Genomic DNA, 72,089 nt, shown 5'->3' on the forward strand with positions numbered 1-72,089 from the left:
AGTGGAGTTTGCAACTGGAAAGAAACTTTGTGTTCCCAACAAGCTAGGTGAAGGACGGCTTTCACACACACTTATCTCTCAGAACAGAACCTGTTGAGAGACGTTCGTTCATCTAGCACAAAATGAACGGGTTGCAGGAGAAACCTTTTCTCTGGTTTCTCAGGCTGTTTCCTAGTGCCGGTTTGAAGTTCCTGCATTTTTCACTGTATATTCGAGTTAGAGCTAGTACCTCCCCATATATATGTATGGAGTGGAGATTTCGACTGAAAAGAAACTTTGTGTTTCCAACATGGAAGGTGAAGGACGGCTTTCACACAATCTTATAAGTCAGAAATGAGCATGTGGAGACACGTTCGTTCATCTAGCACAAAGGGAACGGGTTGCAGGTGAAACTTTTACTCTGGTTTCTCAGGCTGTTTCCTAGTGCTGGTATGAACTTCCTGCAGTTTTCACTGTAAAAACGAGTTGGAGCTAGGACTTCCCCAAGTATATGTATGGAGTGGAATTTGTGACTTAAAGAAACTTTGTGTTCCCAACAAGCTATGTGAAGTACGGCTTTCACACACACTTATCTCTCAGAACTTAGCATGTGGAGACACGTTCGTTCATCTAGCACAAAATGAACGGGTTGCAGGGGAAACCTTTACTCTGGTTTCTCAGTCTGATTCCTAGTGCCGGTTTGAATTTCCTGCAGTTTTCACTGTAATAACGAGTTGGAGCTAGTACCTCCCCATAGATATGCATGGAGTGGAGTTTGCAACTGAAAAGAAACTTTGTGTTCCCAACAAGCTAGGTGAAGGACGGCTTTCACCCACACATATCTCTCAGAACAGAACCTGTTGAGAGACGTTCGTTCATCTAGCAAAAAATGAACGGGTTGCAGGAGAAAACTTTACTCTGATTTCTCTGGCTGTTTCATAGTGCCGGTTTGAAATTCCTGCATTTTGCACTGTACAACCGAGTTAGAGCTAGTACCTCCCCATATATATATATGGAGTGGAGTTTGCGACTGAAAAGAATCTATGTGTTCCCAACAAGCTATGTGAAGAACGGCTTTCACACTCACAGACCTGTCAGAACTGAGCATGTGGAGAGACGTTCGTTCATCTAGCACAAAATGAACGGGTTGCCGGAGAAACTTTTACTCTGGTTTCTCAGGCTGTTTCCTACTGCCGGTTTGAAGTTCCTGCAGTTTTCACTGTAAAACCGATTCGCAGCTAGTCCCTACCCATATATATGCATGGAGTGGAGTTTGCAACTGGAAAGAAACTATGTGTTCCCAATAAGCTACTTAAATTACGGCTTTCACCCACACTTATCTCTCAGAACAAAACATGTTGAGAGACGTTCGTTCATCTAGCACAAAATGAATGGGTTGCAGGGGAAACCATTATTCTGGTTTCTCAGAGTGTTTCCTAGTGCGGTTTGAAGTTCCTGCAGTTTTCACTGTAAAACCGAGTTGGAGCTAGGACTTCCCCATCTATATGTTTGGAGTGGATTTTTCGACTGAAAAGAAACTTTGTGTTCCCAACAAGCTAGGTGAAGGACGGCTTTCACACTCACTTACATCTCAGAACTGAGCATGTGGGGAGACGTTCGTTCATCTAGCACAAATTGAACGGGTGACAGGAGAAACTTTTACTCTGATTACTCAGGATGTTTCCTAGTGCCGGTTTGAAGTTCCTGCAGTTTTCACTGTAATAACGAGTTGGAGCTAGTACCTCCGCATAGATATGCATGGAATGGAGTTTGCAACTGAAAAGAAACTTTGTGTTCCCAACAAGCTAGGTGAAGGATGGCTTACACACACCCTTATCTCTCAGAACTGAGCATGTGGTCAGACGTTCGTTCATCTAGCACAAAATGAACGGGTTGGCGGAGAAACTTTTACTCTGGTTCTCAGTCTGTTTCCTAGTGCCGGTTAGAAGTTCCTGCAGTTTTCACTGTAAAACCGAGTTTGAACTGGGACCTCCCCTTATATATGTATGGAGTGGAGTATGCGACTGAAAATAAATTTGTATTCCCAACAAGCTAGTTGAAGGACGGCTTTCACACACACTTATCTCTCAGAACTGAGCATGTGGAGACACTTTCGTTCAACTAGCTCAAAGGGAACGCGTTGCAGGAAAAACTATTACTCTGATTTCTCAGGCTGTTTCCTAGAGACGGTTTGACGTTCCTGCAGTTTTCACTGTAAATCAGAGTTGCAGCAAGTACCTGCCCATATATATGTATGAAGTGAATTTTGCGACTGCAAAGAAAGTTTTTTTCCCAACAAGCTAGGTGAAGAACGGCTTTCACACACACTTAACTCTCGGAACTCAGCATGTGGAGAGACGTTCGTTCAGCTATCACAAAGGGAACGGGTTGCAGGAGAAACTTTTACTCTGGTTTCTCAGGCTGTTCCCTAGTGCCGGTTTTAAGTTCCTGCAGTTTTCACTGTAAAAACGAGTTTGAGCTAGTTCCTCCCCATATATATGTATGGAGTGTAGTTTGCAACTGAAAAGAAACTTTGTGTTCCCAACAAGCTAGGTGAAGGACGGCTTTCACACTCTCTTATCTCTCAGAACTGAGCATGTGGAGAGACGTTCATTCATCTAGAACAAAATGAACCTGTGGAGGATAAAACTTTACTCTGGTTTCTCAGAGTGTTTCCTAGTGCCGGTTTGAAATTCCTGCATTTTTCAGTGTAAAACCGGTTTGGAGATAGTACCTAACCATAGATATGCAGGGAGTGGAGTTTGCAACTGACAAGAAATTTTGTCTTCCCAACAAGCCAGGTGAAGGGCGGCTTTCACACACACTTGTCTCTAGAACTGAGCATGAGGAGAGACGTTTGTTTATCTAGGAAAAGTGGAACGGGATGCAGGAGAAAATTTTACTCTGGTTTCTCAGGCTGTTTCCTAGTGCCGGTTTGAAGTTCCTGCATTTTTCACTGTATATTCGAGTTAGAGCTAGTACCTCCCCATATATATGTATGGAGTGGATTTTGCGACTGGAAAGAAACTTTGTGTTTCCAACATGGAAGGTGAAGGAAGGCTTTCACACACTCTTATAACTCAGAAATGAGCATGAGGAGAAACGTTCGTTCATCTAGCACAAAGGGAACGAGTTGCAGGTGAAAATTTTACTCTGGTTTCTCAGGCTGTTTCCTAGTGCCGGTTTGAAGTCCCTGCATTTTTCACTATAAAAACGAGTTGGAGATAGGACCTCTCCATATATATGTATGGAGTGGAGTTTGCGACTGAAAACAAACTTTGTGTTCCCAACAAGTTATGTGAAGGACGGCTTTCACACACAATTATCCCCCAGGACTGAGCATGTGGAGAGACGTTATTTCATTTAGCACAAAATGAACGGGTTGCCGGAGAAAATTTTACTCTGGTTTCTCAGGCTGTTTCCTACTGCCGGTTTGAAGTTCCTGCAGTTTTCACTGTAAAACCGATTCGCAGCTATTCCCTACCCATATATATGCATGGAGTTGAGTTTACAACTGAAAAGAAATTATGTTTTCCCAAAAAGCTACTTAAATTACGGCTTTCACCCACACTTATCTCTCAGAACAAAACATGTTGAGAGACGTTCGTTCATCTAGCACAAAATGAATGGGTTGCAGGGGAAACCATTATTCTGGTTTCTCAGAGTGTTTCTTAGTGCGGTTTGAAGTTCCTGCAGTTTTCACAGTAAAACCGAGTTGGAGCTAGGACTTCCCCATCTATATGTTTGGAGTGGATTTTTCGACTGAAAATAAACTTTGTGTTCCCAACAAGCTAGGTGAAGTACGGCTTTCACACTCACTTACATCTCAGAACTGAGCATGTGGGGAGACGTTCGTTCATCTAGCACAAATTGAACGGGTGACAGGAGAAACTTATTCTCTGATTACTCAGGATGTTTCCTAGTGCCGGTTTGAAGTTCCTGCATTTTGCACTGTACAACCGATTTAGAGCTAGTACCTCCCCGTATATATGTATGGAGTGGAGATTGCGACTGGAAAGAAACTTTGTGTTTCCAACATGGAAGGTGAAGGAAGGCTTTCACACACTCTTATCTCTCAGAACTGAGCATGTGGAGAGACGTTCGTTCATCTAGAACAAAATGAACTTGTGGAGGATAAAACTTTACTCTGGTTTCTCATAGTGTTTCCTAGTGCCGGTTTGAAATTCCTGCATTTTTCAGTGTAAAACCGGTTTGGAGATAGTACCTAACCATAGATATGCATGCAGTGGAATTTGCAACTGACAAGAAATTTTGTGTTCCCAACAAGCTAGGTGAAGGACGGCTTTCACACACACTTGTCTCTCAGAACTGAGCATGAGGAGAGACGTTCGTTCATCTAGGAAAATTGGAATGGGTGTTAGGAGAAAATTTTACTTTGGTTTCTCAGGCTGTTTCCTAGTGCCGGTTTGAAGTTCCTGCAGTTTTCAGTGTAAAACAGGGTTGGAGATAGTACCTAACCATAGATATGCATGGAGTGGTGTTTGCCACTCAAAAGAAACTTTGTGTTCCCAACAAGCTATGTGAAGGACGGCTTTCACACACTCTTATCTCTCAGAACTGAGCATGTGGAGAGACGTTCGTTCATCTATAACAAAATGAACCTGTTTAGGAGAAAACTTTACTCTGGATTCTCAGAATGTTTCCTAGTGCCGGTTTGAAGTTCCTGCATTTTTCAGTGTAAAACCGGGTTGGTGATAATACCAAAACATAGATATTAATGGAGTAGTGTTTGCAACTGAAAAGAAACTTTGTGTTCCCAACAAGCTAGGTGAAGGACAACTTTCACACACACTTGTCTCTCAGAACTGAGCATGAGGAGAGACGTTCGTTCATCTAGGAAAAGTGGAGCGGGTGGCAGGAGAAAATTTTACTCTGGTTTCTCAGGCTGTTTCCAAGTGCCGGTTTGAAGTTCCTGCAGTTTTCAGTGTAAATCCGGTTTGGAGATAGTACCTAACAATAGATATGCATGGAGTGGTGTTTGCAACTGAAAAGAAACTTTGTGTTCCCAACAAGCTAGGTGAAGGAAGGCTTTCACACACTCTTACCTCTCAGAACTGAGCATGTGGAGAGACGTTCGTTCATCTATAACAAAATGAACCTGTTTAGGAGAAAACTTTACTCTGGTTTCTCAGAATGATTCCTAGTGCCGGTTTGAAGTTCCTGCATTTTTCAGTGTAAAACCGGGTTGGAGATAATACCAAAACATTGATATGCATGGAGTGGAGTTTGCAACTGAAAAGAAACTTTGTGTTCCCAACAAGCTAGGTGAAGGACGGCTTACACACACACTTATATCTCAGAACAGAACCTGTTGAGAGACGTTCGTTCATCTAGCACAAAATGAACGGGTTGCAGGAGAAATCTTTTCTCTGGTTTCTCAGTCTGTTTCCTAGTGCCGGTTTGAAGTTCCTGCATTTTTCACTGTATAATCGAGTTAGAGCTAGTACCTCCCCATATATATGTATGGAGTGGAGATTTTGACTGAAAAGAAACTTTGTGTTTCCAACATGGAATTTGAAGGACGGCTTTCACACACTCTTATAAGTCAGAAATGAGCATGAGGAGAGACGTTCGTTCATCTAGCACAAAGGGAACGGGTTGCAGGTGAAACTTTTACTCTGGTTTCTCAGGCTGTTTCCTAGTGCTGGTATGAACTTCCTGCAGTTTTCACTGTAAAAACGAGTTGGAGCTAGGACTTCCCCAAGTATATATATGGAGTGGAATTTGCGACTGAAAAGAAACTTTGTGTTCCCAACAAGCTATGTGAAGTACGGCTTTCACACACACTTATCTCTCAGAACTGAGCATGTGGAGAGACGTTCGTTCATCTAGCACAAAATGAACGGGTTGCCGGAGAAATTTTTACTCTGGTTTCTCAGGCTGTTTCCTACAGCTGGTTTGAAGTTCCTGCAGTTTTCACTGTAAAACCGATTCGCAGCTAGTCCCTACCCATATATATGCATGGAGTTGAGTTTGCAACTGAAAAGAATCTATGTGTTCCCAATAAGCTACTTAAATTACGGCTTTCACCCACACTTATCTCTCAGAACAAAACATGTTGAGAGACGTTCGTTCATCTAGCAAAAAATGAGTGGGTTGCATGGGAAACCATTGTTTTGGTTTCTCAGAGTGTTTCCTAGTGCGGTTTGAAGTTCCTGCAGTTTTCACAGTAAAACCGAGTTGGAGCTAGGACTTCCCCATCTATATGTTTGGAGTGGATTTTTCGACTGAAAAGAAAATTTGTGTTCCCAACAAGCTAGGCGAATGACTACTTTCACACTCACTTACATCTCAGAACAGAGCATGTGGGGAGACGTTCGTTTATCTAGCACAAATTGAACGGGTGACAGGAGAAACTTTTACTCTGATTACTCAGGATGTTTCCTAGTGCCGGTTTGAAGTTCCTGCAGTTTTCACTGTAATAACGAGTTGAAGCTAGTACCTCCCCATAGATATGCATGGAGTGGAGTTTGCAACTGAAAAGAAACTTTGTGTTCCCAACTAGCAAGGTGAAGGACGGCTTACACACACCCTTATCTCTCCGAACTTAGCATGTGGTCAGACGTTCTTTCATCTAGCACAAAATGAACGGTTTGCAGGACAAATATTTTCTCTTGTTTCTCAGGCTGTTTCCTAGTGCCTGTTTGAAGTTCCTGCATTTTGCACTGTACAACCGATTTAGAGCTAGTACCTCCCCATATATATGTATGGAGTGGAGATTACGACTGGAAAGAAACTTGGTGTTTCCAACATGGAAGGGTAAGGAAGGCTTTCACACACTCTTATAACTCAGAAATGAGCATGAGGACAGACGTTCGTTCATCTAGCACAAAATGAACGGGTTGCCGGAGAAACTTTTACTCTGGTTCTCAGTCTGTTTCCTAGTGCCGGTTTGAAGTTCCTGCAGTTTTCACTGTAAAACCGAGTTTGAACTAGGACCTCCCCTTTTATATGTATGGAGTGGAGTATGCGACTGAAAATAAATTTGTATTCCCAACAAGCTAGTTGAAGGACGGCTTTCACACACACTTATCTCTCAGAACTGTGCATGTGGAGACACCTTCGTTCTACTAGCACAAATGGAACGGGTTGCAGGAAAAAATTTTACTCTGATTTCTCAGGCTGATTCCTTGAGACGGTTTGACGTTCCTGCAGTTTTCACTGTAAATCAGAGTTGCAGCAAGTACCTCCCCATATATATGTATGAAGTGAAGTTTGCGACTGCAAAGAAACTTTTTTTTCCCAACAAGCTAGGTGAAGAACGGCTTTCACACACACTTATCTCTCAGAACTCAGCATGTGGAGAGACGTTCGTGCAGCTAGCACAAAGGGAACGGGTTGCAGGAGAAACTTTTACTCTGGTTTCTCAGGCTGTTTCCTAGTGCCGGTTTTAAGTTCCTGCAGTTTTCACTGTAAAAACGAGTTGGAGCTAGTTCCTCCCCATATATATGTATGGAGTGTAGTTTGCAACTGAAAAGAAACTTTGTGTTCCCAACAAGCTAGGTGAAGGACGGCTTTCACACACTCTTATCTCTCAGAACTGAGCTTGTGGAGAGACGTTCGTTCATCTAGAACAAAATGAACCTGTGGAGGAGAAAACTTTACTCTGGTTTCTCAGAGTGTTTCCTAGTGCCGGTTTGAAGTTCCTGCAGTTTTCCGTGTAAAACCGGGTTGGAGATAGTACCTAACCATAGATATGCATGGAGTGGGGTTTGCAACTGAAAAGTAACTTTGTGTTTCCAACAAGGTAGGTGAAGGACGGCTTTCACACACACTTATCTCTCAGAACAGAACCTGTTGAGAGACGTTCTTTCATCTAGCACAAAATGAACCGGTTGCAGGAGAAATCTTTTCTCTGGTTTCTCCGGCTGTTTCCTAGTGCCGGTTTGAAGTTCCTGCATTTTTCACTGTACAACCGTCTTAGACCTAGTACCTCCCCATATATATGTATGGAGTGGAGATTGCGACTGAAAAGAAACTTTGTGTTTCCAACAAGGAAGGTGAAGGACGGCTTTCACACACTCTTATCACTCAGAAATTAGCATGAGGGGAGACGTTCTTTCATCTAGCACAAAGGAAACGGGTTGCAGGAGAAAATTTTACTCTGGTTTCTCAGTCTGTTTCCTAGTGCCGGTTTGAAGTTCCTGCAGTTTTCACTGTAAAACCGATTTAGAGCTAGTACTTCCCCATATATATGTATGGATTGGAGATTGCGACTGAAAAGAAACTTTATGTTTCCAACAAGCTAGGTGAAGGACGGCTTTCACCTTCACATATCTCTCAGAAGAGAACATGTTGAGAGACGTTCGTTCATCTAGAACAAAATGAACCTGTGGAGGAGAAAACTTTACTCTGGGTTCTCAGAGTGTTTCCTAGTGCCGGTTTGAATGTCCTGCATTTTTCACTGTACAACCGAGTTAGAGCTAGTACCTCCCCATATATATGTATGGATTGGAGATTGCGACTGAAAAGAAACTTTGTGTTTCCAACAAGGAAGTTGAAGGACGGCTTTCACACACTCTTATCACTCAGAAATTAGCATGAGGAGAGACGTTCGTTCATCTAGCACAAAGGGAACGGATTGCAGGAGAAAATTTAACTCTGGTTTTTCAGGCTGTTTCCTAGATACGGTTTGAAGTTCCTGCAGTTTTCAGTGTAAAACCGGGTTGGAGATAGTACCTAACCATAGATATGCATGGAGTGGTGTTTGCCACTCAAAAGAAACTTTGTGTTCCCAACAAGCTGTGTGAAGAACGGCTTTCACCCTCACATATCTCTCAAAACAGAACATGTTGAGAGACGTTCGTTCATCTAGCAAAAATGAACGGGTTGCTGGAGAAAACTTTACTCTGTTTTCTCAGGGTGTTTCCTAGTGCCATTTTGAAGTTCCTGCAGTTTTCACTGTAAAAACGGGTTGGAGCTAGGACCTCCCCATATATATTCATGGAGTAGTGTTTGCAACTGAAAAGAAATTTTGTGTTCCCAACAAGCAAGTTGAATGACGGCTTTCACACACACTTATCTCTCAGAACTGAGCATGTGGAGAGAAGTTCGTTCATCTAGCACAAAATGAACGGTTTGCAAGAGAAATCTTTTCTCTGGTTTCTCAGGCTGTTTCCTAGTGCCGTTTGAAATTCCTGCATTTTTCACTGTACAATCGAGTTAGAGCTAGTACCTCCCCGTATATATGTAAGGAATGGAGATTGCGACTGAAAAGAAACTTTGTGTTTCCAACAAGGAAGGTGAAGGACGGCTTTCACACACTCTTATCACTCAGAAATGAGCATGAGGAGAGACGTTCGTTCATCTATCACAAAGGGAACGGGTGGTAGGTGAAACTTTTACTCTGGTTTCTCAGGCTGTTTCCTAGTGCCGGTTTGAAGTTCCTGCAGTTTTCCCTGTAAAACCGATTCGCAGCTAGTCCCTACCCATATATATGCATGGAGTGGAGTTTGCAACTGAAAAGAAATTTTGTGTTCCCAACAAGCTAGGTGAAGTATGGCTTTCACACACAATCGTCTCTCAGAACTGAGCATGAAAAGAGACGTTCGTTCATCTAGGAAAAGTGGAACGGGTTGCAGGAGAAAATTTTTCTCTGGTTTCTCAGGCTGTTTCCTAGTGCCGGTTTGAAGTTCCTGCAGTTTTCAGTGTAAATCCGTGTTGGAGATAGTACCTAAGGATAGATATGCATGGAGTGGAGTTTGCAACTGAAAAGAAACTTTGTGTTCCCAACAAGCTAGGTGAAGGCGGCTTTCACACACATTTATCTCTCAGAACAGAACCTGTTGAGAGACGTTCGTACATCTAGCAGAAAATGAACGTGTTGCAGGAGAAGCCTTTTCTCTGGGTTCTCAGGCTGTTTCCTAGTGCCGGTTTGAAGTTCCTTTATTTTTCACTGTATAATCGAGTTAGAACTAGTACCTCCCCGTATATATGTATGGAGTGGAGATTTCGACTGAAAAGAAACTTTTGTTTCCAACATGGAGGTTGAAGGACGGCTTTCACAAACTCTTATAAGTCAGAAATGAACATCTGGAGACACGTTCGTCCATCTAGCACAAAATGAACGCTTGGCAGGAGAAACTTTTCTATTGTTTCTCAGGCTGTTTCCTAGAGCCTGTTTGAAGTTCCTGCATTTTGCACTGTACAACCGAGTTAGAGCTAGTACCTCCCCATATATATGTATGGAGTGGAGATTGTGAGTGGAAAGAAACTTTGTGTTTCCAACATGGAATGTGAAGGACGGCTTTCACACACTCTTATAAGTCAGAAATGAGCATGAGGAGACACGTTCGTTCATCTAGCACAAAATGAACGGGTTGCAGGGGAAACCTTGACTATGGTTTCTCAGTCTGATTCCTAGTGCCGGTTTGAATTTCCTGCAGTTTTCACTGTAATAACGATTTGGAGCTAGTACCTCCCCATAGATATGCATGGAGGGGAGTTTGCAACTGAAAAGAAACTTTGTGTTCCCAACAAGCTAGTTGAAGGAGGGCTTTCACCCACACATATCTGTCAGAATAAAACATGTTGAGAGACTTTCTATCATCTAGCACAAAATGAATGGGTTGCAGGGGAAACAATTATTCTGGTTTCTCAGAGTGTTTCCTAGTGCGGTTTGAAGTTCCTGCAGTTTTCACTGTAAAACCGAGTTGGAGCTAGGACTTCCCCATCTATATGTTTGGTGTGGATTTTTCGACTGAAAAGAAACATTGTGTTCCCAACAAGCTAGGTGAAGGACGGCTTTCACACTCACTTACATCTCAGAACTGAGCATTTGGGGAGACGTTCGTTCATCTAGCACAAAGGGAACGGGTTGCAGGAGAAACTTTTACTCTGGTTTCTCAGGCTGTTTCCTAGTGCCGGTTTGAAGTTCCTGCAGTTTTTACTGTAAAAACGAGTTGGAGCTAGGACTTCCATATATATATGTATGAAGTGGAATGTGCCAAAGAAAAAAACTTTGTGTTCCCAACAAGCTAGCTGAAGGACGGCTTTCACACACACTTATCTCTCAGAACTGAGCATGTGGAGAGACGTTCGTTCATCTAGAACAAAATGAACCTGTCGTGGAGAAAACTTTACTCTGGTTTCTCAGAGTGTTTCCTAGTGCCGGTTTGAAGTTCCTGCATTTTTCAGTGTAAAACCGGGTTGGAGATAGTACCTAACCATAGATATGCATGGAGTGGAGTTTGCAACTGAAAAGAAACTTTGTGTTCCCAACAAGCTAGGTGAAGGTCGGCTTTCACACACACTTATCTCTCAGAACAGAACCTGTTGAGAGACATTCGTTCATCTAGAACAAAATGAACGGTTTGCAGGAGAAATCTTTTCTCTGGTTTCTCAGGCTGTTTCCTAGTGCCGGTTTGAAGTTCCTGCAATTTTCACTGTACAACCGAGTTACAGCTAGTACCTCCCCGTATATATGTAAGGAGTGGAGATTGCGACTGAAATGAAACTTTGTGTTTCCAACAAGGAAGGTGAAGGACGGCTTTCACACACTCTTATCACTCAGAAATGAGCATGAGGAGAGACGTTCGTTCATGTATCACAAAGGGAACGGGTGGCAGGGGAAACTTTTACTCTGGTTTCTCAGGATGTTTCCTAGTGCCGGTTTGAATTTCCTGCAGTTTTCTCTGTAAAACAGATTCTCAGCTAGTCCCTACCCATATATATGCATGGAGAGGAGTTTGCAACTGAAAAGAAACTATGTGTTCCCAATAAGCTTGTTGAATTACGGCTTTCACCCACACTAATCTCTCAGAACAAAACATGTTGAGACACGTTCGTTCATATGGCACAAAATGAACGGGTTGCCGGAGAAAAATTTTCTCTGGGTTATCAGTCTGATTCCTAGTGCCGGTTTGAATTTCCTGCAGTTTTCACTGTAATACCGAGTTGGAGCTACTACCTCCCCATAGATATGCATGGAGTGGAGTTTGCAACTGAAAAGAAACTTTGTGTTCCCAACAAGCTAGGTGAAGGACGGCTTTCACACTCACTTACATCTCAGAACTGAGCATGTGGGGAGACGTTCGTTCATCTAGCACAAATTGAACGGGTGACAGGAGAAAATTTAACTCTGATTACTCAGGATGTTTCCTAGTGCCGGTTTGAAGTTCCTGCAGTTTTCAGTGTAAAACCGGGTTGGAGATAGTACCTAACCATAGATATGCATGGAGTGGAGTTTGCAACTGAAAAGAAACTTTGTGTTCCCAACAAGCTAGGTGAAGGACGGCTTTCACACTCACTTACATCTCAGAACTGAGCATGTGGGGAGACGTTCGTTCATCTAGCACAAATTGAACGGGTGACAGGAGAAACTTTTACTCTGATTACTCAGGATGTTTCCTAGTGCCGGTTTGAAGTTCCTGCATTTTTCACTGTAAAAATGAGTTTGAGCTAGGTCTTCCCCATATATATGTATGGATTGGAATTTGCGACTGAAAAGAAACTTTGTGTTCCAAACAAGTTAGGTGAAGGATGGCTTTCACACACACTTATCTCTCAGAACTGAGCATGTGGAGACACGTTCGTTCATCTAGCACAAAATGAACGGGTTTCAGGAGAAAACATTACTCTGGGTTCTCAGTCTGATTCCTAATGCCGGTTTGAAATTCCCCCAGTTTTCACTGTAATAACGAGTTGGAGCTAGAAACTCCCCATAGATATGCATGGAGTGGAGTTTGCAACTGAAAAGAATCTATGTGTTCCCAACAAGCTAGGTGAAGGACGGCTTTAACACTCACAGACCTGTCAGATTTGAGCATGTGGGGAGACGTTCGTTCATCTAGCACAAAATGAAAGGGTTGCAGTGGAAACCTTTATTCTGGTTTCTCAGAGTGTTTCCTAGTGCCGGTTTGAAGTTCCTGCAGTTTTCACAGTAAAACCGAGTTGGAGCTAGCACTTCACCTTCTATATGTATGGAGTGGAGTTTTTGACTGAAAAGAAACTTTGTTTTCCCAACAAGCTAGGTGAAGGACGGCTTTCACACACACTTATCTCTCAGAACTGAGCATGTGGAGACACGTTCGTTCATCTAGCACAAAATGAACGGGTTGCAGGAGAAAACTTTTCTCTGGGTTATCAGTCTGATTCCTAGTGTCGGTTTGAATTCCCTGCAGTTTTCATGGTAATAACGATTTTGGGCTAGTACCTCCCCCTAGATATGCATGGAGTGGAGTTTGCAACTGAAAAGAAACTATATGTTCCCAATAAGCTAGGTGAAGGACGGCTTTCACACTCACTTATCTCTCAGAACTGAGCATCTGAAGACACGTTCGTTCATCTAGCACAAAATGAACGCTTTGCAGGAGAAACCTTTTCTCTTGTTTCTCAGGCTGTTTCCTAGTGCCTGTTTGAAGTTCCTGCATTTTGCACTGTATAATCGTGTTAGAGCTAGTACCTCCCCATATATATGTATGGATTGGAGATTGCGACTGGAAAGAAACTTTGTGTTTCCTACATGGAAGGTGAAGGACGGCTTTCACAGACTCTTATAAATCAGAAATGAGCATGAGGAGAGACGTTCGTTCATCTAACACAAAATGAACGGGTTGCAGGAGAAAACTTTACTCTGAATTCTCAGGCTGTTTCATAGTGCCAGTTGGAATTTCCTGAATTTTTCACTGTACAACCGAGTTAGAGCTAGTACCTCCCCATATATATGTATGGAGTGGAGTTTGCGACTGAAAAGAATCTATGTGTTCCCAACAAGCTAGCTGAAGAACGGCTTTCACACTCACAGACCTGTCAGAACTGAGCATGTGGAGATACGTTCGTTCATCTAGCACAAAATGAACGGGTGGCCGGAGAAACTTTTACTCTGGTTTCTCAGGCTGTTTCCTAGTGCCGGTTTGAAGTCCCTGCAGTTTTCACTGTAAATCGAGTTGGAGATAGATCATACCCTTATATATGTATGGAGTGGAGTTTGCGACTGCAAAGAAACTTTTTTTCCCCAACAAGCTAGGTGAAGGATGGCTTTCACACACACTTATCTCTCAGAACTGGGCATGTGGAGAGACGTTCATTCAGCTAGCACAAAGGGAACGGGTTGCTGGAGAAACTTTTACTCTGATTCTCAGTCTGTTACCCAGAGCCGGTTTGAAGTTCCTGCAGTTTTCACTGTAAAACCGAGTTTGAACTAGGACCCTCCCCTTATATATGTATGGAGTGGAGTATGCGACTGAAAATAAATTTGTATTCCCAACAAGCTAGTTGAAGGACGGCTTTCACACACACTTATCTCTCAGAAATGAGCATGTGGAGACACTTTCGTTCTACTAGCACAAAGGGAACGGGTTGCAGGAAAAACTATTACTCTGATTTATCAGGCTGTTTCCTAGAGACGGTTTGACGTACCTGCAGTTTTCACTGTAAATCAGAGTTGCAGGAAGTACCTCCCCATATATATGTATGAAATGAAGTTTGCGACTGCAAAGAAACTTTTTTTTCCCACAAGCTAGGTGAAGGACGGCTTTCACACACACTTATCTCTCAGAACTGAGCATGTGGAGAGACATTCGTTCAGCTAGCACAAAGGGAACGGGTTGCAGGAGAAACCTTTTCTCTGGTTTCTCAGGCTGTTTCTTAGTGCCGTTATGAATTTCCTGTAGTTTTCACTGTAAAACCGAGTTGGAGCTAGTACATCCCTATATATATGTATGTAGTGGAGGTTGCGACTGAAAAGAAACTTTGTGTTCCCAGCAAGCTAGGTGTAGGACGGCTTTCACCCTCACATATATCTCAGAACAGAACATGTGGAGAGACGTTCGTTCATCTAGCACAAAGGGAAGGGGTTGCAGGAGAAACTTTTACTCTGGATTCTCAGTCTGTTTCCTAGTGCCGGTTTGAAGTTCCTGCAGTTTTCACTGTAAAACCGAGTTGGAGCTAGTACCTCCCCATATATTTGTATGGAGTGGAGTTTGCAACTGAAGAGAATCTCTGTGTTCCAAACAAGCTGGGTGAAGGATGGCTTTCACACACATATCTCTCAGAACTGAGCATGTGGAGAGACGTCCGTTCATCTAGCACAAAGGGAACGGGTTGCAGGAGAAAATTTACTCTGGTTTCTCAGTCTGTTCCCTAGTGCCGGTTTGAAGTTCCTGCAGTTTTCACTGTAAAACCGAGTTGGAGCTGTTACCTCCCCCATATATATGTATGGAGTGGATTTTGCAACTGAAGAGAAACTTTGTGTTCCCAACAAGCTAGGTGAAGGACGGCTTTCACACAAACTTATCTCTCAGAATTGAGCATGTGGAGAGACGTTCGTTCATCTAGCACAAAGGGAACGGGTTGCAGGAGAAACTTTTACTCTGGTTTCTCAGGATGTTTCCTAGTGCCGGTTTGAATTTCCTGCAGTTTTCTCTGTAAAACAGATTCGCAGCTAGTCCCTACCCATATATATGCATGGAGAGGAGTTTGCAACTGAAAAGAAACTATGTGTTCCCAATAAGCTTGTTGAATTACGGCTTTCACCCACACTAATCTCTCAGAACAAAACATGTTGAGACACGTTCGTTCATCTGGCACAAAATGAACGGGTTGCAGGAGAAAAATTTTCTCTGGGTTATCAGTCTGATTCCTAGTGCCGGTTTGAAGTTCCTGCAGTTTTCACTGTAATACCGATTTGGAGCTACTACCTCCCCATAGATATGCATGGAGTGGAGTTTGCAACTGAAAAGAAACTTTGTGTTCCCAACAAGCTAGGTGAAGGACGGCTTTCACACTCACTTACATCTCAGAACTGAGCATGTGGGGAGACGTTCGTTCATCTAGCACAAATTGAACGGGTGACAGGAGAAACTTTTACTCTGATTACTCAGGATGTTTCCTAGTGCCGGTTTGAAGTTCCTGCAGTTTTCAGTGTAAAACCGGGTTGGAGATAGTACCTAACCATAGATATGCATGGAGTGGAGTTTGCAACTGAAAAGAAACTTTGTGTTCCCAACAAGCTAGGTGAAGGACGGCTTTCACACTCACTTACATCTCAGAACTGAGCATGTGGGGAGACGTTCGTTCATCTAGCACAAATTGAACGGGTGACAGGAGAAACTTTTACTCTGATTACTCAGGATGTTTCCTAGTGCCGGTTTGAAGTTCCTGCAGATTTCACTGTAAAAATGAGTTTGAGCTAGTTCTTCCCCATATATATGTATGGATTGGAATTTGCGACTGAAAAGAAACTTTGTGTTCCAAACAAGTTAGGTGAAGGACGGCTTTCACACACACTTATCTCTCAGAACTGAGCATGTGGAGACACGTTCGTTCATCTAGCACAAAATGAACGGGTTTCAGGAGAAAACATTACTCTGGGTTCTCAGTCTGATTCCTAATGCCGGTTTGAAATTCCCCCAGTTTTTCACTGTAATAACGAGTTGGAGCTAGAAACTCCCCATAGATATTCATGGAGTGGAGTTTGCAACTGAAAAGAATCTATGTGTTCCCAACAAGCTAGGTGAAGGACGGCTTTAACACTCACAGACCTGTCAGATCTGAGCATGTGGGGAGACGTTCGTTCATCTAGCACAAAATGAAAGGGTTGCAGTGGAAACCATTATTCTGGTTTCTCAGAGTGTTTCCTAGTGCCGGTTTGAAGTTCCTGCAGTTTTCACAGTAAAACCGAGTTGGAGCTAGCACTTCACCATCTATATGTATGGAGTGGAGTTTTTGACTGAAAAGAAATTTTGTTTTCCCAACAAGCTAGGTGAAGGACGGCTTTCACACACACTTATCTCTCAGAACTGAGCATGTGGAGGACACGTTCGTTCATCTAGCACAAAATGAACGGGTTGCAGGAGAAAACTTTTCTCTGGGTTATTAGTCTGATTCCTAGTGCCGGTTTGAATTCCCTGCAGTTTTCATGGTAATAACGAGTTTGGGCTACTACCTCCCCCTAGATATGCATGGAGTGGAGTTTGCAACTGAAAAGAAACTTTGTGTTCCCAACAAGCTAGGTGAAGGACGGCTTTCACACTCACTTACATCTCAGAACTTAGCATGTGGAGACACGTTCGTTCATCTAGCACAAAATGAACGGGGTGCAGGAGAAAACATTACTCTGGTTTCTCAGTCTGATTCCTAATGCCAGTTTGAATTTCCTCTAGTTTTCACTGTAATAACGAGTTGGAGCTAGAACCTCCCCATAGATACGCATGGAGTGGAGTTGGCAACCTAAAAGAATCTATGTGTTCCCAACAAGCTAGGTAAAGTACGGCTTTAACACTCACAGACCTGTCAGATCTGAGCATGTGGAGAGACGTTCGTTCATCTAGCACAAAATGAACGGGTTGCCGGAGAAAATTTTACTCTGGTTTCTCAGGCTGTTTCCTAGTGCCCGTTTGAATTTCCTGCAGTTTTCACTGTAAAACCGATTCGCAGCTAGTCCCTACCCATATAAATGCATGGAGTGGAGTTTGCAACCGAAAAGAAACTATGTGTTCCCAATAGCTAGTTAAATTACGGCTTTCACCAACACTTATCTCTCAGAACAAAATATGTTGAGAGACGTTCATTCATCTAGCACAAAATGAACGGTTTGCAGGGGAAAACTTTACTCTGGTTTCTCAGAGTGTTTCCTAGTGCCGGTTTGATGTTCCTCCAGTTTTCAGTGTAAAAACCGGGTTGGAGATAATACCAAAACATAGATATGCATGGAGTGGAGTTTGCAACTTAAAAGAAACTTTGTGTTCCCAACAAGCTAGGTGAAGGACGGCTTTCACACACACATATCTCTCAGAACAGAACCTGTTGAGAGACGTTCGTTCATCTAGCACAAAATGAACGGGTTGCAGGAGAAACCTTTTCTCTGGTTTCTCAGGCTGTTTCCTAGTGCCGGTTTGATGTTCCTGCATTTTTCAATCAACAACCGTGTTAGAGCTAGTACCTCCCCTTATATATGTATGGAGTGGAGATTGCGACTGAAAAGAAACTTTGTGTTTCCAACAAGGAAGGTGAAGGACGGCTTTCACACACTCTTATCATTCAGAAATGAGCATGAGGAGAGACGTTCTTTCATCTAGAACAAAGGGAACGTGTTGCAGGAGAAAATTTTACTCTGGTTTCTCAGGCTGTTTCCTATTGCCGGTTGGAAGTTCCTGCAGTTTTCAATGTAAAACCGAGTCGCAGCTAGTCCCTATCCATATATATGCATGGAGTGGAGTTTGCAACTGAAAAGAAACTATATGTTCCCAATAAGCTAGGTGAAGTACGGCTTTCACACTCACTTATGTCTCAGAACTGAGCATGAGGAGAGACGTTCTTTCATCTAGCACAAAGGGAACGGGTTGCAGGAGAAAATTTACTCTGGTTTCTCAGTCTGTTCCCTAGTGCCGGTTTGAAGTTCCTGCAGTTTTCACTGTAAAACCGAGTTGGAGCTGTTACCTCCCCATATATATGTATGGAGTGGGATTTTGCAACTGAAGAGAAACTTTGTGTTCCCAACAAGCTAGGTGAAGGACGGCTTTCACACAAACTTATCTCTCAGAATTGAGCATGTGGAGAGACGTTCGTTCATCTAGCACAAAGGGAACGGGTTGCAGGAGAAACTTTTACTCTGGTTTCTCAGGATGTTTCCTAGTGCCGGTTTGAATTTCCTGCAGTTTTCTCTGTAAAACAGATTCGCAGCTAGTCCCTACCCATATATATGCATGGAGAGGAGTTTGCAACTGAAAAGAAACTATGTGTTCCCAATAAGCTTGTTGAATTACGGCTTTCACCCACACTAATCTCTCAGAACAAAACATGTTGAGACACGTTCGTTCATCTGGCACAAAATGAACGGTTTGCAGGGGAAAACTTTACTCTGGTTTCTCAGAGTGTTTCCTAGTGCCGTTTTGATGTTCCTCCAGTTTTCAGTGTAAAACCGGGTTGGAGATAATACCAAAACATAGATATGCATGGAGTGGAGTTTGCAACTTAAAAGAAACTTTGTGTTCCCAACAATATAGGTGAAGGACCGCTTTCACACACACTTATCTCTCAGAACAGAACCTGTTGAGAGACGTTCGTTCATCTAGCACAAAATGAACGGGTTGCAGGTGAAACCTTTTCTCTGGATTCTCAGGCTGTTTCCTAGTGCCGGTTGATGTTCCTGCATTTTTCAATCAACAACCGTGTTAGAGCTAGTACCTCCCCTTATATATGTATGGAGTGGAGATTGCGACTGAAAAGAAACTTTGTGTTTCCAACAAGGAAGGTGAAGGACGGCTTTCACACACTCTTATCATTCAGAAATGAGCATGAGGAGAGACGTTCTTTCATCTAGAACAAAGGGAACGGGTTGCAGGAGAAATTTTACTCTGGTTTCTCAGGCTGTTTCCTATTGCCTGTTGGAAGTTCCTGCAGTTTTCAATGTAAAACCGAGTCGCAGCTAGTCCCTATCCATATATATGCATGGAGTTGAGTTTGCAACTGAAAAGAAACTATATGTTCCCAATAAGCTAGGTGAAGGACGGCTTTCACACTCACTTATGTCTCAGAACTGAGCATGAGGAGAGACGTTCTTTCATCTAGCAAAATGGAACGGGTTGCAGGAGAAAACTTTACTCGTTTTTCTCAGTCTGTTTCCTAGTGCCGGTTTGAAGTTCCTGCAGTTTTCAGTGTAAAACCGGGTTGGAGATAGTACCCTAACCATAGATATGCATGGAGTGGAGTTTGCAACTGAAAAGAAACATTGTGTTCCCAACAAGCTAGGTGAAGGTCGGCTTTCACACACACTTATCTCTCAGAACAGAACCTGTTGAGAGACGTTCGTTCATCTAGAACAAAATGAACGGTTTGCAGGAGAAATCTTTTCTCTGGTTTCTCAGGCTGTTTCCTAGTGCCGGTTTGAAGTTCCTGCAATTTTCACTGTACAACCGAGTTAGAGCTAGTACCTCCCCGTATATATGTAAGGAGTGGAGATTGCGACTGAAAAGAAACTTTGTGTTTCCAACAAGGAAGGTGAAGGACGGCTTTCACACACTCTTATCACTCAGAAATGAGCATGAGGAGAGACGTTCGTTCATCTATCACAAAGGGAACGGGTGGCAGGGGAAACTTTTACTCTGGTTTCTCAGGCTGTTTCCTAGTGCCGGTTTGAAGTTCCTGCAGTTTTCCCTGTAAAACCGATTCGCAGCTAGTCCCTACCCATATATATGCATGGAGTGGAGTTTGTAACTGAAAAGAAAGTTTGTGTTCCCAACAAGCTAGCTGAAGTACGGCTTTCACACACACTTTTCTCTCAGAACTGAGCATGAGGAGAGACGTTCGTTCATCTAGGAAAAGTGGAACGGGTTGGAGGAGAAAATTTTACTGTGGTTTCTCAGGCTGTTTACTAGTGCCGGTTTGAAGTTCCTGCAGTTTTCAGTGTAAATCCGGGCTGGAGATAGTACCTAACGATAGATATGCATGGAGTGGAGTTTGCAACTGAAAAGAAACTATGTGTTCCCAATAAGCTAGTTGAATTTCGGCTTTCACCCACACTTATCTCTCAGAACAAAACATGTTGAGAGACGTTCGTTCATGTAGCACAATATGAACGGGTTGCAGGGGAAACCTTTATTCTGGTTTCTCAGGGTGTTTCCTAGTGCGGTATGAAGTTCCTGCAGTTTTAACATTAAAACCGTGTTGGAGCTAGCACTTCCCCATCTATATGTATGGAGTGGTGTTTTCGACTGAAAAGAAACTTTGTGTTCCCAACAAGCTAGTTGAAGGACGGCTTTCACACACACTTATCTCTCAGTACTGAGCATGTGGAGACACGTTCGTTCATCTAGCACAAAAAGAACGGGTTGCAGGAGAAAACTTTACTCTGGGTTATCAGTCTAATTCCTAGTGCCGGTTTGAATTTCCTGCAGTTTTTCACTGTAATAACGAGTTGGAGTTAGTACCTCCCCCTAGATATGCATGGAGTGGATTTTGCAACTGAAAAGAATCTTGTGTTCCCAACAAGTTAGGTGAAGGACGGCTTTCACACACACTTATCTCTCAGAACTGAGCATCTGAAGACACGTTCGTTCATCTAGCACAAAATGAACGCTTTGCAGGAGAAACCTTTTCTCTTGTTTCTCAGGCTGTTTCCTAGTGCCTGTTTGAAGTTCCTGCATTTTGCACTGTATAATCGTGTTAGAGCTAGTACCTCCCCATATATATGTATGGATTGGAGATTGCGACTGGAAAGAAACTTTGTGTTTCCTACATGGAAGGTGAAGGACGGCTTTCACAGACTCTTATAAATCAGAAATGAGCATGAGGAGAGACGTTCGTTCATCTAACACAAAATGAACGGGTTGCAGGAGAAAACTTTACTCTGATTTCTCAGGCTGTTTCATAGTGCCGGTTGGAATTTCCTGAATTTTTCACTGTACAACCGAGTTAGAGCTAGTACCTCCCCATATATATGTATGGAGTGGAGTTTGCGACTGAAAAGAATCTATGTGTTCCCAACAAGCTAGCTGAAGAACGGCTTTCACACTCACAGACCTGTCAGAACTGAGCATGTGGAGATACGTTCGTTCATCTAGCACAAAATGAACGGGTGGCCGGAGAAACTTTTACTCTGGTTTCTCAGGCTGTTTCCTAGTGCCGGTTTGAAGTCCCTGCAGTTTTCACTGTAAATCGAGTTGGAGATAGATCATACCCTTATATATGTATGGAGTGGAGTTTGCGACTGCAAAGAAACTTTTTTTCCCCAACAAGCTAGGTGAAAGATGGCTTTCACACACACTTATCTCTCAGAACTGGGCATGTGGAGAGACGTTCATTCAGCTAGCACAAAGGGAACGGGTTGCTGGAGAAACTTTTACTCTGATTCTCAGTCTGTTACCCAGAGCCGGTTTGAAGTTCCTGCAGTTTTCACTGTAAAACCGAGTTTGAACTAGGACCTCCCCTTATATATGTATGGAGTGGAGTATGCGACTGAAAATAAATTTGTATTCCCAACAAGCTAGTTGAAGGACGGCTTTCACACACACTTATCTCTCAGAAATGAGCATGTGGAGACACTTTCGTTCTACTAGCACAAAGGGAACGGGTTGCAGGAAAAACTATTACTCTGATTTATCAGGCTGTTTCCTAGAGACGGTTTGACGTACCTGCAGTTTTCACTGTAAATCAGAGTTGCAGGAAGTACCTCCCCATATATATGTATGAAATGAAGTTTGCGACTGCAAAGAAACTTTTTTTTCCCACAAGCTAGGTGAAGGACGGCTTTCACACACACTTATCTCTCAGAACTGAGCATGTGGAGAGACATTCGTTCAGCTAGCACAAAGGGAACGGGTTGCAGGAGAAACCTTTTCTCTGGTTTCTCAGGCTGTTTCTTAGTGCCGTTATGAATTTCCTGTAGCTTTCACTGTAAAACCGAGTTGGAGCTAGTACATCCCTATATATATGTATGTAGTGGAGGTTGCGACTGAAAAGAAACTTTGTGTTCCCAGCAAGCTAGGTGAAGGACGGCTTTCACCCTCACATATATCTCAGAACAGAACATGTGGAGAGACGTTCGTTCATCTAGCACAAAGGGAACGGGTTGCAGGAGAAACTTTTACTCTGGATTCTCAGTCTGTTTCCTAGTGCCGGTTTGAAGTTCCTGCAGTTTTCACTGTAAAACCGAGTTGGAGCTAGTACCTCCCCATATATTTGTATGGAGTGGAGTTTGCAACTGAAGAGAATCTCTGTGTTCCAAACAAGCTGGGTGAAGGATGGCTTTCACACACATATCTCTCAGAACTGAGCATGTGGAGAGACGTCCGTTCATCTAGCACAAAGGGAACGGGTTGCAGGAGAAACTTTTACTCTGGTTTCTCAGGATGTTTCCTAGTGCCGGTTTGAATTTCCTGCAGTTTTCTCTGTAAAACAGATTCGCAGCTAGTCCCTACCCATATATATGCATGGAGAGGAGTTTGCAACTGAAAAGAAACTATGTGTTCCCAATAAGCTTGTTGAATTACGGCTTTCACCCACACTAATCTCTCAGAACAAAACATGTTGAGACACGTTCGTTCATCTGGCACAAAATGAACGGTTTGCAGGGGAAAACTTTACTCTGGTTTCTCAGAGTGTTTCCTAGTGCCGTTTTGATGTTCCTCCAGTTTTCAGTGTAAAACCGGGTTGGAGATAATACCAAAACATAAATATGCATGGAGTGGAGTTTGCAACTTAAAAGAAACTTTGTGTTCCCAACAATATAGGTGAAGGACCGCTTTCACACACACTTATCTCTCAGAACAGAACCTGTTGAGAGACGTTCGTTCATCTAGCACAAAATGAACGGGTTGCAGGTGAAACCTTTTCTCTGGATTCTCAGGCTGTTTCCTAGTGCCGGTTTGATGTTCCTGCATTTTTCAATCAACAACCGTGTTAGAGCTAGTACCTCCCCTTATATATGTATGGAGTGGAGATTGCGACTGAAAAGAAACTTTGTGTTTCCAACAAGGAAGGTGAAGGACGGCTTTCACACACTCTTATCATTCAGAAATGAGCATGAGGAGAGACGTTCTTTCATCTAGAACAAAGGGAACGGGTTGCAGGAGAAAATTTTACTCTGGTTTCTCAGGCTGTTTCCTATTGCCTGTTGGAAGTTCCTGCAGTTTTCAATGTAAAACCGAGTCGCAGCTAGTCCCTATCCATATATATGCATGGAGTTGAGTTTGCAACTGAAAAGAAACTATATGTTCCCAATAAGCTAGGTGAAGGACGGCTTTCACACTCACTTATGTCTCAGAACTGAGCATGAGGAGAGACGTTCTTTCATCTAGCAAAATGGAACGGGTTGCAGGAGAAAACTTTACTCGTTTTTCTCAGTCTGTTTCCTAGTGCCGGTTTGAAGTTCCTGCAGTTTTCAGTGTAAAACCGGGTTGGAGATAGTACCTAACCATAGATATGCATGGAGTGGAGTTTGCAACTGAAAAGAAACATTGTGTTCCCAACAAGCTAGGTGAAGGTCGGCTTTCACACACACTTATCTCTCAGAACAGAACCTGTTGAGAGACGTTCGTTCATCTAGAACAAAATGAACGGTTTGCAGGAGAAATCTTTTCTCTGGTTTCTCAGGCTGTTTCCTAGTGCCGGTTTGAAGTTCCTGCAATTTTCACTGTACAACCGAGTTAGAGCTAGTACCTCCCCGTATATATGTAAGGAGTGGAGATTGCGACTGAAAAGAAACTTTGTGTTTCCAACAAGGAAGGTGAAGGACGGCTTTCACACACTCTTATCACTCAGAAATGAGCATGAGGAGAGACGTTCGTTCATCTATCACAAAGGGAACGGGTGGCAGGGGAAACTTTTACTCTGGTTTCTCAGGCTGTTTCCTAGTGCCGGTTTGAAGTTCCTGCAGTTTTCCCTGTAAAACCGATTCGCAGCTAGTCCCTACCCATATATATGCATGGAGTGGAGTTTGTAACTGAAAAGAAAGTTTGTGTTCCCAACAAGCTAGCTGAAGTACGGCTTTCACACACACTTTTCTCTCAGAACTGAGCATGAGGAGAGACGTTCGTTCATCTAGGAAAAGTGGAACGGGTTGGAGGAGAAAATTTTACTGTGGTTTCTCAGGCTGTTTACTAGTGCCGGTTTGAAGTTCCTGCAGTTTTCAGTGTAAATCCGGGCTGGAGATAGTACCTAACGATAGATATGCATGGAGTGGAGTTTGCAACTGAAAAGAAACTATGTGTTCCCAATAAGCTAGTTGAATTTCGGCTTTCACCCACACTTATCTCTCAGAACAAAACATGTTGAGAGACGTTCGTTCATGTAGCACAATATGAACGGGTTGCAGGGGAAACCTTTATTCTGGTTTCTCAGGGTGTTTCCTAGTGCGGTATGAAGTTCCTGCAGTTTTAACATTAAAACCGTGTTGGAGCTAGCACTTCCCCATCTATATGTATGGAGTGGTGTTTTCGACTGAAAAGAAACTTTGTGTTCCCAACAAGCTAGTTGAAGGACGGCTTTCACACACACTTATCTCTCAGTACTGAGCATGTGGAGACACGTTCGTTCATCTAGCACAAAAAGAACGGGTTGCAGGAGAAAACTTTACTCTGGGTTATCAGTCTAATTCCTAGTGCCGGTTTGAATTTCCTGCAGTTTTCACTGTAATAACGAGTTGGAGTTAGTACCTCCCCCTAGATATGCATGGAGTGGATTTTGCAACTGAAAAGAATCTTTGTGTTCCCAACAAGTTAGGTGAAGGACGGCTTTCACACACACTTATCTCTCAGAACTGAGCATCTGAAGACACGTTCGTTCATCTAGCACAAAATGAACGCTTTGCAGGAGAAACCTTTTCTCTTGTTTCTCAGGCTGTTTCCTAGTGCCTGTTTGAAGTTCCTGCATTTTGCACTGTATAATCGTGTTAGAGCTAGTACCTCCCCATATATATGTATGGATTGGAGATTGCGACTGGAAAGAAACTTTGTGTTTCCTACATGGAAGGTGAAGGACGGCTTTCACAGACTCTTATAAATCAGAAATGAGCATGAGGAGAGACGTTCGTTCATCTAACACAAAATGAACGGGTTGCAGGAGAAAACTTTACTCTGATTTCTCAGGCTGTTTCATAGTGCCGGTTGGAATTTCCTGAATTTTTCACTGTACAACCGAGTTAGAGCTAGTACCTCCCCATATATATGTATGGAGTGGAGTTTGCGACTGAAAAGAATCTATGTGTTCCCAACAAGCTAGCTGAAGAACGGCTTTCACACTCACAGACCTGTCAGAACTGAGCATGTGGAGATACGTTCGTTCATCTAGCACAAAATGAACGGTGGCCGGAGAAACTTTTACTCTGGTTTCTCAGGCTGTTTCCTAGTGCCGGTTTGAAGTCCCTGCAGTTTTCACTGTAAATCGAGTTGGAGATAGATCATACCCTTATATATGTATGGAGTGGAGTTTGCGACTGCAAAGAAACTTTTTTTCCCCAACAAGCTAGGTGAAAGATGGCTTTCACACACACTTATCTCTCAGAACTGGGCATGTGGAGAGACGTTCATTCAGCTAGCACAAAGGGAACGGGTTGCTGGAGAAAACTTTTACTCTGATTCTCAGTCTGTTACCCAGAGCCGGTTTGAAGTTCCTGCAGTTTTCACTGTAAAACCGAGTTTGAACTAGGACCTCCCCTTATATATGTATGGAGTGGAGTATGCGACTGAAAATAAATTTGTATTCCCAACAAGCTAGTTGAAGGACGGCTTTCACACACACTTATCTCTCAGAAATGAGCATGTGGAGACACTTTCGTTCTACTAGCACAAAGGGAACGGGTTGCAGGAAAAACTATTACTCTGATTTATCAGGCTGTTTCCTAGAGACGGTTTGACGTACCTGCAGTTTTCACTGTAAATCAGAGTTGCAGGAAGTACCTCCCCATATATATGTATGAAATGAAGTTTGCGACTGCAAAGAAACTTTTTTTTCCCACAAGCTAGGTGAAGGACGGCTTTCACACACACTTATCTCTCAGAACTGAGCATGTGGAGAGACATTCGTTCAGCTAGCACAAAGGGAACGGGTTGCAGGAGAAACCTTTTCTCTGGTTTCTCAGGCTGTTTCTTAGTGCCGTTATGAATTTCCTGTAGCTTTCACTGTAAAACCGAGTTGGAGCTAGTACATCCCTATATATATGTATGTAGTGGAGGTTGCGACTGAAAAGAAACTTTGTGTTCCCAGCAAGCTAGGTGAAGGACGGCTTTCACCCTCACATATATCTCAGAACAGAACATGTGGAGAGACGTTCGTTCATCTAGCACAAAGGGAACGGGTTGCAGGAGAAACTTTTACTCTGGATTCTCAGTCTGTTTCCTAGTGCCGGTTTGAAGTTCCTGCAGTTTTCACTGTAAAACCGAGTTGGAGCTAGTACCTCCCCATATATTTGTATGGAGTGGAGTTTGCAACTGAAGAGAATCTCTGTGTTCCAAACAAGCTGGGTGAAGGATGGCTTTCACACACATATCTCTCAGAACTGAGCATGTGGAGAGACGTCCGTTCATCTAGCACAAAGGGAACGGGTTGCAGGAGAAAATTTACTCTGGTTTCTCAGTCTGTTCCCTAGTGCCGGTTTGAAGTTCCTGCAGTTTTCACTGTAAAACCGAGTTGGAGCTGTTACCTCCCCATATATATGTATGGAGTGGATTTTGCAACTGAAGAGAAACTTTGTGTTCCCAACAAGCTAGGTGAAGGACGGCTTTCACACAAACTTATCTCTCAGAATTGAGCATGTGGAGAGACGTTCGTTCATCTAGCACAAAGGGAACGGGTTGCAGGAGAAACTTTTACTCTGGTTTCTCAGGATGTTTCCTAGTGCCGGTTTGAATTTCCTGCAGTTTTCTCTGTAAAACAGATTCGCAGCTAGTCCCTACCCATATATATGCATGGAGAGGAGTTTGCAACTGAAAAGAAACTATGTGTTCCCAATAAGCTTGTTGAATTACGGCTTTCACCCACACTAATCTCTCAGAACAAAACATGTTGAGACACGTTCGTTCATCTGGCACAAAATGAACGGGTTGCAGGAGAAAAATTTTCTCTGGGTTATCAGTCTGATTCCTAGTGCCGGTTTGAAGTTCCTGCAGTTTTCACTGTAATACCGATTTGGAGCTACTACCTCCCCATAGATATGCATGGAGTGGAGTTTGCAACTGAAAAGAAACTTTGTGTTCCCAACAAGCTAGGTGAAGGACGGCTTTCACACTCACTTACATCTCAGAACTGAGCATGTGGGGAGACGTTCGTTCATCTAGCACAAATTGAACGGGTGACAGGAGAAACTTTTACTCTGATTACTCAGGATGTTTCCTAGTGCCGGTTTGAAGTTCCTGCAGTTTTCAGTGTAAAACCGGGTTGGAGATAGTACCTAACCATAGATATGCATGGAGTGGAGTTTGCAACTGAAAAGAAACTTTGTGTTCCCAACAAGCTAGGTGAAGGACGGCTTTCACACTCACTTACATCTCAGAACTGAGCATGTGGGGAGACGTTCGTTCATCTAGCACAAATTGAACGGGTGACAGGAGAAACTTTTACTCTGATTACTCAGGATGTTTCCTAGTGCCGGTTTGAAGTTCCTGCAGATTTCACTGTAAAAATGAGTTTGAGCTAGGTCTTCCCCATATATATGTATGGATTGGAATTTGCGACTGAAAAGAAACTTTGTGTTCCAAACAAGTTAGGTGAAGGACGGCTTTCACACACACTTATCTCTCAGAACTGAGCATGTGGAGACACGTTCGTTCATCTAGCACAAAATGAACGGGTTTCAGGAGAAAACATTACTCTGGGTTCTCAGTCTGATTCCTAATGCCGGTTTGAAATTCCCCCAGTTTTCACTGTAATAACGAGTTGGAGCTAGAAACTCCCCATAGATATTCATGGAGTGGAGTTTGCAACTGAAAAGAATCTATGTGTTCCCAACAAGCTAGGTGAAGGACGGCTTTAACACTCACAGACCTGTCAGATCTGAGCATGTGGGGAGACGTTCGTTCATCTAGCACAAAATGAAAGGGTTGCAGTGGAAACCATTATTCTGGTTTCTCAGAGTGTTTCCTAGTGCCGGTTTGAAGTTCCTGCAGTTTTCACAGTAAAACCGAGTTGGAGCTAGCACTTCACCATCTATATGTATGGAGTGGAGTTTTTGACTGAAAAGAAATTTTGTTTTCCCAACAAGCTAGGTGAAGGACGGCTTTCACACACACTTATCTCTCAGAACTGAGCATGTGGAGACACGTTCGTTCATCTAGCACAAAATGAACGGGTTGCAGGAGAAAACTTTTCTCTGGGTTATTAGTCTGATTCCTAGTGCCGGTTTGAATTCCCTGCAGTTTTCATGGTAATAACGAGTTTGGGCTACTACCTCCCCCTAGATATGCATGGAGTGGAGTTTGCAACTGAAAAGAAACTTTGTGTTCCCAACAAGCTAGGTGAAGGACGGCTTTCACACTCACTTACATCTCAGAACTTAGCATGTGGAGACACGTTCGTTCATCTAGCACAAAATGAACGGGGTGCAGGAGAAAACATTACTCTGGTTTCTCAGTCTGATTCCTAATGCCAGTTTGAATTTCCTCTAGTTTTCACTGTAATAACGAGTTGGAGCTAGAACCTCCCCATAGATACGCATGGAGTGGAGTTGGCAACCTAAAAGAATCTATGTGTTCCCAACAAGCTAGGTAAAGTACGGCTTTAACACTCACAGACCTGTCAGATCTGAGCATGTGGAGAGACGTTCGTTCATCTAGCACAAAATGAACGGGTTGCCGGAGAAAATTTTACTCTGGTTTCTCAGGCTGTTTCCTAGTGCCCGTTTGAATTTCCTGCAGTTTTCACTGTAAAACCGATTCGCAGCTAGTCCCTACCCATATAAATGCATGGAGTGGAGTTTGCAACCGAAAAGAAACTATGTGTTCCCAATAAGCTAGTTAAATTACGGCTTTCACCAACACTTATCTCTCAGAACAAAATATGTTGAGAGACGTTCATTCATCTAGCACAAAATGAACGGTTTGCAGGGGAAAACTTTACTCTGGTTTCTCAGAGTGTTTCCTAGTGCCGGTTTGATGTTCCTCCAGTTTTCAGTGTAAAACCGGGTTGGAGATAATACCAAAACATAGATATGCATGGAGTGGAGTTTGCAACTTAAAAGAAACTTTGTGTTCCCAACAAGCTAGGTGAAGGACGGCTTTCACACACACATATCTCTCAGAACAGAACCTGTTGAGAGACGTTCGTTCATCTAGCACAAAATGAACGGGTTGCAGGAGAAACCTTTTCTCTGGTTTCTCAGGCTGTTTCCTAGTGCCGGTTTGATGTTCCTGCATTTTTCAATCAACAACCGTGTTAGAGCTAGTACCTCCCCTTATATATGTATGGAGTGGAGATTGCGACTGAAAAGAAACTTTGTGTTTCCAACAAGGAAGGTGAAGGACGGCTTTCACACACTCTTATCATTCAGAAATGAGCATGAGGAGAGACGTTCTTTCATCTAGAACAAAGGGAACGTGTTGCAGGAGAAAATTTTACTCTGGTTTCTCAGGCTGTTTCCTATTGCCGGTTGGAAGTTCCTGCAGTTTTCAATGTAAAACCGAGTCGCAGCTAGTCCCTATCCATATATATGCATGGAGTGGAGTTTGCAACTGAAAAGAAACTATATGTTCCCAATAAGCTAGGTGAAGTACGGCTTTCACACTCACTTATGTCTCAGAACTGAGCATGAGGAGAGACGTTCTTTCATCTAGCACAAAGGGAACGGGTTGCAGGAGAAAATTTACTCTGGTTTCTCAGTCTGTTCCCTAGTGCCGGTTTGAAGTTCCTGCAGTTTTCACTGTAAAACCGAGTTGGAGCTGTTACCTCCCCATATATATGTATGGAGTGGATTTTGCAACTGAAGAGAAACTTTGTGTTCCCAACAAGCTAGGTGAAGGACGGCTTTCACACAAACTTATCTCTCAGAATTGAGCATGTGGAGAGACGTTCGTTCATCTAGCACAAAGGGAACGGGTTGCAGGAGAAACTTTTACTCTGGTTTCTCAGGATGTTTCCTAGTGCCGGTTTGAATTTCCTGCAGTTTTCTCTGTAAAACAGATTCGCAGCTAGTCCCTACCCATATATATGCATGGAGAGGAGTTTGCAACTGAAAAGAAACTATGTGTTCCCAATAAGCTTGTTGAATTACGGCTTTCACCCACACTAATCTCTCAGAACAAAACATGTTGAGACACGTTCGTTCATCTGGCACAAAATGAACGGTTTGCAGGGGAAAACTTTACTCTGGTTTCTCAGAGTGTTTCCTAGTGCCGTTTTGATGTTCCTCCAGTTTTCAGTGTAAAACCGGGTTGGAGATAATACCAAAACATAGATATGCATGGAGTGGAGTTTGCAACTTAAAAGAAACTTTGTGTTCCCAACAATATAGGTGAAGGACCGCTTTCACACACACTTATCTCTCAGAACAGAACCTGTTGAGAGACGTTCGTTCATCTAGCACAAAATGAACGGGTTGCAGGTGAAACCTTTTCTCTGGATTCTCAGGCTGTTTCCTAGTGCCGGTTTGATGTTCCTGCATTTTTCAATCAACAACCGTGTTAGAGCTAGTACCTCCCCTTATATATGTATGGAGTGGAGATTGCGACTGAAAAGAAACTTTGTGTTTCCAACAAGGAAGGTGAAGGACGGCTTTCACACACTCTTATCATTCAGAAATGAGCATGAGGAGAGACGTTCTTTCATCTAGAACAAAGGGAACGGGTTGCAGGAGAAAATTTTACTCTGGTTTCTCAGGCTGTTTCCTATTGCCTGTTGGAAGTTCCTGCAGTTTTCAATGTAAAACCGAGTCGCAGCTAGTCCCTATCCATATATATGCATGGAGTTGAGTTTGCAACTGAAAAGAAACTATATGTTCCCAATAAGCTAGGTGAAGGACGGCTTTCACACTCACTTATGTCTCAGAACTGAGCATGAGGAGAGACGTTCTTTCATCTAGCAAAATGGAACGGGTTGCAGGAGAAAACTTTACTCGTTTTTCTCAGTCTGTTTCCTAGTGCCGGTTTGAAGTTCCTGCAGTTTTCAGTGTAAAACCGGGTTGGAGATAGTACCTAACCATAGATATGCATGGAGTGGAGTTTGCAACTGAAAAGAAACATTGTGTTCCCAACAAGCTAGGTGAAGGTCGGCTTTCACACACACTTATCTCTCAGAACAGAACCTGTTGAGAGACGTTCGTTCATCTAGAACAAAATGAACGGTTTGCAGGAGAAATCTTTTCTCTGGTTTCTCAGGCTGTTTCCTAGTGCCGGTTTGAAGTTCCTGCAATTTTCACTGTACAACCGAGTTAGAGCTAGTACCTCCCCGTATATATGTAAGGAGTGGAGATTGCGACTGAAAAGAAACTTTGTGTTTCCAACAAGGAAGGTGAAGGACGGCTTTCACACACTCTTATCACTCAGAAATGAGCATGAGGAGAGACGTTCGTTCATCTATCACAAAGGGAACGGGTGGCAGGGGAAACTTTTACTCTGGTTTCTCAGGCTGTTTCCTAGTGCCGGTTTGAAGTTCCTGCAGTTTTCCCTGTAAAACCGATTCGCAGCTAGTCCCTACCCATATATATGCATGGAGTGGAGTTTGTAACTGAAAAGAAAGTTTGTGTTCCCAACAAGCTAGCTGAAGTACGGCTTTCACACACACTTTTCTCTCAGAACTGAGCATGAGGAGAGACGTTCGTTCATCTAGGAAAAGTGGAACGGGTTGCAGGAGAAAATTTTACTGTGGTTTCTCAGGCTGTTTACTAGTGCCGGTTTGAAGTTCCTGCAGTTTTCAGTGTAAATCCGGGCTGGAGATAGTACCTAACGATAGATATGCATGGAGTGGAGTTTGCAACTGAAAAGAAACTATGTGTTCCCAATAAGCTAGTTGAATTTCGGCTTTCACCCACACTTATCTCTCAGAACAAAACATGTTGAGAGACGTTCGTTCATGTAGCACAATATGAACGGGTTGCAGGGGAAACCTTTATTCTGGTTTCTCAGGGTGTTTCCTAGTGTGGTATGAAGTTCCTGCAGTTTTAACATTAAAACCGTGTTGGAGCTAGCACTTCCCCATCTATATGTATGGAGTGGTGTTTTCGACTGAAAAGAAACTTTGTGTTCCCAACAAGCTAGTTGAAGGACGGCTTTCACACACACTTATCTCTCAGTACTGAGCATGTGGAGACACGTTCGTTCATCTAGCACAAAAAGAACGGGTTGCAGGAGAAAACTTTACTCTGGGTTATCAGTCTAATTCCTAGTGCCGGTTTGAATTTCCTGCAGTTTTCACTGTAATAACGAGTTGGAGTTAGTACCTCCCCCTAGATATGCATGGAGTGGATTTTGCAACTGAAAAGAATCTTTGTGTTCCCAACAAGTTAGGTGAAGGACGGCTTTCACACACACTTATCTCTCAGAACTGAGCATCTGAAGACACGTTCGTTCATCTAGCACAAAATGAACGCTTTGCAGGAGAAACCTTTTCTCTTGTTTCTCAGGCTGTTTCCTAGTGCCTGTTTGAAGTTCCTGCATTTTGCACTGTATAATCGTGTTAGAGCTAGTACCTCCCCATATATATGTATGGATTGGAGATTGCGACTGGAAAGAAACTTTGTGTTTCCTACATGGAAGGTGAAGGACGGCTTTCACAGACTCTTATAAATCAGAAATGAGCATGAGGAGAGACGTTCGTTCATCTAACACAAAATGAACGGGTTGCAGGAGAAAACTTTACTCTGATTTCTCAGGCTGTTTCATAGTGCCGGTTGGAATTTCCTGAATTTTTCACTGTACAACCGAGTTAGAGCTAGTACCTCCCCATATATATGTATGGAGTGGAGTTTGCGACTGAAAAGAATCTATGTGTTCCCAACAAGCTAGCTGAAGAACGGCTTTCACACTCACAGACCTGTCAGAACTGAGCATGTGGAGATACGTTCGTTCATCTAGCACAAAATGAACGGGTGGCCGGAGAACTTTTACTCTGGTTTCTCAGGCTGTTTCCTAGTGCCGGTTTGAAGTCCCTGCAGTTTTCACTGTAAATCGAGTTGGAGATAGATCATACCCTTATATATGTATGGAGTGGAGTTTGCGACTGCAAAGAAACTTTTTTTCCCCAACAAGCTAGGTGAAGGATGGCTTTCACACACACTTATCTCTCAGAACTGGGCATGTGGAGAGACGTTCATTCAGCTAGCACAAAGGGAACGGGTTGCTGGAGAAACTTTTACTCTGATTCTCAGTCTGTTACCCAGAGCCGGTTTGAAGTTCCTGCAGTTTTCACTGTAAAACCGAGTTTGAACTAGGACCTCCCCTTATATATGTATGGAGTGGAGTATGCGACTGAAAATAAATTTGTATTCCCAACAAGCTAGTTGAAGGACGGCTTTCACACACACTTATCTCTCAGAAATGAGCATGTGGAGACACTTTCGTTCTACTAGCACAAAGGGAACGGGTTGCAGGAAAAACTATTACTCTGATTTATCAGGCTGTTTCCTAGAGACGGTTTGACGTACCTGCAGTTTTCACTGTAAATCAGAGTTGCAGGAAGTACCTCCCCATATATATGTATGAAATGAAGTTTGCGACTGCAAAGAAACTTTTTTTTCCCACAAGCTAGGTGAAGGACGGCTTTCACACACACTTATCTCTCAGAACTGAGCATGTGGAGAGACATTCGTTCAGCTAGCACAAAGGGAACGGGTTGCAGGAGAAACCTTTTCTCTGGTTTCTCAGGCTGTTTCTTAGTGCCGTTATGAATTTCCTGTAGCTTTCACTGTAAAACCGAGTTGGAGCTAGTACATCCCTATATATATGTATGTAGTGGAGGTTGCGACTGAAAAGAAACTTTGTGTTCCCAGCAAGCTAGGTGAAGGACGGCTTTCACCCTCACATATATCTCAGAACAGAACATGTGGAGAGACGTTCGTTCATCTAGCACAAAGGGAACGGGTTGCAGGAGAAACTTTTACTCTGGATTCTCAGTCTGTTTCCTAGTGCCGGTTTGAAGTTCCTGCAGTTTTCACTGTAAAACCGAGTTGGAGCTAGTACCTCCCCATATATTTGTATGGAGTGGAGTTTGCAACTGAAGAGAATCTCTGTGTTCCAAACAAGCTGGGTGAAGGATGGCTTTCACACACATATCTCTCAGAACTGAGCATGTGGAGAGACGTCCGTTCATCTAGCACAAAGGGAACGGGTTGCAGGAGAAAATTTACTCTGGTTTCTCAGTCTGTTCCCTAGTGCCGGTTTGAATTTCCTGCAGTTTTCACTGTAAAACCGAGTTGGAGCTGTTACCTCCCCATATATATGTATGGAGTGGATTTTGCAACTGAAGAGAAACTTTGTGTTCCCAACAAGCTAGGTGAAGGACGGCTTTCACACAAACTTATCTCTCAGAATTGAGCATGTGGAGAGACGTTCGTTCATCTAGCACAAAGGGAACGGGTTGCAGGAGAAACTTTTACTCTGGTTTCTCAGGATGTTTCCTAGTGCCGGTTTGAATTTCCTGCAGTTTTCTCTGTAAAACAGATTCGCAGCTAGTCCCTACCCATATATATGCATGGAGAGGAGTTTGCAACTGAAAAGAAACTATGTGTTCCCAATAAGCTTGTTGAATTACGGCTTTCACCCACACTAATCTCTCAGAACAAAACATGTTGAGACACGTTCGTTCATCTGGCACAAAATGAACGGGTTGCAGGAGAAAAATTTCTCTGGGTTATCAGTCTGATTCCTAGTGCCGGTTTGAAGTTCCTGCAGTTTTCACTGTAATACCGATTTGGAGCTACTACCTCCCCATAGATATGCATGGAGTGGAGTTTGCAACTGAAAAGAAACTTTGTGTTCCCAACAAGCTAGGTGAAGGACGGCTTTCACACTCACTTACATCTCAGAACTGAGCATGTGGGGAGACGTTCGTTCATCTAGCACAAATTGAACGGGTGACAGGAGAAACTTTTACTCTGATTACTCAGGATGTTTCCTAGTGCCGGTTTGAAGTTCCTGCAGTTTTCAGTGTAAAACCGGGTTGGAGATAGTACCTAACCATAGATATGCATGGAGTGGAGTTTGCAACTGAAAAGAAACTTTGTGTTCCCAACAAGCTAGGTGAAGGACGGCTTTCACACTCACTTACATCTCAGAACTGAGCATGTGGGGAGACGTTCGTTCATTCTAGCACAAATTGAACGGGTGACAGGAGAAACTTTTACTCTGATTACTCAGGATGTTTCCTAGTGCCGGTTTGAAGTTCCTGCAGATTTCACTGTAAAAATGAGTTTGAGCTAGGTCTTCCCCATATATATGTATGGATTGGAATTTGCGACTGAAAAGAAACTTTGTGTTCCAAACAAGTTAGGTGAAGGACGGCTTTCACACACACTTATCTCTCAGAACTGAGCATGTGGAGACACGTTCGTTCATCTAGCACAAAATGAACGGGTTTCAGGAGAAAACATTACTCTGGGTTCTCAGTCTGATTCCTAATGCCGGTTTGAAATTCCCCCCAGTTTTCACTGTAATAACGAGTTGGAGCTAGAAACTCCCCATAGATATTCATGGAGTGGAGTTTGCAACTGAAAAGAATCTATGTGTTCCCAACAAGCTAGGTGAAGGACGGCTTTAACACTCACAGACCTGTCAGATCTGAGCATGTGGGGAGACGTTCGTTCATCTAGCACAAAATGAAAGGGTTGCAGTGGAAACCATTATTCTGGTTTCTCAGAGTGTTTCCTAGTGCCGGTTTGAAGTTCCTGCAGTTTTCACAGTAAAACCGAGTTGGAGCTAGCACTTCACCATCTATATGTATGGAGTGGAGTTTTTGACTGAAAAGAAATTTTGTTTTCCCAACAAGCTAGGTGAAGGACGGCTTTCACACACACTTATCTCTCAGAACTGAGCATGTGGAGACACGTTCATTCATCTAGCACAAAATGAACGGGTTGCAGGAGAAAACTTTTCTCTGGGTTATTAGTCTGATTCCTAGTGCCGGTTTGAATTCCCTGCAGTTTTCATGGTAATAACGAGTTTGGGCTACTACCTCCCCCTAGATATGCATGGAGTGGAGTTTGCAACTGAAAAGAAACTTTGTGTTCCCAACAAGCTAGGTGAAGGACGGCTTTCACACTCACTTACATCTCAGAACTTAGCATGTGGAGACACGTTCGTTCATCTAGCACAAAATGAACGGGGTGCAGGAGAAAACATTACTCTGGTTTCTCAGTCTGATTCCTAATGCCAGTTTGAATTTCCTCTAGTTTTCACTGTAATAACGAGTTGGAGCTAGAACCTCCCCATAGATACGCATGGAGTGGAGTTGGCAACCTAAAAGAATCTATGTGTTCCCAACAAGCTAGGTAAAGTACGGCTTTAACACTCACAGACCTGTCAGATCTGAGCATGTGGAGAGACGTTCGTTCATCTAGCACAAAATGAACGGGTTGCCGGAGAAAATTTTACTCTGGTTTCTCAGGCTGTTTCCTAGTGCCCGTTTGAATTTCCTGCAGTTTTCACTGTAAAACCGATTCGCAGCTAGTCCCTACCCATATAAATGCATGGAGTGGAGTTTGCAACCGAAAAGAAACTATGTGTTCCCAATAAGCTAGTTAAATTACGGCTTTCACCAACACTTATCTCTCAGAACAAAATATGTTGAGAGACGTTCATTCATCTAGCACAAAATGAACGGTTTGCAGGGGAAAACTTTACTCTGGTTTCTCAGAGTGTTTCCTAGTGCCGGTTTGATGTTCCTCCAGTTTCAGTGTAAAACCGGGTTGGAGATAATACCAAAACATAGATATGCATGGAGTGGAGTTTGCAACTTAAAAGAAACTTTGTGTTCCCAACAAGCTAGGTGAAGGACGGCTTTCACACACACATATCTCTCAGAACAGAACCTGTTGAGAGACGTTCGTTCATCTAGCACAAAATGAACGGGTTGCAGGAGAAACCTTTTCTCTGGTTTCTCAGGCTGTTTCCTAGTGCCGGTTTGATGTTCCTGCATTTTTCAATCAACAACCGTGTTAGAGCTAGTACCTCCCCTTATATATGTATGGAGTGGAGATTGCGACTGAAAAGAAACTTTGTGTTTCCAACAAGGAAGGTGAAGGACGGCTTTCACACACTCTTATCATTCAGAAATGAGCATGAGGAGAGACGTTCTTTCATCTAGAACAAAGGGAACGTGTTGCAGGAGAAAATTTTACTCTGGTTTCTCAGGCTGTTTCCTATTGCCGGTTGGAAGTTCCTGCAGTTTTCAATGTAAAACCGAGTCGCAGCTAGTCCCTATCCATATATATGCATGGAGTGGAGTTTGCAACTGAAAAGAAACTATATGTTCCCAATAAGCTAGGTGAAGTACGGCTTTCACACTCACTTATGTCTCAGAACTGAGCATGAGGAGAGACGTTCTTTCATCTAGCACAAAGGGAACGGGTTGCAGGAGAAAATTTACTCTGGTTTCTCAGTCTGTTCCCTAGTGCCGGTTTGAAGTTCCTGCAGTTTTCACTGTAAAACCGAGTTGGAGCTGTTACCTCCCCATATATATGTATGGAGTGGATTTTGCAACTGAAGAGAAACTTTGTGTTCCCAACAAGCTAGGTGAAGGACGGCTTTCACACAAACTTATCTCTCAGAATTGAGCATGTGGAGAGACGTTCGTTCATCTAGCACAAAGGGAACGGGTTGCAGGGAGAAACTTTTACTCTGGTTTCTCAGGATGTTTCCTAGTGCCGGTTTGAATTTCCTGCAGTTTTCTCTGTAAAACAGATTCGCAGCTAGTCCCTACCCATATATATGCATGGAGAGGAGTTTGCAACTGAAAAGAAACTATGTGTTCCCAATAAGCTTGTTGAATTACGGCTTTCACCCACACTAATCTCTCAGAACAAAACATGTTGAGACACGTTCGTTCATCTGGCACAAAATGAACGGTTTGCAGGGGAAAACTTTACTCTGGTTTCTCAGAGTGTTTCCTAGTGCCGTTTTGATGTTCCTCCAGTTTTCAGTGTAAAACCGGGTTGGAGATAATACCAAAACATAGATATGCATGGAGTGGAGTTTGCAACTTAAAAGAAACTTTGTGTTCCCAACAAGCTAGGTGAAGGACGGCTTTCACACACACTTATCTCTCAGAACAGAACCTGTTGAGAGACGTTCGTTCATCTAGCACAAAATGAACGGGTTGCAGGTGAAACCTTTTCTCTGGATTCTCAGGCTGTTTCCTAGTGCCGGTTTGATGTTCCTGCATTTTTCAATCAACAACCGTGTTAGAGCTAGTACCTCCCCTTATATATGTATGGAGTGGAGATTGCGACTGAAAAGAAACTTTGTGTTTCCAACAAGGAAGGTGAAGGACGGCTTTCACACACTCTTATCATTCAGAAATGAGCATGAGGAGAGACGTTCTTTCATCTAGAACAAAGGGAACGGGTTGCAGGAGAAAATTTTACTCTGGTTTCTCAGGCTGTTTCCTATTGCCTGTTGGAAGTTCCTGCAGTTTTCAATGTAAAACCGAGTCGCAGCTAGTCCCTATCCATATATATGCATGGAGTTGAGTTTGCAACTGAAAAGAAACTATATGTTCCCAATAAGCTAGGTGAAGGACGGCTTTCACACTCACTTATGTCTCAGAACTGAGCATGAGGAGAGACGTTCTTTCATCTAGCAAAATGGAACGGGTTGCAGGAGAAAACTTTACTCGTTTTTCTCAGTCTGTTTCCTAGTGCCGGTTTGAAGTTCCTGCAGTTTTCAGTGTAAAACCGGGTTGGAGATAGTACCTAACCATAGATATGCATGGAGTGGAGTTTGCAACTGAAAAGAAACATTGTGTTCCCAACAAGCTAGGTGAAGGTCGGCTTTCACACACACTTATCTCTCAGAACAGAACCTGTTGAGAGACGTTCGTTCATCTAGAACAAAATGAACGGTTTGCAGGAGAAATCTTTTCTCTGGTTTCTCAGGCTGTTTCCTAGTGCCAGTTTGAAGTTCCTGCAATTTTCACTGTACAACCGAGTTAGAGCTAGTACCTCCCCGTATATATGTAAGGAGTGGAGATTGCGACTGAAAAGAAACTTTGTGTTTCCAACAAGGAAGGTGAAGGACGGCTTTCACACACTCTTATCACTCAGAAATGAGCATGAGGAGAGACGTTCGTTCATCTATCACAAAGGGAACGGGTGGCAGGGGAAACTTTTACTCTGGTTTCTCAGGCTGTTTCCTAGTGCCGGTTTGAAGTTCCTGCAGTTTTCCCTGTAAAACCGATTCGCAGCTAGTCCCTACCCATATATATGCATGGAGTGGAGTTTGTAACTGAAAAGAAAGTTTGTGTTCCCAACAAGCTAGCTGAAGTACGGCTTTCACACACACTTTTCTCTCAGAACTGAGCATGAGGAGAGACGTTCGTTCATCTAGGAAAAGTGGAACGGGTTGCAGGAGAAAATTTTACTGTGGTTTCTCAGGCTGTTTACTAGTGCCGGTTTGAAGTTCCTGCAGTTTTCAGTGTAAATCCGGGCTGGAGATAGTACCTAACGATAGATATGCATGGAGTGGAGTTTGCAACTGAAAAGAAACTATGTGTTCCCAATAAGCTAGTTGAATTTCGGCTTTCACCCACACTTATCTCTCAGAACAAAACATGTTGAGAGACGTTCGTTCATGTAGCACAATATGAACGGGTTGCAGGGGAAACCTTTATTCTGGTTTCTCAGGGTGTTTCCTAGTGCGGTATGAAGTTCCTGCAGTTTTAACATTAAAACCGTGTTGGAGCTAGCACTTCCCCATCTATATGTATGGAGTGGTGTTTTCGACTAAAAGAAACTTTGTGTTCCCAACAAGCTAGTTGAAGGACGGCTTTCACACACACTTATCTCTCAGTACTGAGCATGTGGAGACACGTTCGTTCATCTAGCACAAAAAGAACGGGTTGCAGGAGAAAACTTTACTCTGGGTTATCAGTCTAATTCCTAGTGCCGGTTTGAATTTCCTGCAGTTTTCACTGTAATAACGAGTTGGAGTTAGTACCTCCCCCTAGATATGCATGGAGTGGATTTTGCAACTGAAAAGAATCTTTGTGTTCCCAACAAGTTAGGTGAAGGACGGCTTTCACACACACTTATCTCTCAGAACTGAGCATCTGAAGACACGTTCGTTCATCTAGCACAAAATGAACGCTTTGCAGGAGAAACCTTTTCTCTTGTTTCTCAGGCTGTTTCCTAGTGCCTGTTTGAAGTTCCTGCATTTTGCACTGTATAATCGTGTTAGAGCTAGTACCTCCCCATATATATGTATGGATTGGAGATTGCGACTGGAAAGAAACTTTGTGTTTCCTACATGGAAGGTGAAGGACGGCTTTCACAGACTCTTATAAATCAGAAATGAGCATGAGGAGAGACGTTCGTTCATCTAACACAAAATGAACGGGTTGCAGGAGAAAACTTTACTCTGAATTCTCAGGCTGTTTCATAGTGCCAGTTGGAATTTCCTGAATTTTTCACTGTACAACCGAGTTAGAGCTAGTACCTCCCCATATATATGTATGGAGTGGAGTTTGCGACTGAAAAGAATCTATGTGTTCCCAACAAGCTAGCTGAAGAACGGCTTTCACACTCACAGACCTGTCAGAACTGAGCATGTGGAGATACGTTCGTTCATCTAGCACAAAATGAACGGGTGGCCGGAGAAACTTTTACTCTGGTTTCTCAGGCTGTTTCCTAGTGCCGGTTTGAAGTCCCTGCAGTTTTCACTGTAAATCGAGTTGGAGATAGATCATACCCTTATATATGTATGGAGTGGAGTTTGCGACTGCAAAGAAACTTTTTTTCCCCAACAAGCTAGGTGAAGGATGGCTTTCACACACACTTATCTCTCAGAACTGGGCATGTGGAGAGACGTTCATTCAGCTAGCACAAAGGGAACGGGTTGCTGGAGAAACTTTTACTCTGATTCTCAGTCTGTTACCCAGAGCCGGTTTGAAGTTCCTGCAGTTTTCACTGTAAAACCGAGTTTGAACTAGGACCTCCCCTTATATATGTATGGAGTGGAGTATGCGACTGAAAATAAATTTGTATTCCCAACAAGCTAGTTGAAGGACGGCTTTCACACACACTTATCTCTCAGAAATGAGCATGTGGAGACACTTTCGTTCTACTAGCACAAAGGGAACGGGTTGCAGGAAAAACTATTACTCTGATTTATCAGGCTGTTTCCTAGAGACGGTTTGACGTACCTGCAGTTTTCACTGTAAATCAGAGTTGCAGGAAGTACCTCCCCATATATATGTATGAAATGAAGTTTGCGACTGCAAAGAAACTTTTTTTTCCCACAAGCTAGGTGAAGGACGGCTTTCACACACACTTATCTCTCAGAACTGAGCATGTGGAGAGACATTCGTTCAGCTAGCACAAAGGGAACGGGTTGCAGGAGAAACCTTTTCTCTGGTTTCTCAGGCTGTTTCTTAGTGCCGTTATGAATTTCCTGTAGCTTTCACTGTAAAACCGAGTTGGAGCTAGTACATCCCTATATATATGTATGTAGTGGAGGTTGCGACTGAAAAGAAACTTGTGTTCCCAGCAAGCTAGGTGAAGGACGGCTTTCACCCTCACATATATCTCAGAACAGAACATGTGGAGAGACGTTCGTTCATCTAGCACAAAGGGAACGGGTTGCAGGAGAAACTTTTACTCTGGATTCTCAGTCTGTTTCCTAGTGCCGGTTTGAAGTTCCTGCAGTTTTCACTGTAAAACCGAGTTGGAGCTAGTACCTCCCCATATATTTGTATGGAGTGGAGTTTGCAACTGAAGAGAATCTCTGTGTTCCAAACAAGCTGGGTGAAGGATGGCTTTCACACACATATCTCTCAGAACTGAGCATGTGGAGAGACGTCCGTTCATCTAGCACAAAGGGAACGGGTTGCAGGAGAAAATTTACTCTGGTTTCTCAGTCTGTTCCCTAGTGCCGGTTTGAAGTTCCTGCAGTTTTCACTGTAAAACCGAGTTGGAGCTGTTACCTCCCCATATATATGTATGGAGTGGATTTTGCAACTGAAGAGAAACTTTGTGTTCCCAACAAGCTAGGTGAAGGACGGCTTTCACACAAACTTATCTCTCAGAATTGAGCATGTGGAGAGACGTTCGTTCATCTAGCACAAAGGGAACGGGTTGCAGGAGAAACTTTTACTCTGGTTTCTCAGGATGTTTCCTAGTGCCGGTTTGAATTTCCTGCAGTTTTCTCTGTAAAACAGATTCGCAGCTAGTCCCTACCCATATATATGCATGGAGAGGAGTTTGCAACTGAAAAGAAACTATGTGTTCCCAATAAGCTTGTTGAATTACGGCTTTCACCCACACTAATCTCTCAGAACAAAACATGTTGAGACACGTTCGTTCATCTGGCACAAAATGAACGGGTTGCAGGAGAAAAATTTTCTCTGGGTTATCAGTCTGATTCCTAGTGCCGGTTTGAAGTTCCTGCAGTTTTCACTGTAATACCGATTTGGAGCTACTACCTCCCCATAGATATGCATGGAGTGGAGTTTGCAACTGAAAAGAAACTTTGTGTTCCCAACAAGCTAGGTGAAGGACGGCTTTCACACTCACTTACATCTCAGAACTGAGCATGTGGGGAGACGTTCGTTCATCTAGCACAAATTGAACGGGTGACAGGAGAAACTTTTACTCTGATTACTCAGGATGTTTCCTAGTGCCGGTTTGAAGTTCCTGCAGTTTTCAGTGTAAAACCGGGTTGGAGATAGTACCTAACCATAGATATGCATGGAGTGGAGTTTGCAACTGAAAAGAAACTTTGTGTTCCCAACAAGCTAGGTGAAGGACGGCTTTCACACTCACTTACATCTCAGAACTGAGCATGTGGGGAGACGTTCGTTCATCTAGCACAAATTGAACGGGTGACAGGAGAAACTTTTACTCTGATTACTCAGGATGTTTCCTAGTGCCGGTTTGAAGTTCCTGCAGATTTCACTGTAAAAATGAGTTTGAGCTAGGTCTTCCCCATATATATGTATGGATTGGAATTTGCGACTGAAAAGAAACTTTGTGTTCCAAACAAGTTAGGTGAAGGACGGCTTTCACACACACTTATCTCTCAGAACTGAGCATGTGGAGACACGTTCGTTCATCTAGCACAAAATGAACGGGTTTCAGGAGAAAACATTACTCTGGGTTCTCAGTCTGATTCCTAATGCCGGTTTGAAATTCCCCCAGTTTTCACTGTAATAACGAGTTGGAGCTAGAAACTCCCCATAGATATTCATGGAGTGGAGTTTGCAACTGAAAAGAATCTATGTGTTCCCAACAAGCTAGGTGAAGGACGGCTTTAACACTCACAGACCTGTCAGATCTGAGCATGTGGGGAGACTTTCGTTCATCTAGCACAAAGTGAAAGGGTTGCAGTGGAAACCATTATTCTGGTTTCTCAGAGTGTTTCCTAGTGCCGGTTTGAAGTTCCTGCAGTTTTCACAGTAAAACCGAGTTGGAGCTAGCACTTCACCATCTATATGTATGGAGTGGAGTTTTCGACTGAAAAGAAACTTTGTTTTCCCAACAAGCTAGGTGAAGGACGGCTTTCACACACACTTATCTCTCAGAACTGAGCATGTGGAGACACGTTCGTTCATCTAGCACAAAATGAACGGGTTGCAGGAGAAAACTTTTCTCTGGGTTATTAGTCTGATTCCTAGTGCCGGTTTGAATTCCCTGCAGTTTTCATGGTAATAACGAGTTTGGGCTAGTACCTCCCCCTAGATATGCATGGAGTGGAGTTTGCAACTGAAAAGAAACTTTGTGTTCCCAACAAGCTAGGTGAAGGACGGCTTTCACACTCACTTACATCTCAGAACTTAGCATGTGGAGACACGTTCGTTCATCTAGCACAAAATGAACGGGGTGCAGGAGAAAACATTACTCTGGTTTCTCAGTCTGATTCCTAATGCCAGTTTGAATTTCCTCTAGTTTTCACTGTAATAACGAGTTGGAGCTAGAACCTCCCCATAGATACGCATGGAGTGGAGTTGGCAACCTAAAAGAATCTATGTGTTCCCAACAAGCTAGGTAAAGTACGGCTTTAACACTCACAGACCTGTCAGATCTGAGCATGTGGAGAGACGTTCGTTCATCTAGCACAAAATGAACGGGTTGCCGGAGAAAATTTTACTCTGGTTTCTCAGGCTGTTTCCTAGTGCCCGTTTGAATTTCCTGCAGTTTTCACTGTAAAACCGATTCGCAGCTAGTCCCTACCCATATAAATGCATGGAGTGGAGTTTGCAACCGAAAAGAAACTATGTGTTCCCAATAAGCTAGTTAAATTACGGCTTTCACCAACACTTATCTCTCAGAACAAAATATGTTGAGAGACGTTCGTTCATCTAGCACAAAATGAACGGTTTGCAGGGGAAAACTTTACTCTGGTTTCTCAGAGTGTTTCCTAGTGCCGGTTTGATGTTCCTCCAGTTTTCAGTGTAAAACCGGGTTGGAGATAATACCAAAACATAGATATGCATGGAGTGGAGTTTGCAACTTAAAAGAAACTTTGTGTTCCCAACAAGCTAGGTGAAGGACGGCTTTCACACACACATATCTCTCAGAACAGAACCTGTTGAGAGACGTTCGTTCATCTAGCACAAAATGAACGGGTTGCAGGAGAAACCTTTTCTCTGGTTTCTCAGGCTGTTTCCTAGTGCCGGTTTGATGTTCCTGCATTTTTCAATCAACAACCGTGTTAGAGCTAGTACCTCCCCTTATATATGTATGGAGTGGAGATTGCGACTGAAAAGAAACTTTGTGTTTCCAACAAGGAAGGTGAAGGACGGCTTTCACACACTCTTATCATTCAGAAATGAGCATGAGGAGAGACGTTCTTTCATCTAGAACAAAGGGAACGTGTTGCAGGAGAAAATTTTACTCTGGTTTCTCAGGCTGTTTCCTATTGCCAGTTGGAAGTTCCTGCAGTTTTCAATGTAAAACCGAGTCGCAGCTAGTCCCTATCCATATATATGCATGGAGTGGAGTTTGCAACTGAAAAGAAACTATATGTTCCCAATAAGCTAGGTGAAGGACGGCTTTCACACTCACTTATGTCTCAGAACTGAGCATGAGGAGAGACGTTCTTTCATCTAGCACAAAGGGAACGGGTTGCAGGAGAAAATTTACTCTGGTTTCTCAGTCTGTTCCCTAGTGCCGGTTTGAAGTTCCTGCAGTTTTCACTGTAAAACCGAGTTGGAGCTGTTACCTCCCCATATATATGTATGGAGTGGATTTTGCAACTGAAGAGAAACTTTGTGTTCCCAACAAGCTAGGTGAAGGACGGCTTTCACACAAACTTATCTCTCAGAATTGAGCATGTGGAGAGACGTTCGTTCATCTAGCACAAAGGGAACGGGTTGCAGGAGAAACTTTTACTCTGGTTTCTCAGGATGTTTCCTAGTGCCGGTTTGAATTTCCTGCAGTTTTCTCTGTAAAACAGATTCGCAGCTAGTCCCTACCCATATATATGCATGGAGAGGAGTTTGCAACTGAAAAGAAACTATGTGTTCCCAATAAGCTTGTTGAATTACGGCTTTCACCCACACTAATCTCTCAGAACAAAACATGTTGAGACACGTTCGTTCATCTGGCACAAAATGAACGGGTTGCAGGAGAAAAATTTTCTCTGGGTTATCAGTCTGATTCCTAGTGCCGGTTTGAATTTCCTGCAGTTTTCACTGTAATACCGAGTTGGAGCTACTACCTCCCCATAGATATGCATGGAGTGGAGTTTGCAACTGAAAAGAAACTTTGTGTTCCCAACAAGCTAGGTGAAGGACGGCTTTCACACTCACTTACATCTCAGAACTGAGCATGTGGGGAGACGTTCGTTCATCTAGCACAAATTGAACGGGTGACAGGAGAAACTTTTTCTCTGATTACTCAGGATGTTTCCTAGTGCCGGTTTGAAGTTCCTGCAGTTTTCAGTGTAAAACCGGGTTGGAGAAAGTACCTAACCATAGATATGCATGGAGTGGAGTTTGCAACTGAAAAGAAACTTTGTGTTCCCAACAAGCTAGGTGAAGGACGGCTTTCACACTCACTTACATCTCAGAACTGAGCATGTGGGGAGACGTTCGTTCATCTAGCACAAATTGAACGGGTGACAGGAGAAACTTTTACTCTGATTACTCAGGATGTTTCCTAGTGCCGGTTTGAAGTTCCTGCAGATTTCACTGTAAAAATGTGTTTGAGCTAGGTCTTCCCCATATATATGTATGGATTGGAATTTGCGACTGAAAAGAAACTTTGTGTTCCAAACAAGTTAGGTGAAGGACGGCTTTCACACACACTTATCTCTCAGAACTGAGCATGTGGAGACACGTTCGTTCATCTAGCACAAAATGAACGGGTTTCAGGAGAAAACATTACTCTGGGTTCTCAGTCTGATTCCTAATGCCGGTTTGAAATTCCCCCAGTTTTCACTGTAATAACGAGTTGGAGCTAGAAACTCCCCATAGATATTCATGGAGTGGAGTTTGCAACTGAAAAGAATCTATGTGTTCCCAACAAGCTAGGTGAAGGACGGCTTTAACACTCACAGACCTGTCAGATCTGAGCATGTGGGGAGACGTTCGTTCATCTAGCACAAAATGAAAGGGTTGCAGTGGAAACCATTATTCTGGTTTCTCAGAGTGTTTCCTAGTGCCGGTTTGAAGTTCCTGCAGTTTTCACAGTAAAACCGAGTTGGAGCTAGCACTTCACCATCTATATGTATGGAGTGGAGTTTTTGACTGAAAAGAAACTTTGTTTTCCCAACAAGCTAGGTGAAGGACGGCTTTCACACACACTTATCTCTCAGAAATGAGCATGTGGAGACACGTTCGTTCATCTAGCACAAAATGAACGGGTTGCAGGAGAAAACTTTTCTCTGGGTTATTAGTCTGACTCCTAGTGCCGGTTTGAATTCCCTGCAGTTTTCATGGTAATAACGAGTTTGGGCTAGTACCTCCCCCTAGATATGCATGGAGTGGAGTTTGCAACTGAAAAGAAACTTTGTGTTCCCAACAAGCTAGGTGAAGGACGGCTTTCACACTCACTTACATCTCAGAACTTAGCATGTGGAGACACGTTCGTTCATCTAGCACAAAATGAACGGGGTGCAGGAGAAAACATTACTCTGGTTTCTCAGTCTGATTCCTAATGCCAGTTTGAATTTCCTCTAGTTTTCACTGTAATAACGAGTTGGAGCTAGAACCTCCCCATAGATACGCATGGAGTGGAGTTGGCAACCTAAAAGAATCTATGTGTTCCCAACAAGCTAGGTGAAGGTCGGCTTTAACACTCACAGACCTGTCAGATCTGAGCATGTGGAGAGACGTTCGTTCATCTAGCACAAAATGAACGGGTTGCCGGAGAATCTTTTACTCTGGTTTCTCAGGCTGTTTCCTAGTGCCCGTTTGAATTTCCAGCAGTTTTCACTGTAAAACCGATTCGCAGCTAGTCCCTACCCATATAAATGCATGGAGTGGAGTTTGCAACCGAAAAGAAACTATGTGTTCCCAATAAGCTAGTTAAATTACGGCTTTCACCAACACTTATCTCTCAGAACAAAATATGTTGAGAGACGTTCGTTCATCTAGCACAAAATGAACGGTTTGCAGGGGAAAACTTTACTCTGGTTTCTCAGAGTGTTTCCTAGTGCCGGTTTGATGTTCCTCCAGTTTTCAGTGTAAAACCAGGTTGGAGATAACACCAAAACATAGATATGCATGGAGTGGAGTTTGCAACTGAAAAGAAACTTTGTGTTCCCAACAAGCTAGGTGAAGGACGGCTTTCACACACACTTATCTCTCAGAACAGAACCTGTTGAGAGACGTTCGTTCATCTAGCACAAAATGAACGGGTTGCAGGAGAAACCTTTTCTCTGGTTTCTCAGGCTGTTTCCTAGTGCCGGTTTGATGTTCCTGCATTTTTCAATCAACAACCGTGTTAGAGCTAGTACCTCCCCTTATATATGTATGGAGTGGAGATTGCGACTGAAAAGAAACTTTGTGTTTCCAACAAGGAAGGTGAAGGACGGCTTTCACACACTCTTATCATTCAGAAATGAGCATGAGGAGAGACGTTCTTTCATCTAGAACAAAGGGAACGGGTTGCAGGAGAAAATTTTACTCTGGTTTCTCAGGCTGTTTCCTATTGCCGGTTGGAAGTTCCTGCAGTTTTCAATGTAAAACCGAGTCGCAGCTAGTCCCTATCCATATATATGCATGGAGTGGAGTTTGCAACTGAAAAGAAACTTTGTGTTCCCAACAAGCTAGGTGAAGGACGGCTTTCACACACACTTATCTCTCAGAACAGAACCTGTTGAGAGACGTTCGTTCATCTAGCACAAAATGAAAGGGTTGCAGTGGAAACCATTATTCTGGTTTCTCAGACTGTTTCCTAGTGCCGGTTTGAAGTTCCTGCAGTTTTCACAGTAAAACCGAGTTGGAGCTAGCACTTCACCATCTATATGTATGGAGTGGAGTTTTCGACTGAAAAGAAACTTTGTTTTCCCAACAAGCTAGGTGAAGGACGGCTTTCACACACACTTATCTCTCAGAACTGAGCATGTGGAGACACGTTCGTTCATCTAGCACAAAATGAACGGGTTGCAGGAGAAAACTTTTCTCTGGGTTATCAGTCTGATTCCTAGTGCCGGTTTGAATTCCCTGCAGTTTTCACGGTAATAATGAGTTTGGGCTAGTACCTCCCCCTAGATATGCATGCAGTGGAGTTTGCAACTGAAAAGAAACTTTGTGTTCCCAACAAGCTAGGTGAAGGACGGCTTTCACACTCACTTACATCTCAGAACTTAGCATGTGGAGACACGTTCGTTCATCTAGCACAAAATGAACGGGGTGCAGGAGAAAACTTTACTCTGGTTTCTCAGTCTGATTCCTAATGCCGGTTTGAATTTCCTCTAGTTTTCACTGTAATAACGAGTTGGAGCTTGAACCTCCCCATAGGTATGCATGGAGTGGAGTTGGTAACCTAAAAGAATCTATGTGTTCCCAACAAGCTAGGTGAAGGACAGATTTAACACTCACAGACCTGTCAGATCTGAGCATGTGGAGAGACGTTCTTTCATCTAGCACAAAATGAACGGGTTGCAGGAGAAACCTTTTCTCTGTTTTCTCAGGCTGTTTCCTAGTGCCGGTTTGAAGTTCCTGCATTTTTCACTGTACAACCGTGTTAGTGCTAGTACCTCCCCTTATATATGTATGGAGTGGAGATTGCGACTGAAAAGAAACTTTGTGTTTCCAACAAGGAAGGTGAAGGACGGCTTTCACACACTCTTATCATTCAGAAATGAGCATGAGGAGAGACGTTCTTTCATCTAGAACAAAGGGAACGGGTTGCAGGAGAAACTTTTACTCTGGTTTCTCAGGCTGTTTCCTATTGCCGGTTGGAAGTTCCTGCAGTTTTCAATGTAAAACCGAGTCGCAGCTAGTCCCTATCCATATATATGCATCGAGTGGAGTTTGCAACTGAAAAGAAACTATATGTTCCCAATAAGCTAGGTGAAGGACGGCTTTCACACACACTTATGTCTCAGAACTGAGCATGAGGAGAGACGTTCTTTCATCTTGCAAAATGGAACGGGTTGCAGGAGAAAACTTTACTCGTTTTTCTCAGTCTGTTTCCTAGTGCCGGTTTGAATTTCCTGCAGTTTTCACTGTAAAGCCGAGCTTGAGCTAGGACTTTCCCATCTATATGTATGGATTGGAGTTTACGACTGAAAAGAAATTTTGTGTTCCCAACAAGGTAGGTGAAGGACGGCTTTCATACTCAATTACCTCTCAGAACTGAGCATGTGGGGAGAAGTTTGTTCATCTAGCACAAATTGAACGGGTGTCAGTAGAAACTTTTTCTCTGATTACTCAGGATGTTTCCTAGTGCCGGTTTGAAGTTCCTGTAGTTTTCACTGTAAAACCGAGTTGGAGCTAGGACCTCCCCATATAAATGTATGGAGTGGAAATTGCGACTGAAAATAAATTTGAATTCCCTACAGGTAGTTGAAGGACGGCTTTCACACACACTTATCTCTCAGAACTGAGCATGTGGAGACACGTTCGTTCATCTAGCACAAAATGAACGGGTTGCAGGAGAAAACTTTACTCCATTGTCTCAGTCTGTTTCCTAGTGCCGGTTTGAATTTCCTGCAGTTTTCACTGTAATACCGAGTTGGAGTTAGGACCTCCCCATAGATATGCATGGAGTGGAATTTGCAAATGAAAAGAAACTTTTTGTTCCCAACAAGCTATGTGAAGGACGGCTTTCACCCACACATATCTCCCAGTACAGAACCTGTTGAGAGACGTGCGTTCATCTAGCACAAAATGAACGGGTTGCAGGGGAAACCTTTACTCTGGTTTCTCAGGCTGTTTCCTAGTGCCGGATTGAAGTTCCTGCAGTTTTCACTGTAAAAGCGAGTTGGAGATAGGACCTCCACTTATATATGTATGGAGTGGAGTTAGCGACTGAAAACAAACTTTGTGTTCCCAACAAGTTATGTGAATGAAGGCTTTCACACACACATATCTCTCAGAACTGAGCATGTGGAGAGACGTTCGTTCATCTAGCACAAAATGAACCTGTGGAGGAGAAACTTTTACTCTGGTTTCTCAGAGTGTTTCCTAGAACCGATTTGAAGTTCCTGCACTTTTCTGTGGAAAACCGGGTTGGAGACATTACCTAACCATAGATATGCATGGAGTGGAGTTTGCAACTGAAAAGAAATTTTGTGTTGCCAACAAGCTATGTGAAGGACGGCTTTCACCCACACATATCTCCCAGAACAGAACCTGTTGAGAGACGTACGTTCATCTAGCACAAAATGAACGGGGTGCAGGGGAAAACTTTACTCTGGTTTCTCAGTCTGTTTCCTAGTGCCGGATTGAATTTCCTGCAGTTTTCACTGTAAAAACGAGTTGGAGCTAGTACCTCCCCATATATATGTATGGAGTGGTATTTGCCACTGAAAAGAAACTTTGTTTTTCCAACAAGCTAGTTGAAGGACGGCTTTCACACACACTTATCTCTCAGAACTGAGCATGTGGAGGGACGTTCGTTCATCTAGCACAAAGTGAACGGGTTGCAGGAGAAACTTTTACTCTGTTTTCTCAGTGTGTTTCCCAGTGCCGGTTTGAACTTCCTGCAGTTTTCACTGTAAAAACGTGTTAGAGCTAGTACCTCCCCTTATATATGTATGGAGTGGAGATTGCGACTGAAAAGAAACTTTGTGTTTCCAACAAGGAATGTGAAGGACGGCTTCCACACACTCTTATCATTCAGAAATGAGCATGAGGAGAGACGTTCTTTCATCTAGAACAAAGGGAACGGGTTGCAGGAGAAACTTTTACTCTGGTTTCTCAGGCTGTTTCCTATTGCCGGTTGGAAGTTCCTGCAGTTTTCAATGTAAAACCGAGTCGCAGCTAGTCCCTATCCATATATATGCATCGAGTGGAGTTTGCAACTGAAAAGAAACTATATGTTCCCAATAAGCTAGGTGAAGGACGGCTTTCACACACACTTATGTCTCAGAACTGAGCATGAGGAGAGACGTTCTTTCATCTTGCAAAATGGAACGGGTTGCAGGAGAAAACTTTACTCCTTTTTCTCAGTCTGTTTCCTAGTGCCGGTTTGAATTTCCTGCAGTTTTCACTGTAAAGCCGAGCTTGAGCTAGGACTTTCCCATCTATATGTATGGATTGGAGTTTACGACTGAAAAGAAACTTTGTGTTCCCAACAAGGTAGTTGAAGGACGGCTTTCATACTCAATTACCTCTCAGAACTGAGCATGTGGGGAGAAGTTTGTTCATCTAGCACAAATTGAACGGGTGTCAGTAGAAACTTTTTCTCTGATTACTCAGGATGTTTCCTAGTGCCGGTTTGAAGTTCCTGTAGTTTTCACTGTAAAACCGAGTTGGAGCTAGGACCTCCCCATATAAATGTATGGAGTGGAAATTGCGACTGAAAATAAATTTGAATTCCCTACAAGGTAGTTGAAGGACGGCTTTCACACACACTTATCTCTCAGAACTGAGCATGTGGAGACACGTTCGTTCATCTAGCACAAAATGAACTAGTTGCAGGAGAAAACTTTACTCCATTGTCTCAGTCTGTTTCCTAGTGCCGGTTTGAATTTCCTGCAGTTTTCACTGTAATACCGAGTTGGAGCTAGGACCTCCCCATAGATATGCATGGAGTGGAATTTGCAAATGAAAAGAAACTTTTTGTTCCCAACAAGCTATGTGAAGGACGGCTTTCACCCACACATATCTCCCAGTACAGAACCTGTTGAGAGACGTGCGTTCATCTAGCACAAATGAACGGGTTGCAGGGGAAACCTTTACTCTGGTTTCTCAGGCTGTTTCCTAGTGCCGGATTGAAGTTCCTGCAGTTTTCACTGTAAAAGCGAGTTGGAGATAGGACCTCCCCTTATATATGTATGGAGTGGAGTTAGCGACTGAAAACAAACTTTGTGTTCCCAACAAGTTATGTGAATGAAGGCTTTCACACACACATATCTCTCAGAACTGAGCATGTGGAGTGACGTTCGTTCATCTAGCACAAAATGAACCTGTGGAGGAGAAACTTTTACTCTGGTTTCTCAGAGTGTTTCCTAGAACCGATTTGAAGTTCCTGCACTTTTCTGTGGAAAACCGGGTTGGAGACATTACCTAACCATAGATATGCATGGAGTGGAGTTTGCAACTGAAAAGAAATTTTGTGTTGCCAACAAGCTATGTGAAGGACGGCTTTCACCCACACATATCTCCCAGAACAGAACCTGTTGAGAGACGTACGTTCATCTAGCACAAAATGAACGGGGTGCAGGGGAAAAGTTTACTCTGGTTTCTCAGGCTGTTTCCTAGTGCCGGATTGAATTTCCTGCAGTTTCACTGTAAAAACGAGTTGGAGCTAGTACCTCCCCATATATATGTATGGAGTGGTATTTGCCACTGAAAAGAAACTTTGTTTTTTCCAACAAGCTAGTTGAAGGACGGCTTTCACACACACTTATCTCTCAGAACTGAGCATGTGGAGGGACGTTCGTTCATCTAGCACAAAGTGAACGGGTTGCAGGAGAAACTTTTACTCTGTTTTCTCAGTGTGTTTCCCAGTGCCGGTTTGAACTTCCTGCAGTTTTCACTGTAAAAACGTGTTGGAGCTAGTACCTCCCCATATATATGTATGGATTGGAATTTGCGACTGAAAAGAAACTTGGTTTTTCCAACAAGTTATTTGAAGGACGGCTTTCACACACTCTTATCTCTCAGAACTGAGTACGTGGAGAGACGTTCGTTCATCTAGCAGAAAATGAACGGGTTGCAGGAGAAACCATTTCTCTGGTTTCTCAGGCTGTTTCTTAGTGCCGGTTTGAAATTCCTGCAGTTTTCACTGTAAAACAGAGTTGGAGCTAGGACTTCCCCATCTATATGTATGGAGTGGAGTTTTCGACTGAAAATAAACTTGTGTTCCCAACAAGGTAGGTGAAGTACGGCTTTCACACTCACTTAACTCTCAGAACTGAGCATGTTCGGAGACGTTCGTTCTTTTAGCACAAATTGAATAGGTGGCAGGAGAAACTTTTACTCTGATTACTCAGGATGTTTCCTAGTGCCGGTTTGAAATTCCTGCAGTTTTCACTGTAAAACCGAGTTGGAGCTAGGACCTCACCATATAAATGTATGGAGTGGAATTAGCGACTGAAAAGAAACTTTGTGTTCCCAAAAAGCTAGTTGAAGGGCGGCTTTCACCCACACTTATCTCTCAGAACTGAGTATGTGGAGAGAAGTTCGTTCATCTAGCAGAAAATGAACGGGTTGCAGGAGAAACCATTTCTCTGGTTTCTCAAACTGTTTCTTAGTGCCGGTTTGAAATTCCTGCAGTTTTCACTGTAAAACAGAGTTGGAGCTAGGACTTCCCCATCTATATGTATGGAGTGGAGTTATCGACTGAAAATAAACTTTGCGTTCCCAACAAGGTAGATGAAGTACAGCTTTCACACTCACTTAACTCTCAGAACTGAGCATGTTCGGAGACGTTCGTTCATCTAGCACAAATTGAACGGGTGGCAGGAGAAATTTTTACTCTGATTACTCAGGATGTTTCCTAGTGCCGGTTTGAAGTTCCTGCAGTTTTCAGTGTAAAACCGGGTTGGAGATAGTACCTAACCATAGATATGCATGGAGTGGAGTTTGCAACTGAAAAGAAACTTTGTGTTCCCAACAAGCTAGGTGAAGGACGGCTTTCACACACACTTATCTCTCAGAACAGAACCTGTTGAGAGACGTTCGTTTATCTGGCACAAAATGAAAGGGTTGCAGTGGAAACCTTTATTCTGGTTTCTCAGAGTGTTTCCTAGTGCCGGTTTGAAGTTCCTGCAGTTTTCACAGTAAAACCGAGTTGGAGCTAGCACTTCACCATCTATATGTATGGAGTGGAGTTTTCGACTGAAAGAAACTTTGTTTTCCCAACAAGCTAGGTGAAGGACGGCTTTCACACACACTTATCTCTCAGAACTGAGCATGTGGAGACACGTTCGTTCATCTAGCACAAAATGATTGGGTTGCAGGAGAAAACTTTTCTCTGGGTTATCAGTCTGATTCCTAGTGCCGGTTTGAATTCCCTGCAGTTTTCACGGTAATAACGAGTTTGGGCTAGTACCTCCCCCTAGATATGCATGGAGTGGAGTTTGCAACTGAAAAGAAACTTTGTGTTCCCAACAAGCTAGGTGAAGGACGGCTTTCACACTCACTTACATCTCAGAAATGAGCATGTGGGGAGACGTTCGTTCATCTAGAACAAATTGAACGGGTGACATTAGAAACTTTTACTCTGATTACTCAGGATGTTTCCTAGTGCCGGTTTGAGGTTCCTGCAGTTTTCACTGTAGAAATGAGTTGGAGCTAGCTCTTCCCCATATATATGTATGGATTGGAATTTGTGACTGAAAAGAAACTTTGTGTTCCCAACAAGCTAGGTGAAGGACGGCTTTCACACACACTTATCTCTCAGATCTTAGCATGTGGAGACACGTTCGTTCATCTAGCACAAAATGAACGGGGTGCAGGAGAAAACATTACTCTGGTTTCTCAGTCTGATTCCTAATGCCGGTTTGAATTTCCTCTATTTTTCACTGTAATAACGAGTTGGAGCTAGAACCTCCCCATAGATATGCATGGAGCGGAGTTGGCAACCTAAAAGAATCTATGTGTTCCCAACAAGCTAGGTGAAGGACGGCTTTAACACTCACAGACCTGTCAGATCTGAGCATGTGGAGAGACGTTCGTTCATCTAGCACAAAATGAACGGGTTGCCGGAGAAACTTTTACTCTGGTTTCTCAGGCTGTTTCCTAGTGCCCGTTTGAAATTCCTGCAGTTTTCACTGTAAAACCGATTCGCAGCTAGTCCCTACCCATATAAATGCATGGAGTGGAGTTTGCAACCGAAAAGAAACTATGTGTTCCCAATAAGCTAGTTAAATTACGGCTTTCACAAACACTTATCTCTCAGAACAAAACATGTTGAGAGACGTTCGTTCATCTAGCACAAAATGAATGGTTTGCAGGGGAAAACTTTACTCTGGTTTCTCAGAGTGTTTCCTAGAGCCGGTTTGATGTTCCTGCAGTTTTCAGTGTAAAACCGGGTTGGAGATAATACCAAAACATAGATATGCATGGAGTGGAGTTTGCAACTGAAAAGAAACTTTGTGTTCCCAACAAGCTAGGTGAAGGACGGCTTTCACACACACTTATCTCTCAGAACAGAACCTGTTGAGAGACGTTCGTTCATCTAGCACAAAATGAACGGGTTGCAGGAGAAACCTTTTCTCTGGTTTCTCGGGCTGTTTCCTAGTGCCAGTTTGAAGTTCCAGCATTTTTCACTGTACAACCGTGTTAGAGCTAGTACCTCCCCTTATGTATGTATGGAGTGGAGATTGCGACTGAAAAGAAACTTTGTGTTTCCAACAAGGAAGGTGAAGGACGGCTTTCACACACTCTTATCATTCAGAAATGAGCATGAGGAGAGACGTTCTTTCATCTAGAACAAAGGGAACGGGTTGCAGGAGAAACTTTTACTCTGGTTTCTCAGGCTGTTTCCTATTGCCGGTTGGAAGTTCCTGCAGTTCTCAATGTAAAACCGAGTCGCAGCTAGTCCCTACCCATATATATGCATCGAGTGGAGTTTGCAACTGTAAAGAAACTATATGTTCCCAATAAGCTAGGTGAAGGACGGCTTTCACACTCATTTATGTCTCAGAACTGAGCTTGAGGAGAGACGTTCTTTCATCTAGCAAAATGGAACGGGTTGCAGGAGAAAACTTTACTCGTTTTTCTCAGTCTGTTTCCTAGTGCCGGTTTGAAGTTCCTGCATTTTTCAGTGTAAAACCGGGTTGGAGATTGTACCTAACCATAGATATGCATGGAATGGAGTTTGCAACTGAAAAGAAACTTTGTGTTCCCAACAAGCTAGGTGAAGGACGGCTTTCACACACACTTATCTCTCAGAACAGAACCTGTTGAGAGACGTTCGTTCATCTAGCAAAAAATGAAAGGGTTGCAGTTGAAACCATTATTCTGGTTTCTCAGAGTGTTTCCTAGTGCCGGTTTGAAGTTCCTGCAGTTTTCACAGTAAAACCGAGTTGGAGCTAGCACTTCACCATCTATATGTATGGAGTGGAGTTTTCGACTGAAAAGAAACTTTGTTTTCCCAACAAGCTAGGTGAAGGACGGCTTTCACACACACTTATCTCTCAGAACTGAGCATGTGGAGACACGTTCGTTCATCTAGCACAAAATGATTGGGTTGCAGGAGAAAACTTTTCTCTGGGTTATCAGTCTGATTCCTAGTGCCGGTTTGAATTCCCTGCAGTTTTCACGGTAATAACGAGTTTGGGCTAGTACCTCCCCCTAGATATGCATGGAGTGGAGTTTGCAACTGAAAAGAAACTTTGTGTTCCCAACAAGCTAGGTGAAGGACGGCTTTCACACACTCTTATCATTCAGAAATGAGCATGAGGAGAGACGTTCTTTCATCTAGAACAAAGGGAACGGGTTGCAGGAGAAACTTTTACTCTGGTTTCTCAGGCTGTTTCCTATTGCCGGTTGGAAGTTCCTGCAGTTTTCAATGTAAAACCGAGTCGCAGCTAGTCCCTTTCCATATATATGCATCGAGTGGAGTTTGCAACTGAAAAGAAACTATATGTTCCCAATAAGCTAGGTGAAGGACGGCTTTCACACACACTTATGTCTCAGAACTGAGCATGAGGAGAGACGTTCTTTCATCTTGCAAAATGGAACGGGTTGCAGGAGAAAACTTTACTCGTTTTTCTCAGTCTGTTTCCTAGTGCCGGTTTGAATTTCCTGCAGTTTTCACTGTAAAACCGAGTTGGAGCTAGGACTTTCCCATCTATATGTATGGATTGGACTTTACGACTGAAAAGAACCTTTGTGTTCCCAACAAGGTAGGTGAAGGACGGCTTTCATACTCAATTACCTCTCAGAACTGAGCATGTGGGGAGAAGTTTGTTCATCTAGCACAAATTGAACAGGTGTCAGTAGAAACTTTTTCTCTGATTACTCAGGATGTTTCCTAGTGCCGGGTTGAAGTTCCTGTAGTTTTCACTGTAAAACCGAGTTGGAGCTAGGACTTCCCCATATAAATGTATGGAGTGGAAATTGCGACTGAAAATAAATTTGAATTCCCTACAAGGTAGTTGAAGGACGGCTTTCACACACACTTATCTCTCAGAACTGAGCATGTGGAGACACGTTCGTTCATCTAGCACAAAATGAACGGGTTGCAGGAGAAAACTTTACTCCATTGTCTCAGTCTGTTTCCTAGTGCCGGTTTGAATTTCCTGCAGTTTTCACTGTAATACCGAGTTGGAGCTAGGACCTCCCCATAGATATGCATGGAGTGGAATTTGCAAATGAAAAGAAACTTTTTGTTCCCAACAAGCTATGTGAAGGACGGCTTTCACCCACACATATCTCCCAGTACAGAACCTGTTGAGAGACGTGCGTTCATCTAGCACAAAATGAACCTGTGGAGGAGAAACTTTTACTCTGGTTTCTCAGAGTGTTTCCTAGAACCGATTTGAAGTTCCTGCACTTTTCTGTGGAAAACCGGGTTGGAGACATTACCTAACCATAGATATGCATGGAGTGGATTTTGCAACTGAAAAGAAATTTTGTGTTGCCAACAAGCTATGTGAAGGACGGCTTTCACCCACACATATCTCCCAGAACAGAACCTGTTGAGAGACGTACGTTCATCTAGCACAAAATGAACGGGGTGCAGGGGAAAACTTTACTCTGGTTTCTCAGGCTGTTTCCTAGTGCCGGATTGAATTTCCTGCAGTTTTCACTGTAAAAACGAGTTGGAGCTAGTACCTCCCCATATATATGTATGGAGTGGTATTTGCCACTGAAAAGAAACTTTGTTTTTCCAACAAGCTAGTTGAAGGACGGCTTTCACACACACTTATCTCTCAGAACTGAGCATGTGGAGGGACGTTCGTTCATCTAGCACAAAGTGAACGGGTTGCAGGAGAAACTTTTACTCTGTTTTCTCAGTGTGTTTCCCAGTGCCGGTTTGAACTTCCTGCAGTTTTCACTGTAAAACAGAGTTGGAGCTAGGACTTCCCCATCTATATGTATGGAGTGGAGTTATCGACTGAAAATAATCTTTGTGTTCCCAACAAGGTAGTTGAAGTACGGCTTTCACACTCACTTAACTCTCAGAACTGAGCATGTTCGGAGACGTTCGTTCATCTAGCACAAATTGAACGGGTGGCAGGAGAAACTTTTACTCTGATTACTCAGGATGTTTCCTAGTGCCGGTTTGAAGTTCCTGCAGTTTTCAGTGTAAAACCGGGTTGGAGATAGTACCTAACCATAGATATGCATGGAGTGGAGTTTGCAACTGAAAAGAAACTTTGTGTTCCCAACAAGCTAGGTGAAGGACGGCTTTCACACACACTTATCTCTCAGAACAGAACCTGTTGAGGGACGTTCGTTTATCTAGCACAAAATGAAAGGGTTGCAGTGGAAACCTTTATTCTGGTTTCTCAGAGTGTTTCCTAGTGCCGGTTTGAAGTTCCTGAGTTTTCACAGTAAAACCGTGTTGGAGCTAGCACTTCACCATCTATATGTATGGAGTGGAGTTTTCGACTGAAAAGAAACTTTGTTTTCCCAACAAGCTAGGTGTAGGACGGCTTTCACACACACTTATCTCTCAGAACTGAGCATGTGGAGACACGTTCGTTCATCTAGCACAAAATGATCGGGTTGCAGGAGAATACTTTTCTCTGGGTTATCAGTCTGATTCCTAGTGCCGGTTTGAATTCCCTGCAGTTTTCACGGTAATAACGAGTTTGGGCTAGTACCTCCCCCTAGATATGCATGGAGTGGAGTTTGCAACTGAAAAGAAACTTTGTGTTCCCAACAAGCTAGGTGAAGGACGGCTTTCACACTGACTTACATCTCAGAAATAAGCATGTGGGGAGACGTTCGTTCATCTAGCACAAATTGAACGGGTGACATTAGAAACTTTTACTCTGATTACTCAGGATGTTTCCTAGTCCCGGTTTGAAGTTCCTGCAGTTTTCACTGTAGAAATGAGTTGGAGCTAGCTCTTCCCCATATATATGTATGGATTGGAATTTGCGACTGAAAAGAAACTTTGTGTTCCCAACAAGCTAGGTGAAGGACGGCTTTCACACACACTTATCTCTCAGATCTTAGCATGTGGAGACACGTTCGTTCATCTAGCACAAAATGAACGGGGTGCAGGAGAAAACATTACTCTGGTTTCTCAGTCTGATTCCTAATGCCGGTTTGAATTTCCTCTATTTTTCACTGTAATAACGAGTTGGAGCTAGAACCTCCCCATAGATATGCATGGTGTGGAGTTGGCAACCTAAAAGAATCTATGTGTTCCCAACAAGCTAGGTGAAGGACGGCTTTAACACTCACAGACCTGTCAGATCTGAGCATGTGGAGAGACGTTCGTTCATCTAGCACAAAATGAACGGGTTGCCGGAGAAACTTTTACTCTGGTTTCTCAGGCTGTTTCCTAGTGCCCGTTTGAAATTCCTGCAGTTTTCACTGTAAAACCGATTCGCAGCTAGTCCCTACCCATATATATGCATGGAGTGGAGTTTGCAACCGAAAAGAAACTATGTGTTCCCAATAAGCTAGTTAAATTACGGCTTTCACAAACACTTATCTCTCAGAACAAAACATGTTGAGAGACGTTCGTTCATCTAGCACAAAATGAACGGTTTGCAGGGGAAAACTTTACTCTGGTTTCTCAGAGTGTTTCCTAGTGCCGGTTTGATGTTCCTGCAGTTTTCAGTGTAAAACCGGGTTGGAGATAATACCAAAACATAGATATGCATGGAGTGGAGTTTGCAACTGAAAAGAAACTTTGTGTTCCCAACAAGCTAGGTGAAGGACGGCTTTCACACACACTTATCTCTCAGAACAGAACCTGTTGGGAGACGTTCGTTCATCTAGCACAAAATGAACGGGTTGCAGGAGAAACCTTTTCTCTGGTTTCTCAGGCTGTTTCCTAGTGCCGGTTTGAAGTTCCTGCATTTTTCACTGTACAACCGTGTTAGAGCTAGTACCTCCCCTTATGTATGTATGGAGTGGAGATTGCGACTGAAAAGAAACTTTGTGTTTCCAACAAGGAAGGTGAAGGACGGCTTTCACACACTCTTATCATTCAGAAATGAGCATGAGGAGAGACGTTCTTTCATCTAGAACAAAGGGAACGGGTTGCAGGTGAAACTTTTACTCTGGTTTCTCAGGCTGTTTCCTATTGCCGGTTGGAAGTTCCTGCAGTTCTCAATGTAAAACCGAGTCGCAGCTAGTCCCTACCCATATATATGCATCGAGTGGAGTTTGCAACTGAAAAGAAACTATATGTTCCCAATAAGCTAGATGAAGGACGGCTTTCACACTCACTTATGTCTCAGAACTGAGCATGAGGAGAGACGTTCTTTCATCTAGCAAAATGGAACGTGTTGCAGGAGAAAACTTTACTCGTTTTTCTCAGTCTGTTTCCTAGTGCCGGTTTGAATTTCCTGCAGTTTTCACTGTAAAACCGAGTTGGAGCTAGGACTTTCCCATCTATATGTATGGATTGGAGTTTACGACTGAAAAGAGACTTTGTGTTCCCAACAAGGTAGGTGAAGGACGGCTTTCATACTCAGTTACCTCTCAGAACTGAGCATGTGGGGAGAAGTTTGTTCATCTAGCACAAATTGAACGGGTGTCAGTAGAAACTTTTTCTCTGATTACTCAGGATGTTTCCTAGTGCCGGTTTGAAGTTCCTGCAGTTTTCACTGTAAAACCGAGTTGGAGCTAGGACCTCCCCATATAAATGTATGGAGTGGAATTTGCGACTGAAAATAAATTTGTATTCCCTACAAGGTAGTTGAAGGACGGCTTTCACACACACTTATCTCTCAGAACTGAGCATGTGGAGACACGTTCGTTCATCTAGCACAAAATGAACGGGTTGCAGGAGAAAACTTTACTCCGTTGTCTCAGTCTGTTTCCTAGTGCCGGTTTGAATTTCCTGCAGTTTTCACTGTAATACCGAGTTGGAGCTAGGACCTCCCCATAGATATGCATGGAGTGGAATTTGCAAATGAAAAGAAACTTTTTGTTCCCAACAAGCTAGGTGAAGGACGGCTTTCACACTCACTTACATCTCAGAACTGAGCATTTGGGGAGACGTTCGTTCATCTAGCACAAATTGAACGGTTTGCAGGAGAAACATTTTCTCTTGTTTCTCAGGCTGTTTCCTAGTGCCTGTTTGAAGTTCGTGCATTTTGCACTGTACAACCGATTTAGAGCTAGTACCTCCCCGTATATATGTACGGAGTGGAGATTGCGACTGGAAAGAAACTTTGTGTTTCCAACATGGAAGGTGAAGGAAGGCTTTCACACACTCTTATAACTCAGAAATGAGCATGAGGAGAGACGTTCGTTCATCTAGCACAAAGGGAACGAGTTGCAGGTGAAAACTTTACTCTGGTTTCTCAGGCTGTTTCCTAGTGCCGGATTGAATTTCCTGCAGTTTTCACTGTAAAAACGAGTTGGAGCTAGTACCTCCCCATATATATGTATGGAGTGGTATTTGCCACTGAAAAGAAACTTTGTGTTCCCAACAAGCTAGGTGAAAGACGGCTTTCACACACACTTATCTCTCAGAACTGAGCATGTGGAGGGACGTTCGTTCATCTAGCACAAAGTGAACGGGTTGCAGGAGAAACTTTTACTCTGTTTTCTCAGTGTGTTTCCCAGTGCCGGTTTGAACTTCCTGCAGTTTTCACTGTAAAAACGTGTTGGAGCTAGTACCTCCCCATATATATGTATGGATTGGAATTTGCGACTGAAAAGAAACTTGGTTTTTCCAAGAAGCTATTTGAAGGACGGCTTTCACACACTCTTATCTCTCAGAACTGAGTATGTGGAGAGACGTTCGTTCATCTAGCAGAAAATGAACGGGTTGCAGGAGAAACCATTTCTCTGGTTTCTCAGGCTGTTTCTTAATGCCGGTTTGAAATTCCTGCAGTTTTCACTGTAAAACAGAGTTGGAGCTAGGACTTCCCCATCTATATGTATGGAGTGGAGTTTTCGACTGAAAATAAACTTTGTGTTCCCAACAAGGTAGGTGAAGTACGGCTTTCACACTCACTTAACTCTCAGAACTGAGCATGTTCGGAGACGTTCGTTCTTCTAGCACAAATTGAACGGGTGGCAGGAGAAACTTTTACTCTGATTACTCAGGATGTTTCCTAGTGCCGGTTTGAAATTCCTGCAGTTTTCACTGTAAAACCGAGTTGGAGCTAGGACCTCACCATATAAATGTATGGAGTGGAATTAGCGACTGAAAAGAAACTTTGTGTTCCCAAAAAGCTAGTTGAAGGGCGGCTTTCACACACACTTATCTCTCAGAACTGAGTATGTGGAGAGACGTTCGTTCATCTAGCAGAAAATGAACGGGTTGCAGGAGAAACCATTTCTCTGGTTTCTCAGGCTGTTTCTTAGTGCCGGTTTGAAATTCCTGCAGTTTTCACTGTAAAACAGAGTTGGAGCTAGGACTTCCCCATCTATATGTATGGAGTGGAGTTATCGACTGAAAATAAACTTTGTGTTCCCAACAAGGTAGGTGAAGTACGGCTTTCACACTCACTTAACTCTCAGAACTGAGCATGTTCGGAGACGTTCGTTCATCTAGCACAAATTGAACGGGTGGCAGGAGAAACTTTTACTCTGATTACTCAGGATGTTTCCTAGTGCCTGTTTGAAGTTCCTGCAGTTTTCAGTGTAAAACCGGGTTGGAGATAGTACCTAACCATAGATATGCATGGAGTGGAGTTTGCAACTGAAAAGAAACTTTGTGTTCCCAACAAGCTAGGTGAAGGACGGCTTTCACACACACTTATCTCTCAGAACAGAACCTGTTGAGAGACGTTCATTTATCTAGCACAAAATGAAAGGGTTGCAGTGGAAACCTTTATTCTGGTTTCTCAGAGTGTTTCCTAGTGCCGGTTTGAAGTTCCTGAGTTTTCACAGTAAAACCGTGTTGGAGCTAGCACTTCACCATCTATATGTATGGAGTGGAGTTTTCGACTGAAAAGAAACTTTGTTTTCCCAACAAGCTAGGTGAAGGACGGCTTTCACACACACTTATCTCTCAGAACTGAGCATGTGGAGACACGTTCGTTCATCTAGCACAAAATGATCGGGTTGCAGGAGAAAACTTTTCTCTGGGTTATCAGTCTGATTCCTAGTGCCGGTTTGAATTCCCTGCAGTTTTCACGGTAATAACGAGTTTGGGCTAGTACCTCCCCCTAGATATGCATGGAGTGGAGTTTGCAACTGAAAAGAAACTTTGTGTTCCCAACAAGCTAGGTGAAGGACGGCTTTCACACTCACTTACATCTCAGAAATAAGCATGTGGGGAGACGTTCGTTCATCTAGCACAAATTGAACGGGTGACATTAGAAACTTTTACTCTGATTACTCAGGATGTTTCCTAGTGCCGGTTTGAAGTTCCTGCAGTTTTCACTGTAGAAATGAGTTGGAGCTAGCTCTTCCCCATATATATGTATGGATTGGAATTTGCGACTGAAAAGAAACTTTGTGTTCCCAACAAGCTAGGTGAAGGACGGCTTTCACACACACTTATCTCTCAGATCTTAGCATGTGGAGACACGTTCGTTCATCTAGCACAAAATGAACGGGGTGCAGGAGAAAACATTACTCTGGTTTCTCAGTCTGATTCCTAATGCCGGTTTGAATTTCCTCTATTTTTCACTGTAATAACGAGTTGGAGCTAGAACCTCCCCATAGATATGCATGGAGTGGAGTTGGCAACCTAAAAGAATCTATGTGTTCCCAACAAGCTAGGTGAAGGACGGCTTTAACACTCACAGACCTGTCAGATCTGAGCATGTGGAGAGACGTTCGTTCATCTAGCACAAAATGAACGGGTTGCCGGAGAAACTTTTACTCTGGTTTCTCAGGCTGTTTCCTAGTGCCCGTTTGAAATTCCTGCAGTTTTCACTGTAAAACCGATTCGCAGCTAGTCCCTACCCATATATATGCATGGAGTGGAGTTTGCAACCGAAAAGAAACTATGTGTTCCCAATAAGCTAGGTAAATTACGGCTTTCACAAACACTTATCTCTCAGAACAAAACATGTTGAGAGACGTTCGTTCATCTAGCACAAAATGAACGGTTTGCAGGGGAAAACTTTACTCTGGTTTCTCAGAGTGTTTCCTAGTGCCGGTTTGATGTTCCTGCAGTTTTCAGTGTAAAACCGGGTTGGAGATAATACCAAAACATAGATATGCATGGAGTGGAGTTTGCAACTGAAAAGAAACTTTGTGTTCCCAACAAGCTAGGTGAAGGACGGCTTTCACACACACTTATCTCTCAGAACAGAACCTGTTGGGAGACGTTCGTTCATCTAGCACAAAATGAACGGGTTGCAGGAGAAACCTTTTCTCTGGTTTCTCAGGCTGTTTCCTAGTGCCGGTTTGAAGTTCCTGCATTTTTCACTGTACAACCGTGTTAGAGCTAGTACCTCCCCTTATGTATGTATGGAGTGGAGATTGCGACTGAAAAGAAACTTTGTGTTTCCAACAAGGAAGGTGAAGGACGGCTTTCACACACTCTTATCATTCAGAAATGAGCATGAGGAGAGACGTTCTTTCATCTAGAACAAAGGGAACGGGTTGCAGGAGAAACTTTTACTCTGGTTTCTCAGGCTGTTTCCTATTGCCGGTTGGAAGTTCCTGCAGTTCTCAATGTAAAACCGAGTCGCAGCTAGTCCCTACCCATATATATGCATCGAGTGGAGTTTGCAACTGAAAAGAAACTATATGTTCCCAATAAGCTAGGTGAAGGACGGCTTTCACACTCACTTATGTCTCAGAACTGAGCATGAGGAGAGACGTTCTTTCATCTAGCAAAATGGAACGTGTTGCAGGAGAAAACTTTACTCGTTTTTCTCAGTCTGTTTCCTAGTGCCGGATTGAATTTCCTGCAGTTTTCACTGTAAAACCGAGTTGGAGCTAGGACTTTCCCATCTATATGTATGGATTGGAGTTTACGACTGAAAAGAGACTTTGTGTTCCCAACAAGGTAGGTGAAGGACGGCTTTCATACTCAATTACCTCTCAGAACTGAGCATGTGGGGAGAAGTTTGTTCATCTAGCACAAATTGAACGGGTGTCAGTAGAAACTTTTTCTCTGATTACTCAGGATGTTTCCTAGTGCCGGTTTGAAGTTCCTGCAGTTTTCACTGTAAAACCGAGTTGGAGCTAGTACCTCCCCATATAAATGTATGGAGTGGAATTTGCGACTGAAAATAAATTTGTATTCCCTACAAGGTAGTTGAAGGACGGCTTTCACACACACTTATCTCTCAGAACTGAGCATGTGGAGACACGTTCGTTCATCTAGCACAAAATGAACGGGTTGCAGGAGAAAACTTTACTCCGTTGTCTCAGTCTGTTTCCTAGTGCCGGTTTGAATTTCCTGCAGTTTTCACTGTAATACCGAGTTGGAGCTAGGACCTCCCCATAGATATGCATGGAGTGGAATTTGCAAATGAAAAGAAACTTTTTGTTCCCAACAAGCTAGGTGAAGGACGGCTTTCACACTCACTTACATCTCAGAACTGAGCATTTGGGGAGACGTTCGTTCATCTAGCACAAATTGAACGGTTTGCAGGAGAAACATTTTCTCTTGTTTCTCAGGCTGTTTCCTAGTGCCTGTTTGAAGTTCCTGCATTTTGCACTGTACAACCGATTTAGAGCTAGTACCTCCCCGTATATATGTACGGAGTGGAGATTGCGACTGGAAAGAAACTTTGTGTTTCCAACATGGAAGGTGAAGGAAGGCTTTCACACACTCTTATAACTCAGAAATGAGCATGAGGAGAGACGTTCGTTCATCTAGCACAAAGGGAACGAGTTGCAGGTGAAAATTTTACTCTGGTTTCTCTGGCTTTTTCCTAGTGCTGGTTTGAAGTCCCTGCATTTTTCACTGTAAAAAAGAGTTGGAGATAGGACCTCCCCATATATATGTATGGAGTGGAGTTTGCGACTGAAAACAAACTTTGTGTTCCCAACAAGTTATGTGAAGGACGGCTTTCACACACATTTATCCCCCAGAAGTGAGCATGTGGAGAGACGTTCATTCATCTATCACAAAATGAACGGGTTGCCGGAGAAACTTTTACTCTGGTTCTCAGTCTGTTTCCTAGTGCCGGTTTGAAGTTCCTGCAGTTTTCACTGTAAAACCGAGTTTGAACTAGGACCTCTCCTTATATATGTATGGAGTGGAGTATGCGACTGAAAATAAATTTGTGTTCCCAACAAGCTAGTTGAAGGACGGCTTTCACACACACTTATCTCTCAGAACTTAGCATGTTGAGAGACGTTCGTTCATCTAGCACAAAATGAACGGTTTGCAGGGGAAAACTTTACTCTGGTTTCTCAGAGTGTTTCCTAGTGCCGGTTTGATGTTCCTGCAGTTTTCAGTGTAAAACCGGGTTGGAGATAATACCAAAACATAGATATGCATGGAGTGGAGTTTGCAACTGAAAAGAAACTTTGTGTTCCCAACAAGCTAGGTGAAGGACGGCTTTCACACACACTTATCTCTCAGAACAGAACCTGTTGGGAGACGTTCGTTCATCTAGCACAAAATGAACGGGTTGCAGGAGAAACCTTTTCTCTGGTTTCTCAGGCTGTTTCCTAGTGCCGGTTTGAAGTTCCAGCATTTTTCACTCTACAACCGTGTTAGAGTTAGTACCTCCCCTTATGTATGTATGGAGTGGAGATTGCGACTGAAAAGAAACTTTGTGTTTCCAACAAGGAAGGTGAAGGACGGCTTTCACACACTCTTATCATTCAGAAATGAGCATTAGGAGAGACGTTCTTTCATCTAGAACAAAGGGAACGGGTTGCAGGAGAAAATTTTACTCTGGTTTCTCAGGCTGTTTCCTATTGCCGGTTGGAAGTTCCTGCAGTTCTCAATGTAAAACCGAGTCGCAGCTAGTCCCTACCCATATATATGCATCGAGTGGAGTTTGCAACTGAAAAGAAACTATATGTTCCCAATAAGCTAGGTGAAGGACGGCTTTCACACTCACTTATGTCTCAGAACTGAGCATGAGGAGAGACGTTCTTTCATCTAGCAAAATGGAACGTGTTGCAGGAGAAAACTTTACTCGTTTTTCTCAGTCTGTTTCCTAGTGCCGGTTTGAATTTCCTGCAGTTTTCACTGTAAAACCGAGTTGGAGCTAGGACTTTCCCATCTATATGTATGGATTGGAGTTTACGACTGAAAAGAGACTTTGTGTTCCCAACAAGGTAGGTGAAGGACGGCTTTCATACTCAGTTACCTCTCAGAACTGAGCATGTGGGGAGAAGTTTGTTCATCTAGCACAAATTGAACGGGTGTCAGTAGAAACTTTTTCTCTGATTACTCAGGATGTTTCCTAGTGCCGGTTTGAAGTTCCTGCAGTTTTCACTGTAAAACCGAGTTGGAGCTAGGACCTCCCCATATAAATGTATGGAGTGGAATTTGCGACTGAAAATAAATTTGTATTCCCTACAAGGTAGTTGAAGGACGGCTTTCACACACACTTATCTCTCAGAACTGAGCATGTGGAGACACGTTCGTTCATCTAGCACAAAATGAACGGGTTGCAGGAGAAAACTTTACTCCGTTGTCTCAGTCTGTTTCCTAGTGCCGGTTTGAATTTCCTGCAGTTTTCACTGTAATACCGAGTTGGAGCTAGGACCTCCCCATAGATATGCATGGAGTGGAATTTGCAAATGAAAAGAAACTTTTTGTTCCCAACAAGCTAGGTGAAGGACGGCTTTCACACTCACTTACATCTCAGAACTGAGCATTTGGGGAGACGTTCGTTCATCTAGCACAAATTGAACGGTTTGCAGGAGAAACATTTTCTCTTGTTTCTCAGGCTGTTTCCTAGTGCCTGTTTGAAGTTCCTGCATTTTGCACTGTACAACCGATTTAGAGCTAGTACCTCCCCGTATATATGTACGGAGTGGAGATTGCGACTGGAAAGAAACTTTGTGTTTCCAACATGGAAGGTGAAGGAAGGCTTTCACACACTCTTATAACTCAGAAATGAGCATGAGGAGAGACGTTCGTTCATCTAGCACAAAGGGAACGAGTTGCAGGTGAAAATTTTACTCTGGTTTCTCTGGCTTTTTCCTAGTGCTGGTTTGAAGTCCCTGCATTTTTCACTGTAAAAAAGAGTTGGAGATAGGACCTCCCCATATATATGTATGGAGTGGAGTTTGCGACTGAAAACAAACTTTGTGTTCCCAACAAGTTATGTGAAGGACGGCTTTCACACACATTTATCCCCCAGAAGTGAGCATGTGGAGAGACGTTCATTCATCTATCACAAAATGAACGGGTTGCCGGAGAAACTTTTACTCTGGTTCTCAGTCTGTTTCCTAGTGCCGGTTTGAAGTTCCTGCAGTTTTCACTGTAAAACCGAGTTTGAACTAGGACCTCCCCTTATATATGTATGGAGTGGAGTATGCGACTGAAAATAAATTTGTGTTCCCAACAAGCTAGTTGAAGGACGGCTTTCACACACACTTATCTCTCAGAACTTAGCATGTGGAGACACGTTCGTTCATCTAGCACAAAATGAACGGGTTGCAGGGGAAACCTTTACTCTGGTTTCTCAGATTTTTCCCTAGTGCCGGTTTGAATTTCCTGCAGTTTTCACTGTAAAACCGAGTTGGAGCTAGGACTTACCCATCTATATGTATGGAGTGGATTTTTCTACTGAAAAGAAACTTTGTTTTCCCAACAAGCTAGGTGAAGAATGGCTTTCACACTCACTTACATCTCAGAACTGAGCACGTGGGGAGACGTTAGTTCATCTAGCACAAATTTAACGGGTGACAGGAGAAACTTTTACTCTGATTACTCAGGATGTTTCCTAGTGCCGGTTTGAAGTTCCTGCAGTTTTCACTGTAAAAACGAGTTTGAGCTAGGACTTTCCCTTATATTGGTATGGAGTGGAATTTGCGACTGAAAATAAACTTTGTGTTCCCAACAATCTAGGTGAAGAATGGCTTTCACACACTCTTAGCTCTCAGAACTGAGTATGTGGAGAGACGTTCGTTCATCTAGAACAAAATGAAACTATGGAGGAGAAAACTTTACTCTGGTTTCTCCGAGTGTTTCCTAGTGCCGGTTTGAAGTTCCTGCAGTTTTCACTGTAAAACCGATTCACAGCTAGTCCCTACCCATATATATGCATGGAGTGTAGTTTGCAACTGAAAAGAAACTATGTTTTCCCTACAAGCTAGTTGAATGCCGGCTTTCACCCAAACTTATCTCTCAGAACAGAACATGTTGAGAGACGTTCGTTCATCTAGCACAAAATGAACGGGTTGCAGGGGAAACATTTAATCTCTTTTCTCAGAGTGTTTCCTAGTGCCGGTTTGAAGTTCCTGCAGTTTTAACAGTAAAACCGAGTTGGAGCTAGTACCTCCCCATATATATGTATGGAGTGGAGGTTGTGACTGAAAAGAAACTTTGTGTTCCCAGCAAGCTAGTTGAAGGACCGCTTTCACACACTCATATCTCTCAGAACTGAGCATGTGGAGAGACGTTCGTTCATCTAGAACAAAATGAACCTATGGAGGAGAAAACTTTACTCTGGTTTCTCCGAGTGTTTCCTAGTGCCGGTTTGAAATTCCTGCAGTTTTCATTGTAAAACCGGTTTGGAAATAGTACATAACCATAGATATGCAAGGAGTGGAGTTTGCAACTAAAAAGAAACTTTGTGTTCCCAACAAGCAAGGTGAAGGAAGGCTTTCAAACACTCTTATCTCTCAGAACTTAGCATATGGAGAGACGTTCGTTCATCTAGCACAAAATGAACGGGCTGCAGGAGAAAACTTTTCTCTGGTTTCTCAGGCTGTTTCCTAGTGCCGGTTTGAATTTCCTGCAGTTTTCACTGTAAAACCGGGTTGGAGCTAGGACTTCCCCATCTATATGTATGGAGTGGAGTTTTCGACTGAATAGAAACTTTGTGTTCCCAACAAGCTTGGTGAAAAACGGCTTTCACACTCACTTACTTGTCAGAACTGAGCATGGTGAAGACGTTCGTTCATCTAGCACAAATTGAACGGGTGGCAGGAGAAACTTTTACTCTGGTTTCTCATTCTGTTTCCTAGTGCCGTTTTGAAGTTCCTGCAGTTTTCAGTGTACAACCGCGTTGGAGCTAGGACATTCCTATATATATGTATGGAGTGGAGGTTTCGACTGAAAAGGAACTTTGTGTTCCCAGCAAGCTAGGTGATGGACCGCTTTCACACACTCATATCTCTCAGAACTGAGCATGTGTAGAGACGTTCATTCATCTAGCACAAAGGGAACGGGTTGCAGGAGAAACTTTTACTCTAGTTTCTCAGGCTGTTTCCTAGTGCCGGTTTGAATTTCCTGCAGTTTTCACTGTAAAACCGAGTTGGAGCTAGTACCTCCCCAAAGATATGCATGGAGTGGAGTTTGCCACTGAAAAGAAACTTTGTGTTCCCAACAAGCAAGTTGAAGTATGGCTTTCACACACTCTTATCTCTCAGAACTGAGCATGTGGAGAGACGTTCGTTCATCTAGAACAAAATGAAACTGTGGAGGAGAATACTTTACTCTGGTTTCTCAGAGTGTTTCCTAGTGCCGGTTTGAAGTTCCTGCATTTTTCACTGTACAACCGAGTTAGAGCTAGTACCTCCCCATAGATATGCATGGAATGGAGTTTGCAACTGAAAAGAAACTTTGTGTTCCCAACAAGCCAAGTGAAGGACGGCTTTCACACACACTTATCTCTCAGAACTGAGCATGTGGTCAGACGTTGGTTCATCTAGCACAAAATGAACGGTTTGCAGGAGAAACCATTTCTCTTGTTTCTCAGGCTGTTTCCTAGTGCCTGTTTGAAGTTCCTGCATTTTGCACTGTACAACCGAGTTAGAGCTAG

The sequence above is a fragment of the Camelus ferus genome, chromosome 36, assembly GCF_009834535.1.
Source record: "Camelus ferus isolate YT-003-E chromosome 36, BCGSAC_Cfer_1.0, whole genome shotgun sequence".
Taxonomy (NCBI): Eukaryota; Metazoa; Chordata; class Mammalia; order Artiodactyla; family Camelidae; genus Camelus; species Camelus ferus.